Source organism: Protopterus annectens, chromosome 11.part0 (genome assembly GCF_019279795.1).
Source record: "Protopterus annectens isolate FY-2018-M chromosome 11.part0, PAN1.0, whole genome shotgun sequence".
NCBI lineage: Eukaryota > Metazoa > Chordata > Ceratodontiformes > Protopteridae > Protopterus > Protopterus annectens.
The window spans coordinates 699320573-699392661 of NC_056745.1; positions in this window are offsets into that span (position 1 = coordinate 699320573).

The window sequence follows — 72089 nt, forward strand, 5'->3', positions numbered from 1 at the left end:
ATATACATACATATCTCGATATACATACGTATACATATGATAGATATATATATATATAAACCTTTTTATTTACACATATGTATACACACACTAACGTACTGATGAACATCCATTACTGTACAACCTACATTGTACATTGCACTACAACCTACATTGATATGTTCACATAGTTACCTTCACATACATATGTATGTACAGCCTTCAGTGACAGTTGCAGTATGTCCCCTGCCCTATGCACATCTTCATATACATAGATACAGACCAATAACACATATGGAGGGTTCACAGTATGTAGACTATTATATTATTACTTTACATTACCTGTGTTTGTTACAGCTGTTTGCGTTGGCTTTGTGATTGTTTGCCTGCTGCTGCTTCTCTTGCCAGCTTCAGTTTGCCTTGGCAGTGTCAGGTTGTGATGGCAACTTGTTTGTTTTGTTGTTATATATTTTCTTTCTTTCTTTTCTTTTCTTTCCCTCTCTCTCTCTCTCTCTGTCTCTACCTCCAGAGGGTGCAATGAAAGTATTGCATGTGTGGACTGGGAGTACAGGATGCTTTTGTAGGTATCTGCACATGTCCATGTGATGGTCTCTGCACCAATTGTTAGCCAGCATTTAATAATTGCATGCGGCCTGTTGTGTAGTGATTGCAGTTCTTACTGTGATTTCAGGACAGTGCTATAAAAAGGTTTGTTAGGTAGGCGTAGCTCTTTCAGATTATCAGGGTGGGGATCATGCTGGTATGCTGTGGACACTGTTCTGTGAGTGTAACGGTTGGTATGTCTCTCATATTTCAGGCTGTGTTGTAGACACTGCAATGCATGTTGTACTGTAACCTGAATACTCCTTCCTCCAGTTTCCTCTTCTCAGTGTGTATGTCAACTGACACCTAAGACTAGTAATACTGTGTATATGGGTGTGTGTGCTTTCCTGTGGGACTTGTGGTGTAACTGGTATATAGCAGTGGCTCTTGCAATTTGTTGCTATGGCTTCAATGTTTGCCCTTTACATTCACTCCTTGTATGCCTGCTAGGTGTCTTTACTGTAATGTGTTGCTATGGCTTTCCTATTTTCCATTTACATTCACAGCTTGTAATGCTTGCTATATCTGTTTGAACAGCAATTCCCTATGTGTTTGTTGTAGTAGGGTGGTACTGCATGCAGTGTGGTCTGGCCATGGTGTGGGCCTTGACACTTAGAAGGGTATTTGATTATGCTGCTGAGCAGGCCTCAGATACTCTCAGGTGCATCTTTTATCATCCTCATGGAATGGTACATATCAGTGGGATACACCCATGAAATTTTCTGATATTCTGCAGTTGTGACTGTGGGTTATTTTGAGCATATGTATTACTACACTATTTGTGACGTGCAAGTGGTGCATACTTTCAGTAATTCATAGTTACCATAGCATGTGTTGTAACACTTTTCTGCCTACTGTTAGTTCATTTCACAGGGAGTCAGTGGGGCACAGTTAACATTTGTTTTCAAATCAGGGACATCCCTGTAATTCAGTCACAGTTGCTATGTCTGGGCTCTTAACTATTAAACTATGGCAGTGTTTATCCTGCTCTGAGTATGTGTGTGGCTTGCAAGGTGCTAGTATGACATTATTACCTACTAGCTACCAACTAGCATGGCTGTTTCTCTTCACACAGTAATATTTTACAAATCCACTAGATTTGACAGTAAATATACATGACATGCTTTGTGTACTAGACTTCCTATATTCCCTTTCATTCATTCCTACTATTTCATGATATATTTCTTTCAGCATAATGTTCAAGTATATCAGTCATGGCTTAGTGGTAAGTCATGCAGACTAGTGTTTCCAAGGTCCTGGGTTCGAGACTGACAGAGGAATTTTATTTTGCTGCTGAGCAGACTACAGGCCTTGTCATTCAGAGTGACTAAGGCACTTTTAAGCAGTTGTAAGCGGGTTAGCGCTGGTTTGAGCGAAGCTCACGCATGTGCACTGTTGCTTAGCTTCGCGCACACACGCTTAGCTAAGTGCACACCAGCGCACACCCACTTACAACTGCTTAAAAGTGCTTACTCTTGCGCACACCTGCGCTAATTTCTTTGAAAGAAAAGAAAATGGGGAGATAGGAAAGTGGTGAAAAAGGGGGCACAAAGAGGGTAGGACAGTAGGAAAACAAGCTCAGGATTTGCAGGAAGGATGTAGGAAAGGCCCATAGCTGCCCATTTCTTTATCAGCAACAGCTGTGCATATGTGTGTAATTTGGTGTGAAATTTGAAACCTTCCACCCCTGAGAGAGGGGTGAGGACAACAATATTTGTTGTACAGCCAAATGTAATTGCCAGTTTACATGTCCAGCAGACATGTCTGCGAAATGGGCAGCTATGTATGGGGCGTAATTTTTTTGCGGGTACAGAGTGCCTTTTTTTTTTTTTCAGGTGACAGTGGAATGTCAGGTACAGGAAGTAGGTATAGTTGGGGAGGTAGGTAGGGGAGGTTAACAGACAAGACAAACAAGACACATACAGGGGTGGTGTATGACACATGTGGAGGGAAACACAATTGACGGGGATGGATGTTTGGATATCTCGAGCCCATGAGCCCACAGATGGCAACAGTGGAACTGAGATCCCCACCCATGGGCAGTTGCCACTGTGCCTTCACTGCCCAGGGTGGGGCTGTGCTGGGGGCTGTGTAGGATGGGCAGCAGGCACGCCCATGAGTTGTGCCATCCGTGCCTCAAGCTGGCGTAGGGGCTCAAGCACAGAATGCCTGATCTCCCTATGCACCACAGTCCGGACACTACGGAGGGTGAGTGGATGGTCTCCTCTGGCCACGTTTGCAGAGGGGGGATGAGCCCCATCCCCTGCAGCGCTTCCACCCGAAGGTGGCACAGGGCCACCATAGGAGGGTCCGGCCTGGGCACTAGTGCCAGGTGCACTCGCCAGCTGAGGTGGGAGAGGTAGGTCCGCTGGAACCCGCCTTCCCTGTCGTCCTATGTTTTGCATTATTTTATGACAGTTTGGGTTAGTAACAAACAATACCATTCACAATTAGTTGTAACAGCATGCATTAGTATTCCCATTAACCAAACACCCATAAATTCAAGACATTGAACAGCAAGCATAACACATGCATAATTTGAACAACAGTACACAATCCAACAGCATGCAGGGTTGGTTGATGGCAACAGGCCATCAGGTTTGGATGTATGAACAGGGCACATGCATCAACGTACATGCAAATATGTATGAACCAACAGGACAAATGTCCAGGGGAATTAATTGTGAATACACATACCCATTTCATGTAGAATGGATTATTTGTAGTTATAGGGTAGGGTGAAGAAATATTTCACTAACAACTTCAAATACCTATACATATGCTGTACATTTCTACTAGCTGCAGATATATACACCCTACAGGTCTGACTACAGTTTCCTATGTGTAAACATAGGCATGTTGGTGATGGGAATGTTACTGCTACATTAATATACATTGCATTTTTATTCATACACATTCATATCTGGCTCTGTTCAGCTACAGCATCCTGCTACATTTGATTTATATGGCTCTAGACAACTGTGGATGTTTGGTATTTCATACAACCATACTATCTGCATATTGCAAAGCTACAGCAACATATCCAAATTGTGGGACAGACATTTCAGCTTCAGTATTTTATTGCACACATTTCACTCTTTGGTTGTGCCTGTCACATTCATTTCATTCTGTACTGACTGCAGTATACTTTATTCAGGAGTTATTACAACTTTATTGGTGGATTCATACATCTTTCTCACACTCTGACTTGTTTTATTTTTACAATTCAGGATGGTACTTAATTCTAGGCTTTATTGACATGTTTTACTTGGTTACAACAATCCTTTCCAACAGTCTCACTTGTGTCATGTTTCAGATTTTAAACAGGGATATATTTCACACATGTGTTGTACTCAGCTTGTGTAGCTGTAATTTACAGCCTTCTGCAGGTTATGTACTATTACATTACAGGTGGAACATCTTTATTTCAGACTTGTTTCATTTTTATTTTTAAATTACAGGCTGCATCACACTTATGTAATCACACAGTACTAGCAGAATCTCTCTTACACTATTACTTGAACTTTTTATTAATAATTGACTACACTGCACTCTTTTGCAAGCTGTCACACTTATATTTTTTAACAGTTACAGGGAGAGAATTACTAACCTGCCTGGTGGTGCAACCGCACAAGCCTATCAGCATAGGCTCAACGATTCATGGAACGAACACCTGCAGCTGCAATATAAATGAAGTAATATTGGAATACACATCTCCATAATATCAGCTAGGTTCATTTCTTACATAAATAATTACATGTAACTTACTCAGTAGTGGGGCATTGGGCATTTGCCGGGCATCCTGGATCCAATGGTTCAGTTGGTCCTGCTTCTGTCTCTTCAGGTCTGCATGGTGGTGACAGACCTGTTCACCAGTCCTTGGTATTCCTGTGGCACTGGTGAGATCATGTGCCAACCGGTCCCACACCTCAGCCTTGTATGCTCCCCACAGGACCTGGCCCTGCATGAGTTGGGCCTCATGATCATGGACGAGGAGCCAAACCATATATTTGGACTCCTCAATGCCCCACCTATGTGCTCGGAAGCAGCTACCCTCTCCTACACCTGCCATCCTGACTGCAAATCGATTCCACAATCAGTTATGCTGCGTATTCCCACCTATGGGGCTTATATATGCCATTTTCCTGCACTTATCTGTGATTGGCCATTTTGGAAATGTATCAGCTTCACAAAACCTGCTTTGTCATGCTTCTCTTTCCATTCATTCCTATATATATATGCTAATACTGCATTTCTAAGAGCAGCTGTCATGGCTTAGTGGTTCAGTACTTTGACTATGGTGCATGGTATCCTGAGTTTGAGCCTGATTTTATGACTGTCTACACAGGCTAGGAGGTGTGTCTGTGTAAAGGCAGTTTTGATACAGTCTGCTCAACGTTGCCCGCCAGTTAGCTTGTTGGCGTGGTGCGCAGCTCCGCACAAACGGTTACGCTGGTTTATGCGTCATTTGGCTGTCAGCACGCACATTACTCTCAGCTCAGCTATGGGCACACAGTTTCAGCATGTTAGAACACTGCTCAACCCCGGACACTCATTTTACACCTGTTAAACCACTGCTCACCTATGGGCGGATATACTCAGCTTGTTAGAGCGTAGCTCAGCTATAGGCACTTCTGACATTTTTTTTTTATTATCTCACATTTCTTCAAAATACATGGCCCATTTCATTACATTTTACATAAAATATAATTTTTGCATGTCAGGGAATTGTTTCGTGCTTATTTCACTAGATTGATGTTGTGGGGGCTCGAACCGTGACTGCCTCCTCTTCAGCCAACATCTCTACTGCTACGCTATTGCTTCTTGGCTTACATTGTATATTTAGATCTTATATGCTTTTCCACTGACTGCTAACTGTGACTAAGCGACGGGCACGCCCGAGCAAACGAGCGCAATTACGGGCAAACATCTTTAAAACTTAATAAAAAAAAATATAACATGTTAATTTTTAAATTTTTTATGTTTATAGTCTGTGGGGGCATGTATTGTGTTTGTTGACATTTATGCGGACTCTCTTGTGGGGGTTTACTTTCGGGACTGTTCCTCTTCTGGGGGCATGTCCGTTTGCAGGACTCGTAATGCAGACACGCCCCCTACTTTCTTACACGGACCGTGTTAGCCTTGAGTGTGAGTCAGCATGCCCTCATGAATATGCATGGCATGCTGACGTTGCACCGTTTAACTGCAGCCTCCGTGTAAGACTTGAAACTCTTACATGAAGGCTTCGTGAATCCTGCCCATTGTCTTATCTGTATAAACCTGAAAAAGGGAGATACAGTGCAATGAAAAAGTATTTGCCCCCTTCCTGATTTTTTTTGCATGTTTGTCACACTTAAATGTTTCAGATCTTCAAATAAATGTAAATATTAGACACATATTAGACAAAGATAATGCAAGTAAACACAAAATGCAGTTTTTAAGTGATAATTTTATTTATTAAGGAAAAAAAAAACTATCCAAACCTACATGGCCCTATGTGAAAAAGTAATTGCCCCCCTTGTTAAATCATGAAGTAACTGTGGTTAATCACATTTTTGGGAAAGCTGAGTTCAATTTCAGTAGCCACACCCAGGCCTGATTACTGCCAGACCTGTTGAATCAAGAGATCACTTAAATAGAACCTGTCAAAGTGAAGTAGGGCAAAAGATCCCAAAAAGGAAGACATAATGCCATGATCTAAAGAAATTCCAGAACAGATGAGAAACAAAGTAATTGACATCTATCAGTCTGGAAAAGGTTACAAAGCCATTTCTAAAGCTTTGGGACTCCAGCGAATCACAGCGAGAGACATTATCCACAAATGGAGAAAACATGGAACAGTGGTGAACCTTCCCAGGAGTGGCCGGCCTACAAAAATTACCCCAAGAGCGAAGCAATGACGCATCCAAGAGGTCACAAAAAAACCCAGAACAACATCTAAAGAACTGCAGGCCTCACTTGCCTCAGTTAAGGTCAGTGTTCATGACTCAACCATAAGAAAGAGATTGGGCAAAAATGGCATGCATGGCAGAGTTCCAAGGCAAAAACCACTGCTCACCAAAAAGAACATAAAGGCTCATCTCACTTTTGCCAAAAAGCATCTTGATGATCCCCAAGACTTTTGGGAAAATATTCTGTGGAATGACGAAACAAAAGTTGAACTTTTTGGGAGGTGTATGTTCCATTACATCTGGCGTAAAAGTAACAAAGGATTTCAGAAAAAGAACATCATGCCAACAGTCAAACATGCTGGTTGTACTGTGATTTTCTGGGGCTGTTTTGCTGCTTCTGGACCTGGACAACTTGCTGTGATTGATGAACCATGAATTCTGCTCTCTACCAAAAAATCCTGAAGGAGAATGTCTAGCCATCATTTTGGACCTCAAGCTGAAGCGCACTTGGATTCTGCAGCAAGACAATGATCCAAACCACACCAGCAAGTCCACCTCTCAATGTCTTCAAAATGAAGGTTTTGGGGTGACCTAGTCAAAGTCCGGACTTAAATGTGTATGTGTGTGTGTGTGTGTGTGTGTGTGTGTGTGTGTGTGTGTGTGTGTGTGTGTGTGTGTGTGTGTATGTGTGTGGGTGGGGGGGTGCGGGCATGTATGTAGAACTTTCTGACTTTTGTTTAAGTAACATTTCTAAGAACGGCAATATGCTTTCTGCATTTTAATGTGCTGACAGTTATAGATATGTAAATGCACTGTCACCCTATCTGCAGTCTGCCTTTAGTCTGAGTTGCAGTTAAAATGGGTCTTTGAACAGACACATTCATTTACAAAAGTTACTAGTAGGGATAAGTAAACAAGTCAGTCAACAAGAAAGCTATGAGTAGGAACAGACGTCATTTTTGCCTGTTTACCAGTGATAATGTTGTCCTTGATTATAAACACTGCATCCCCTCACAACAGGATCTTCAACTCCAGTTTATAGAGATATGTTCAAGTGCCCTCAGATGTGATTTTACAACACCAACATCTCAGTGGTTATTAAAAGCTTGCTTATTTAAAGTAGTGTCCAATAGTTATATCTCAGATTCTCAGAATGCCCATGCTCTTTAGAACAAAATACCTCCTCAGATCTCCATGCATATGCTGAATTTAATTTTGTGTATGTACATGCAGTTCTTAGTTGTTACACTGCTGTGTTCAAGGACATAATAAGCTGCTTGATACGAGAACAGCAGGATAAAAGCTGAACGCCATGCAGAAATCAGTGAATAAAATACACTGCTACAGAGCTATAGACATTTAATAGCTGATTTGAATAATATTGTTCTGGGTTATATGACTGAAATGTCTGATGTTAAGAGTTAAATTATAGTTTAAGTAGCTCTATGAATAATTGTAAAAACTCAACTCCCACATGCATCAGAAGTAATTAAAGTGACCTGTGACATCAGGATGAATAACTTAATAAAACCCCAAGTGATTCAATTAGCCATTTTACTTGGCATTGCTGCTGTTTTAAGTTAACTAAATGATCTCAATAATAGGAAACTAGAAGCCACTGAACTTAGCTGAGGCATCATGGTGTTAGCAAAGCAGTGTGAGTACGTTTGCTAGTGTGGACCACACAGCACTTAATTTCAGTAATGTGCTAATTCTGATGCCATTAATGGAAATGCTAACATATAAAACTCTAAATAAGAACATTATGCTTCATGTTGATAACACAGTATTCACCCACGTTCATTATTTTAAATGAGTTTTAAATATTGGGCAGATATGCTGTTCTGAATGTTTTTTGTAGATAAATGAGGAACATATGTGAGAATATTGTCTTCCTTTGAACTGCCCAAGTGAAGAAAGACTGTCACGAATAGGAAAAACTGGCTGATAGTCCACTTTATTCAAACACAGATATGCTGATAAATCCACTTTATTCGAACACAGATATAAGCGCTTTCGTCTCAGTTAATATTTAGTCAGGAACTTCATCAGATACAAAATTTAAACATACAAAGTAGAAATAAATAGACCTGAATCCATGGCATCACTTCCTCTTTCAAATTTAAAAGGATATAACATTCTAAACAAACATCTTTAAAATTGTTAAAAAGTAAAAAGTAGCTGCAAAAGCCAAAGGAAGAAACATTTCTAAAACACATATGTCTACACCCCAACATAGCAAAACAAGCAGAAAGCCGTTCAATAATATAGCAATAATTCACGCCTGGATGTGGGTAATGCTGGATTTACCCACAGTTGTTGTGGTTTGGTCACGAGAGCGAAGCCCGAGAGGCCAAACAAAGACAACCGTGGGCAAATCCAGCATTACCCATACCCAGAAGTGGGTTATTGCTATTATACAATGACATTATTTAAGAAAAAAAAAATATTACTTTTCTTAAATAATGGCATTGTATAGTGCCTCCTTGCTGCCCTTCCGCAGCTCTCTGGTATTCTGCAGCAGTTCTGATATACTGCGCATGCGTATGCTTACACAGTACATCAGAGCTGTGGGCGGAAGCAACGGAGAAAGCAAGATCTCTGTTGCTTTTTACAAACTGTCTCGCTATATTAAACTAGTTTAACATAGCGAGACAGTGTGTAAAAAGCAACGGAGATCTTGCATTCTCAGTTGCTGTAAAAAAAGAGTTATACTAATGGAAAAAGTCCGGGTGACCAGACCTTTTTCCATTACTATAACTCTGATTTACAACATGCATGGTGATCAATCAGCGTGCATGTTTTGGAATATTAATGGGGGGGGTCGTTGTATAAATATGCAATAATAGTCATTATAAATGGGAACTATAATATTCCTATCCTAATATGTGCAACTTAATTATAAATATAAATATACATATAAAACTATGTATAAATGTACATAAAAAGGGGGGAAATAAAAGTAAAAGTAAAAATAAAGTAACCATAAGTCATATAACAATTGAAGGGGGAAAGTATTTATCTTTTAAGTGCTTTTAATTTCAACAAACTACTAATGGATGCATTATCATTTAAGCCTGGCCAATGTAAGGCATCTAGCCTTAATTGCCAGATCAATTCAGCCTTTTCTAGTAAATAAGGCCAGGCTGCCCCCCTCTCCATGGATTTTTGGATGGTGTCCATTATTCCCCATAATACATTTAGCTAATGCATTAAAATCATACTCATCCCTAATGTTCCTAATATGCTCACTAATCCTGTTCTTAAGCTTACGTTCGGTCTTCCCGACATAGAAACAGGAACAAGTAGAGCAAATTGCACAATAAATGACTCATTCTGTAAGACAGCAACATCTCCCAGGTATCCTAACTTTAATATTATTAGCAACACAATCACTTACCTCCAGTATATAGGGGCAAAATTTACAAGCCCCACATTTGAACATGTACCAACTAGACAGTGGTGTGTTCGCATGTTCAAATTTCTTTAAATTGGAACCCTTCCTAAAAATACAAACCAGTTTTTCACCCAAGGTGTTAATAAATTCTTTTTCTTCCCTGAGTAAATTTCAGCTCTTTAGCAAAATCTCCTTAACCAGAGGGGCATCAGATGAAAAAGTTGTAGAAAAACTGGACTGATAATTGGAAGGGGAAGAATTAGACTGCTTAATCACAGATTATTCACCCTCAATATACCCTAAGGTAGAAAAGGTGGTCATAGATGAATTATTGCAAACATGTTCTAAAGTGTCAACCAGTGAAGGGGACTCAGGACTAACCTGGTTATTCATATGGGCTCCTAAAATGTATGAAAGATGCCCATGCCGTCTTTTGTTCATAACTTCACTCATAATGTTGCTAAACAGCTTAAAGAGGTACCCTCTTCTGGAAAACATATACTTAAGTTTAGAACATTCATTAACAAAGGCTTCCCATAAAGTAACCATGCATGCGGCATGGACAAATTGTCCCTTAATAACTGCATGCTTTTGTGAAAAGTGTGGCAACTATCAAAATGAAGGAACCTATTGGAGTATGTCTCCTTACAAAAAATTTCTGCCACAAATCTCTGATATTGCAAATTCTTAATAAGGAGAATGTCTAAACAAGGAATGTCATTCTCCTTAATGGTATGAGTAAATTTAAGAAATTATGTTGTTGTGTTAATGTAATCCAAAAAGTGGGTCACTTGATCTCTTGACCCCTCCCATAGAATAAAAATATTGTCTAGGTATCGTACATAGGCGTGGCAAAAAGGGAAAAAGTGTGATGGTCTGAGGTAGCATTTCTGCCATTCAAGCATAACTATATTTGCATACAGACCATCACAAGCAGAACCCATTGCCATACCTTGTTTTTGCAGGTAGTAATTGTTATCAAATAAGATGTAATTGCTTCTGAGCACCATGTCAAGAATCTGCTCATATATGTTAATTCTCTCCTGGGGGACCCCTTTTGACAAAAGGTATTTGCAGAACCACTCCTCCCCCAATTCATGTGGAATAACAGAATATAGGTTAACCACATCTATTACGATGAGTAGAAATTCACTGTTAAAAGTGGTTTTGTTAATCTTCCTAAGAAGATCCCAAGAGTCAATACATAGATGGGATTTTTCAAGAAGGTACTTTTTCAACTCAATATCTAAAAACTTCACCAGGGGGTGTGTAAGTGAACCTCTGGCATCAACAATCTGGCACATAGGGGGTTGTTCAACACTCTTGTGAATTTTAGGCAACCCGAAGATAGTTGAAATAATAGGAAATTTAACAGATAAATAGCATAGTTCCTGAATGGTAATAAGCCCATCAATGAATAAATCCTGCAAAAAAACTTTAATTTTACAATAAGTACCATTCAGTTCACTTAAAGAGCTCTTACTGTAAGTTGTAGTCTCTAAAATTGCTTTAATCTTCATAGCATAATCAGATGTGTTCATTATAACAATCCCACCCCCCTTATCTGGTTTCATGATTCTAATCGCTGAAGTCTGTCGCAAAAACTGTAATTCTAACTCCTCTTCCCTACTTAGGTTTCTATTGGAATTAGAACCCATATTTCTATTGTTCATAATAAATAAAGATCTGATATCCAGCACATATGTAACTAAAGTAGGGTGGAGCAGGGAGTTGTAGGTACTGGAAATAGTAAATGGGTCTCGAACATGTCTGACTCCCTGAAATAACACATTAAATTAAGTTTTCTGACGTACAATTTTAAATCAAGAAGTGTGTGTACAAGACTCAAATGCTTGCTAGGGATAAAAGTAAAACTGTTTGTTGGTAAGTCACACATAATAACATTCATTGAAATGTCAGAAAAATTAAAAACTTTAAAGTCTTTTGTGCTATTCAGTTCAATGCACACAGGTGGAAGAACCACAGCAGGGGCATTCTTAAGTGTCCCTATGGGTGACAGTCCATAAAAAAATCACCTCCTCCCTCTCCATGAGTGATTGTTCTTCCCTCTGTTGCAGTGGCCCATACCCCTTTGAACTTCCTTTGAATCTTCCTTTTAACTATCCATTGTGTTTGCAATATCACTCACAGAGCAGCTGATGTGTTGGGACAGCCACACCACTGAAAAATTCATAATCAGACAACCATTTAGCTGTATTATATGTCAGAAGCAGTTTTACCAAAATCTTATTTAGACACCGTTCTTTTTACATTACTGATCTGACTAAACTTCATCTTTTTCATTATAGTACTAGCTTGATTTCTCAGCTTTATTGTTTAACTGTACAGTGAGCTACCTTACAAACTTATTTTACATGTTCTGGTTTTAAAAGATCCTTTGTGCTCTCAGGAGAATGTAATTGACCCAATTCCCAATAAAAATTTAAAGCATACATTCCTAATCATTAGTGACATTCTATAAGAAATACATGGCATAATCATTATGGGACTTGATTCCAGTATGTGTGTGTGTGTGTGTGTGTGTGTGTGTGTGTGTGTGTGTGTGTGCACGCGTGTGCGTGCACATGCATAATTTTCTTTCCAGTTATGTCTGATCACTTGTGACACATCTTATCCAGTTTTCAGACATTGTGTTGTATATTATACTGAAAGCAGGCTGAGAGCTACAATTTGATAAGGTAGTTTTACTAATAATATGCATATCTACATGTTAGCAAAAGTCACAAAAATATGCATAAGTCCAAGAACATTTTTCCACGGGTAGCTTATTTCAAGGATATTGCCAATGAAACCAGACTCTTTGCATTATTAAAGAGTATCTAGTAGTATATGAGTACCTTATCGCAGGGTTTAAAGATGGATATAGGCCCATGTTAGCATACCTGTCAGCCTGTGGAGCATGATAGTTCTGTAGATACAAATGAATGTGCAGTCTAACTCAATAAAAATTTGTCATGTTTGTTAGGGGAAAACTATTTCCTTACAGAGTGTATGCATATTTATTCATTTGTAATTAATGTTAGTAACCCAATGGCAGACATGCTGCCAAGACAGTAGCTGAACAGTCAGTGCTTGCTCCAGTTTTCCTTACTTGCTGGGGCACAGTAGGGGCACAGTAAATAGATAGGTGGGCATAAAGGACATCTGAGGGGGGACAAAAGAAAAAAAAAACAATGAAGTATAAAATGCATGGTAAAAATTCACCACAATCCATTGTTAAGCTAAAAGACGATTTCCCTTTGAAAAAACATACATGCCATAGTCTAACAATGTATTTACATATTTTTACATATCCTGGAAATATGCAATACTAAATTTGTCATGCTCAAGGATTATGGTAGGAATATGTGTTGGTATGCTACAGCATAATGAACTAAGGTTCATAGGCTCATACTAGGCTATCTGCCCTAGGTCATTTATAAGCCTAGCCAGAATGTGTTTGGCTTTCGCCACCCATTTTAAATTTATTTTGCTATGCCCTTTTTCGAGGTTAGTATATTGTGCCTCTGTCTAACAGTGACACAGAAGTGATACCCGGGGTAAACCTATGATCTCCCATCCACTCATCAAGATTCCTCTTGAAGAGAGTCAATAAGGGACTCTGCCTAACCTGGACTGGGATTTTATTCCAGAGAGAAGGGAGCCTCTAGGTTATGAATCTGTCCCTCCAGCATGTCCTATTTATTTCAGTGCAGAGGTTCAAGTCTCACGAGCACGTAGCTCGATGGGATTTGGATTTTCTGAGGTGCAGCATGTCCATTAATTCTGGGTTGGACATGGCTTTATACGTCAGGCACAGATTGCCTCTGAACAGGCAGTATGCCACTGAGTAGAGCTGGAGTTTCTTTAACCGGACAGCATATGGCATCTGTTTGAGCTCTTTGATCCTCTTGGTGAGGTACTTTTGGGGTCTTTCCAGTTGCTGCAGGTGTCTGGTAAGGTACATCCCAAAAGGGGCATTGTACTCAATTATGGGCCTGATGAGGGATGAGTAAAGAGGCACAATGACCTCCCCTGATCTAGATGTGAATCCCTTCATGATTAGGTGGGCTATATAAAATGTTTTTCTAACCACTTTGGCCACATGGTTGTCAAATGAGAGATTGCTATCAACTTGGGTCCCCAGGTTCCTAATTACTTCTTCTGTACTTAATGGATTACCACCTATGTGGTAATTTGTGGGCACTTTGTTTTTGCCAAAGGGGATGACTATACACTTTTGGCATTTAGCTTGAGGCCATGGCTCTGGCACCAGTTGTCTGTTTCTATGAGGCCCTTTTGGAGGATGCTTGTGTCGGCTGGAGAGTCGATTATGGCACCCAGTTTGCAGTCATCTGCGAACTTGGTCAGCCACAGTCCTTCCATGTTGGCCTGTACCTCCGAGAAATATATACCGAACAAGAGAGGTCCCAGGACTGAGCCTTGTGGGACACCACTTGTAACTGGTTTGGAGTCTGACATGGCTCCAGCAATTCTAACCATGTGGGTTCTGTCCTTGAGCCAGTTTGCAATCCATCTAGTGACATAGGGGTTTATATTTAAGCTGGTGAGCTTATCTATAATGCCCGAGTGGGGTATTGTATCGAAGGCTTTTGCGAGGTCCAGGTAGGCTGTGTGGACCACCTTCCCCTCGTCAATGGCCTTGGTGACTGTTTCAAAGAAATCAACCAGGTTTAAGAGGCAGGATCTGCCCTTAACAAAGCCGAACTGGGTAGGATCCAGTGTCTGTAGGTCCCCAATATCTTTATTTATGAGGTCCATGATGATCCTTTCCATAGCTTTGCAGACCAAGCTAGTCAGGCTTATGGGCCATAGTTTCCAGGATCCGTTGAGGCACCACCTTTATGGAGAGGGACCACTGTTGCTGTACGCCACTCTTTGGGCACATATCCTGTAGTAAGGCTGAGATTGAACAGTAGTTTTATGTTTAGGTTTAGCTCTTCTTGGAGTTTATGTAGGATGCAGCCTGGGACACCGTCTGGTCCCATTGATGCTGTGTTTTTTGCTTTGGAGAGGGCGGCTCTTACCTGAGCATCTGAGATGTCAGGGGGGCAGCACTCTGCTGGGATAGATATTTGCCCTTTTGGTGGGGAGGGGGGGAGAAGTTTACACTGAACCTGTCAGATAGGATGTTGGGCAATGTCTGTGGGTTCAGTGTATTTTATGTCATTTTGGACTAATTCTGAGCATATCTGGGAATTACCACCCAGGTTCCTAACATAAATAAAGAAAGCCTTGTGATTATCCTTAGTGTCCTGTGCAATTTTTCTCTCGAAGCTTGCCTTAGACAATTTTATGAGTGCCCGTAGTTTTTTGCTAACACTGATCAGTGATGCCTTCCCTTTTTGGGATTTTGCTCTATCATTTAGTAGCTTCCTCCTTCTATTGTGTAGTTTGTTTATGGCTGGGGTCCACCAGACAGGATGTCTGCCTTTGGAGGATTGGGTCTTGGTTTTATTTGGGATCTCATGATCCATGCATTCCTGAAGGTGTTCATCGAATGCATTTATAAAGGATTCTGCGGTCTGGGCTGTATTTTCCACAGGCCCGGGGGCTTTGAAGGATTCCACCTCGGTGTTGAGGAGTGTGAAATTTGCTTTAGAGAAGTTTTTCACTGTGGTTTTCTGGGCAGGGGTTGGGGTCGGGATGTGAATATCCAGTGAGATTAGTTTATGGTCTGATCTTACCAGTGAGGGATACACTTCTGGTCTGGAGCATAGAGTCACCATGTTGGTGATGATCAGGTCCAGTATGTTTTCCCCTCTTGTGGGAGTGGTAACAAGTTGTTCCATAGCATTTGAGTTTATAAATTCTAGGAACCTTTGGGCTAGGGTGTTGGAGCTAGAGTAATGCTCCCAGTCTATGTTTGGGTAGTTGAAGTCGCCCAATATAATGGTGTTTGGAGAGACCTTCATATTTTCCAGTGTTCTCAGAAAGGCCGAGTGGGGTTCCTGGGTTTGGGAGGGTGGTCTGTAGCAGGCTATAAACTGGAAGGCAGTTTTACCCACTGTTAGTTGCACATGGATAGTCTCTGATGCTTCGTGCTTTGCCACCAACCTGGAGGTGTGGGTATCTTTGATGAATATCGATACTCCCCTCCTTTTGTGGTTTGGTCCAAGTTTTGGGGCCGAAAAGCATGGTATGAGGTATAACCTGGTAGTGCTGGGGTGCTCTCAGGAGCCCTGATCCAGGTTTCTGTTACTGCACATATATCGATGTTCTCCATGCTAAGGAGAGTTTCAAGTGCGTGCATCTTGAGGTGTAGACTTCTGGCATTGAGTAGCATTACTCTTAGTTTCTTATCCCTTGTGATACCTATGGAGGTGGGTTTGTCTTTTGAGCCTTGCCTAAAAAAGGCACTATGGGGGTAGCAAGAGCCTTTGCCAATATCCAAAAGCCCAGGGGTGACAGGTGCAAGCCGTCCCTAGCGAAACATCGTGGCTTGTCGAGCATATCATCCCAAGCTGACAGGCATTGGATCCCCTTTGAATGACACCAGTACTTAAGCCAATTGTTGAAATTGATCATCTTGTCTTCATATTGTGGCATCATTCTTGGTGAGGGTAAGATGCTACTCAAGGTCAGGGTCATACCGGCCTGGGCTACATGCTCAGAGAGCTCCTTTATGTCTCTTTTCATGTAGTCCAGGGAGGTACATCTCAGGTCATTCACACCAGCATGAACAATGACTGAGTCATATTTGTACTTGCCTTGGAGTGACCTGAGTGCTTGTGTTATGTGGCGGATCCTAGCGCCCGACAGGCTGCTCACCGTGACCCTCTCCTTGTTCAGCCTGGTGAGCGGGACGTCAGTGTGCCTGATGATAGAGTCACCTATTACAAGTGTACCAGGTGTGTTGTTTAGTCTTAAGGGCTGTGACTGTTCGGCACACTGGCTTTGTGAGATATGTGTTGCACGTGTTTTGTTTTGGGGTAGCGGTTGCTTGGGTGTCTGCTTTGGAGGTCTCTGCTGCTTAGGCAGATCTTTATTTAGAGCCTCCGAGCATGTTTTTGTGTGATTATGTGTTTGGTTTGCTGTTGTGGTAGGTCTATGTGAGACTGGAATTGTAGTGAGTGTGGTTTCCTTCTCCTCCTGACTGGTTATGCCAGTACTGAGTTGAGAGAGCTTAGCCTCCAGTTTGGCTATATGGTTGCATCTCTCACATGTGTTGGAATTTGTTGGGAGGAGGAGAGGGTTGTCTGTGTACATGAGGCAGTTGTAACATTGCCTCAAGATTCCCAGATTCACCAGCTGGACCGGAGAGGAGATTGACAACTGACCTTTGGACATGCTAGAATAATACTGGGAATTCCTTAATAATTGAAAACAAGGGCCAGTGAGGAGTGAGGGTGCAGTGCTTTTAATTTTTAGTGCTGACTTATATAATTGCTTTAGCGAGCTGGTAGCTAACAATACAACAGAAGAAGGAGAATGGTGTAAAGACACTTGTGCCACAGTAAAAGGAGAAAAAAGAATCTCATGACATAAAAATCAAGAAAAGCAAGTTGTATCTATTTTCCACTGATCAGAGATTTGTATTTAATGTAAAACATATTTAAAATTTTGTAGCAAAAACAGTGACAGCAATGTGCTAAACACTAAATGATGAGTGCTCATTATTATTCAAAAATGAGCATGCTGATTGGTTAGCCCAGCCAGTATGCCTATTGTAAATCAAGCATACGCCAATAGAAAAAAGTCCAGCTGCTGAAGTATCATTGAGCAGCCAGACTTTCTATTAGCATATGGACAGCAAAATATGAGAAAAATCAAGTATGTTCTGCAAAGCCAAAGAAACAGAAGCATACCTGATTTTCCTTGTATTTCTCCACTGTCTCTTGTAAGAATCTAACTTTTTAAATATTAAAAAAATAAAAAACAGCAATGGAGCTTCTCTTTTCTCCAGTGCTTCTCCTGCACTGCATGGATGTACCGTGCAAGTGTGAGAACACAAGTCCCATAAGCATGCACAATACATCAGTAAACGAGGAAGAAAGCAGAAGACTGAAGTGCTGTTATGCAAAGACATTATTTAAGAAAGGTAAGCAATTTTTTTCTTAAATAATGCCATTGTATAAAAGCAATAATGCACTCCTGTTCATGGGTATATCAGAATTTAGCTATGGTTGGCTTTGTTTAATTACTTGGGCTTCACCCTAGTGATCAAACCACACCAACTATGGGTTAATCCTGATATATCCATGCACAGTTATGGATTATTGCTTAAAAATAAAATAGTCTCACATTGAAAATAGACTTAGCAAGAGCAATAGTAAACTTCACTTCCCTTGAAACTCCCATGTATTGAAAATGCATTTGGCAACCCATTAAACTACAAGATAACTGTTGGGATTCATAGTCAAAAAACATATAATGAAGCACTAATTAGTAGCTATGTGAAGAATACAGAAATTCAAAATACAAATGTGTTATGCATTTGCTAACAGCCAGAGACAACTTACTGGAAACAAGTGTCCCTTTTTAGGAGCAGCCCAGGAGTACTGTCTGGTGATGTGCCTCGGGCAGAGTCTTATAGAAGACAAACATATTCTGAGGGAATCAAACCATATACTACATGAAACAACCCATTAACAGTTCATAACCTTACTCATCTGCATTAAGTGCCAGACTAAACTGTTGTAGCCCAAACACTGCACATTTCATACCTGTGTGCCTATAAAAACAAGCTAAATTAAAAATGCATTCATAGTTAAATAGTGACATTAAACTTGTAGACTTCATGCTGTCCAGTTCACAGCTAAATAATAAACACACTGTCAACATTCAACAAAACAAGGAAATCAAGGATGATACCCAAAGAATGTGGATCATAATACTGATGCTTCTGTTAACTACAATCAAGTCCTTCCTTTACACCATAACTGCTCTGGATGCAGAAACCAAATATTTACACCTCCAACACACATATCCACACACCCACACATGCACACACACACACACACACACACACACACACACACACACACACACACACACACACACACACACACACACACACACAAATGTTTTTGCCATTTGTATGACTGCACACTTCAGATATTAATATCAAGCAAATGAATAAATTGATAAATAATGGCCCAGAAATGTATCTCACCTTGCTGCTTTCAGAACCATACATTGTATCTCCCCTCTGCCCGCATAATTTCTCATCTGAAGAATAACAAACAGTGGCACAAAAACAGGACCAGATTTTAAATATTTCACTTAAATACTTAGAAAGTTGGTATAATAACAAGCTTTGCATTAGCAGACAGGTACTGAAAGATAAAAGTAGGAACCTCACAACTCTGTCAGAAAGCCACCAATTAAAATGCATCTCAATTTCTTTGCTCAAGAATTATACAGAAAGCCAAAAATAACTGGAGATGAAAAGGGATAAATTCTAAATATTAACTTATGTATCTGTTAACAAGACAAACCCAAAGTACAAAGTGTCCCTTTTCGGGTGTGACCCAGGAACACTGTCTGGTTAAGTGTCTTGCTTAAAGTCACACAGTAAGCAAATGGAAATTATTCAAACATCATACTTTTGACTATAGGAAGCAGTTCATTAATATCAGAGTTTTAAAGGCCATGCAACTCCAAATCACTTAAAATGTTAACAGAAAAACAAAAAATGCCAACCACAGCACTTGGGGCACACAGCTTATTGAATACTCTCCATTACTTCATTTAGCGCTTTTGCCCCTAATTCTGGCAGAACTTCAGCAGAACAAACAAATAAATACATTTTATATTTTTAAATAAAATCACCTAATAATCACATGGCCAACAAAACTTTCTTAACATAAATACATTTTTTGAATAAAAATGATAATAAATAGTAATAAAATGCAATATGTGAAATTTGTAAAAATGTATTAGAATAGCACAAGCAATTATCTGTATTTTAACATACACCAAATAATGTTTTCTTTTAAACCTGGATATATTTTGACATTGTATAACAGCTCCAAAGGAAATAAACCACAAACAAATTAAAACACAAACCGCTAGATGGAGCTGAGAAATAATGAACTAGATAAAAGTCGTACTAACTTATTTAATAAAACAAATATGTAGATAAGTGCTTTCATCCAATATCAACATTTGAACTTCATCAGATAAATAAATAATAGAATAACTCAGTATTAAAACCCCCCGCTAACAAATCATATGCTACATAAATAATGATGTCATCAAAACTGACCATCCTCCTTTTAAACTCATAATACATAAACATCTTTAATAGCATAACAACAACCATATAAAATAAAGTAAAACATTTTTAAAACAATCAATAATAATAACAATAATAAATCAAATTGAATTAACATATGTAAAATTATCTTGATAAGGCCTTCATTTTTAAAATGCAATTAATTACAAAATATTCATTCAAACCTGGCCAAGCATATGCATTTAAAAATACTTGCCATGTTAATTTCTTTCATTCTAATAAGAGTGTCCAGGGCCTCCCTTGTACATTGTAATCTACACTGTCAATTACCATATATTTAAAAATGTGTCCGTCATTACTATGTACATGCTTAGAAAGAATGTTATTCATCCTGCCTTTTTTGATACTATACCCATGCTCATACATATGTTCTTTAAGCTTACAATCTGTTTTGCACATGCAAAAATATGGGCAATTTTGACAAAAGTCTCCATATACTACCCTGCATGAATCACAATTAAATGTCTCCCATATCTGATACTGGTGTCCCCTTACTAGGATAGACTCACCCTTATTAATCAACTTACAATAGGGGCAGAAACCACATTTTTTCAAAGATGGTGGCTTCTTCTTAATTCTAATAGATGCTTAAACTTTTTTCCTCTGTGAAAAATTATTTTGGGTTTAACTTCTAACCTATTCTTTACAAATAAATCCTCATCAAGCAATATCCAGTTTTTATGTAAAATTTCTCTTACCATAACTACATTAGTGGTATAAGTAGTAATGAAGTTGGTATTGGGATCACAAATATTTTCTATCCCTATTTCCTCCACTCAGTTCAAATCATCCTGATTATCCATCCCAGTTACTTCACCATTCAGAATAGGTTTAAAATAACCTTGAGCTCTTTGTTACTAACCTCATTAAATAAATTACAAAGTTTAAATTATCTTTAAAAATAGAATTACTACTGTTATTAGTCATACTTCTTAAATCCAATTCATATACCTTCTCATATATTATCAAAACTGGATGGAGGGGTGGGTTGAATGTGCCATGAATCCTAAAGACATGTCGGGGGGGGGGGGGGGGGGCATGTCATCCTTGAAAAACAATTTAAAATTCAATTTTCTTAAAAATAATTTCAAAATCAAAATAGTCTAGGTCAGGTTCATCTTCTTACTTGGAAAAAATGTTAAGCCCTTGCTTAACATCTCAGCCACATGTGTATCAAAGTATCTGAAAAATTAAATATTTTAAAATTGCCCTCTCAATTAGTTATAATATTAACAGTACTATGGTTTGATGTATCAAAGTCAATTGCTGTTGTTCAGTACTTAATATGTCTGTTGTCTCTACCAATTGTTGTTCTCCTATGATTGGTTATTCAAACTGGTGTTGATCCAATTCCATTGTACTCTTTGGTTCCTCCTGGAGGGTGTATAAAAATCCTGAGAATATGAATGGTTATTATTTGTAGCCCCCTGGTTCTTTTCCTTCAATCTAACCAAACATCTTAAAGGTTGGGAGCCATTCATATTGTTAGCAGGCACCTCTCTAACTGTTCCTACTTTTTCTTGATTATTAATTATATTGCCATTAGCAGTACTATTGCTGTCAAGCACTGTTTTAACACTAGCATATGTATGTTGAAATTTAGTCCCCCAATTTTGCAAAGACAGAGGGTGAAGGTAGGCTGTTCCGTTAGCATAGTCAGCCTTCTCTCTGATTTTTTTTTATCTTCGTTGTCTTCAGATTTTGTAAGTTCTGGTCAATACTAATAAAAATTCTGAGATAATCATATTTATAACTCAGAAATAATGAGTCCTGTTTAATAATAGTGTCCAATTTAGTAAATTCAGTTGCCAAACTTTCAATCTGTTTTACATTATGTTTGGCAAACACCTCCAACAGTTCACAACCCTGTTTGTCAAAGAGGTGTAACAGCTCAATATGCAATGGAGGATTCATTTCTAAGCAAGTGGGGTAATGGCATAGCAATAAACCTTTAGGAATCTGTCTATTTTTAATATATTCAATCATATAGGCATTTTCCAGTTTAAACTTTTTGTACTTCATTAGTTTGTAATCTAATTCATTTAGTCTATTATTAAGGGTGCTGTCCTATGCATTTGTGTGAACAGTTCCAGTATTAAATTCAAAATTCCTTTCTAACCAGTCATTTAATACCAGAACATCATTCTGCTGAGGACAATTCCTCACCAGTGTATCAAAAGAATGTGACTGTCTGATTTAGCTAGAAAATGCAGTGTAATCAATAATGAATGCTCACATAAGGAAAATGATAAGATATAAGGATAAGTTACACTGAGAAGGTGGCTGGGTGTCTCACTGCTTTTTCAAACTCATTCTTGTAAGGATTCCCTTGGCTCTGAATCTGCTTTGGAGATGGTGAGGTGTTATGATATGTTGCTGTTAACTGCATAATATCTTTTACACTGGTATCTTGGAGAGTCTGAATTCTTTGAGACTGTACTGTAAATTTTCTGTTCTGAAGGAACACTGCTATTCTCTAAAATTCACATGATGGACAACTGCAGATTTGCAAGATTGCTATGGGCTTTTGAGGCATATTTCAACTGTGACAGTAAAAAATAAAAGGACTGTAGAATACTATAAATAAACTGGAAATAGCTGTAACGAACTGGAATGAGATTGGAATGAATGTCTTTAACTGCTAATTATCCATAACTGTGCTGAATAGGTGCCAATCTCTCCTTTATGTGCCAAATCTTCTTGTATCTTTCAGAATAAAAGTCTGCATACACTGTAGTTCAGTTAAGAATGTTTTATTATGTACAGTGGAGGGAGATGTCAACAATATCCAAGTCAAATCTTACTATCTCCAATAACACTGCTGAAGAACTGTAACAGACTAAATTATGTTTGTAGCTTCTGCACTCATTATACTGTCTGTAAATTCTGTACTCAAAATGTCAACAGTGCTGATAAACTGAAATAGACTGAATTCTAATGTCCGTAGCTTCTGCACTCACTATAATTGAAATTTTTTTGAAATCTCCCTGCTGTCCATACCCACGGCATGTGTGCTCCTCTATCTTGCTGAAACTTCTAAACTGCTTTATGATTTGCTCTGACACTTCTAGAAACAGGCATACAGGACCTCAAAGAGGTATAGGCAAGAAGAACCACCAGTAAATACTTCTTGCTTGAAACCTCTAAACTGCTTTATGATCTGTTCTGAAACACCCTAATTGTAGCCACTTCTCAAAACAGGTGTTCAGGACATAAAGAAGTACAGGCGAGAAGAAAAATCACCAGTAACTGCTGTAGGCCAAACATCTAAGGCATTCTGAATAAAAATAAAAACTATAAACAAGCTTAAATAGATACTTGAGGCACATTGCCTGGGTCAACAGCTGTAAATATATTTCCACTAGCTAATTTACTATAGCCCCATTTATCCTCAGAGAGATTTAACCCATAGATGCAAACACACTCATCCAGTCTTCTTACTGCTAAAATAATATCTTAGTTGTCAAAATTCAAAACTTAATTCTGGCAATTCAGCAAGGCACAATAGCTTTATTTGCTCACAGACTCTTGAAAAATGGCTCTAAGCTCCATCAAGGGAAATAAGTTCATATTTTATTTGAAGTGCTTCTAAGCTGTAACAAAATGATTTAGTGGAGTTCAAACAAACCTGTTTAGTATAGCAGATAGATTTTCTTTTAGTGCACACCAGGAACAGGCTCTACAATATCTCTTTTATTTGTATTTACTCATAACTTTCTGTATAACCCCCCCCACCCCAATGTCCGTACTGAGTTTACATAAACTGCTGGAACCAATGGGCCCCATTTTAAAAAAAAATTCCCTGCTGTCCAGACCATTGACATGTGTGCTCCTCTAGTGAGTAATTTCAAACATTTTCCTGGCTTTGTATAACTGCATTTTTCAGGATTTATAAGATATTAATGCTAAAAAGACCTCTGTTTGTTTAGCATTTTAGTTATGAATTCAGGCTGCTACATAGCTGCGGACATTGCCACATTGCTTGTTCTGGATATTGGAGTTACTTAATCATTGGACTGTGAATTATTGATGCTACTTTAAATCATGATACTAACCAAGATCAATAGCAGATACAGTATAGCAATATAGGAATACTAGAAACTGAGTAGAGTTGTGAAAGGATGAAAGTCATGTAACATATAACTGACTGCAGTCACTGTTATCTAAATTCAGAGTTGAGTATACGAAAGTGATTTCAATGCTGTGTAGAGATTAGAGATAAGTAGGATCATGTTTATATCCACTTTCTGTAATAATTGTCAATTGCCTATGAACCTATAGAAGGATTTGATCTGTATAATCATATAGAGTCTCATAGAGACATGAGCATATATATTAGCTTGACCATTTTTCTGTTTGCTAAGAAAAGGCTGTACTAGTTGCTAGTACAAATAAATGTGCCTCTAGTGTATATGCAGGTACTGTGTAAGGATAGTAATTGATCTGTTGAAACTCTCTAATAATATATTACTTTTCCACTATCTATTTTCAGTCTTGCTTGAAACCTCTAAACTGCTATATGACATGCCCTGAAACACCCTCATTTTTGGCCAGTTCTCAAAACAGACATTTAGGACCTCAAGGAATATAGGTGAGAAGGAGAACTACCAGTAACTATTGTAGGTCAACAGCTACGGCATTCTGAATAAAAATGAAAACTATAACCAAACTTAAATAGATACTGGAGAGCACATCACCTGGGTCAGCAGCTGTAAATATTTTTCTTTTTCACTACCTAATTTACTATAGCCCCATTTATCCTTAGAGAGATTTAACCAAAAGATACAAGTACACTCATCTAATTTTTCTACTGCTAAAATAATATTGTTGCTGTCAAAATCCCAAACTTAATTCTAGCTACTCAGAAAGGCACAATAGGTTTATTTGCTCACACACTCTTGGAAAATAGCTCTAAGTGGTATCAAGGGAAATAAGTTCATATTTTATTTGACGTGCTTCTAAGCTGGATCAAAATGATTTAATGGAATTCAAACAAACCTGTTTAGTATAGCTGATAGGTTTTCTTTTAGTTCATGCCACGGACAGGCTCTACCCAATCTGTTCGTCCTTGCTGCATTCGGGCTTACTGTGCACCCTACCCTACCCCATTTCCCAACCACCCCCACTATACCTACATGTATTTTAAGCTAGCCATTCCTATTCACTCCACTATCCAATCCCATGAGTGACTTAATTTACATCACTCTTAATTAGATATAGTTTCTTCTCCCAACTATTGCAACACAGCAATAGATTTTCTCAGGTCTATATCAGAAACCCGAAAGCTGAATTAAATGAATCTGTGTACACTGACACATAAAGGTCAATGTACGAAATGAGCGAACTCCGTAAACGCCGAAAGGGAGAATGCCAATGTATTTCCTTGGCCAGTAGGGTGATCATGGGGATGAGGAAGTAAATCCTTTTCCCCACTGTAGTGGGTCTCGGAGTTTGTATATTTAAGTAGGGGGGGGTGTGGGGGTGCAGGGGGGCTTTCCCCACCTCAAAAACATTTTAAAAGTGTTTTACTTTGAGTTTTTTAGGTTGGGTTTATCTTACCTGTATGGCGCTGTTGCTTCCAGTATCATGTTCAGCGTTCTCTCTTTCGGCATTTACGGTGTTCGCTCATTTCAGTCATCAACCTTTATTTGTTGATGAACTCAGATTCGCTTAATTTGGCTTTTGGGTTTATAATATAGACCTAATTTTGTCAAGAATCACAACTACTAAAAGACATCTACTATAACAACATGCTACCCTTCTACATTACTGCTATCATAATCCTATCAATAGCAGAATACCTCACCTCATACCACATTCACCTAAATGAGTCAGTAACCTCCTATAATACTCCATTCTAAATCCACTACAGATAAAACCTATAATTATTAAAATATCACCCTCACTCTAGAAAACTGCTTACATCAATCAAATCACCTACACTATAATCCCATAACAAAATTTTCCCTATATCTCCCTGAAATATGATAAGCTTATAGTCAAATTCCTCAAGACCACAACACATATAGTTTCGCAACTAACCCTGGCCCCAAAACCAACCTATAGGTCATCCCCAATATGGCAATTAAAGTATACTAAATCTCTTTCTCTTGGAAATAATCTGGGCTTTTATTATTAAGTTTAAATTAGAAGTATTGCAAGCAAAACCGAAGAACTTAACTCTACTCTCTTTCTCCCTCTCTAGTCATCAGACATTGCTCTGATCATTGAAACCCGGCTGAAGCCAGAAATTAACAATAACAAATTCCTATTTCCAGGAGATAGTATTCATAGGGTAGTCAGAAAGGGGGAATAGCCATTCTGTTCAAAAATAATCTTACTCTAGAAATCTTACAACAAACTACTCCTGATAGCAACATTGCAGGATTGATTTTTACTAAACTAAAAATCAACTCCAAGAAATAGCTAAACATAGTTGGTATCTATATATCTCCAGGAAATAACATTTCCACTTTAGAACACATCCTCTACTGATCTTCAAAATCTTTGCCCCAGGAAACAATTATTATGGGGGATTTACTTGTAACTCACAAAAACCCTACAAATCACATTAAGCTCCATGGCTTCACCCAAATCATTCAAAATCCCACAAGAATTGACAAATTATCAAATAGGCATTCTGTCCTAGACTTGATACTAACAAACAGACCTTCTCTGTCTATACATGCTGGCTGTCTCCCAGACAGTCTCAGCCAACATCTTCCAACTTTTCTACTTAGGTAACGAATGAATCCAGGTAAACACTTGACATACCATATAATTAGGAACAAAAGGAACATCACCCCTCAAAATTTCATATCCATCCTTAAACTCTGTAACTGAACACCACTAAAATATCTCCCCCTATAATATAGCCTTAGAATATTTCAACTTCATTTTCCTGCATGTTTTGAATAGACTAGCTCCTTCAAGAACATTTAGTGTAAAATCTAGCTATGCCCCATGGTTAACCAAAGAAACTAGATCACTGTTAAAAATGAGAGATAAGGCTTGGAATCTATGTCACAAAAGCAAATCACAAATGACCAAGCAGGCATATCAAGAACTTAGAAATAAAGCCAAAAAACAAATCAAGCAGGGCAAGATTAATCGCTACCATAATATCCAAGTTAAACACTAAAATAACCCACAGACGTTTTGGTCAGTATTAATAAAATCATAGAACCTGGAAAATCCAGCACCCCCACCCCTACAACCAATAACAACACAGACTATATTGCTATGGAATTAATAAATATTCACCAAATCAATAGTAGCCCTCCCACTTAATAACTGCTCTGACCCTCCTTCAGATAGTCCCACATCAAATACAGACAGCAACACCTTTACTTTCCAATCTGTCTCAACAGACAGTATAAAAAACTCCTGAAAAAACTGAAGCCAACAACCCAAGGAGATGGATGCTGATGCCATCTCCTACCCAGTATCCATCTTGATAAACCAGTCCATCTCTGAAACACCAAGTTCCAGCAATCTGGAAAATCTTGCACATTGTACCACTACATTAAGGGGGCAACTCAATAGAACTGTCTAATTACAGGCCAATAGCTATTGTGTCACCTCTGCCAAAATTCCTGAAAGATACATTCACACACAAAATATGGAGAATTTGCTTGCTAACAACAGTACTACCTTTGCCCTAATGAGTTTTACCAACACCATTAATCAGCACAGAAATTATGGTAAATTAGTCTGCTCTATCTTTCTAGATATATCTAAAGCATTTGACACCATCTCTCATAACAAACTTATAAATGTACTCTATGAACTAAACCTTGGGCATTCTGCACTTGCTTGGTTCAAGGACTACTTTACAGGGTGCCAGCAAGCTGTAAGTTGGCAACAAAATATATCTCCTTTACTGTCCATTAATTTAGGTGTCCCACAAGGATTCATTCTAGGTCCCCTCCTTTTCACACTATTCACTAACAATCTGCACACTGCTACTTTGCATGACTCCCTTGCCCAATATGTAGCCAATCCCACATTGACATATGGTGCAGCAATGTTACAACAGCTAAAACAACTAACAAACCAGTCATTCTATGCAATTGAAAGCTCAGCTTATTCTAAACCCTAACAAGACCAAACTCATTCTTTTCCAACCCACTAGAGCTACAGATCCCCCATTGTTTCATATCACATCTACAAATAATACCACCATTACTCTTGTATCCCAAACTAAACTTCTGGGTGTTGTTACTGACAACGCCATAAAATCTGACCATCACATAGCTCAGACAGTAAAGAAAGTACAAAAATAATCTTGGCACACTTTATAGAAATAAGCAGCATCTAACTAATAGTGCAAAAACCGCCATAGCAAGAAACCACCTGGTCTCTACACTCCTTTATGTCTCACCTATTCTCACAAACCTAAAATAATTAGACTTAACAAAGTTAGACAGCTGCTATAATAAGATCGCACAGTTTGCAATAGACTCCAATTATAGATCTCACCATTGCCTATCACTCAAACAACCTAACTGGCTATACCTACCTCATCTCTTAACTTATGTCCCATACAATTCTAAACCAACCTGAGAAACCACCTGCCCTGCAAAACATCCTATGTCTTACATAAGTAATCTGGTTTTATGCTCAAGTAATAAATCTCTGTTAAACATAACCAAAGCCAACAACTCTGCAGGAGATTACCTCTATTCAACTTGCATAGCCAAAATCTGAAACTTATTGCCTACATATGTAAGATAAACTACAGACTCCTCACATTTAAAAAAAATACTCAAATCCCACTTAAATAACACAAAGTTGTGCTCATGCACCAGCCCTGGATAGGTCTCACTGAGTTCCTTCCCACATCCCTTATCTCTTATTACCTTACCCATCTTATTCCTCACTATATACTTATCTTCCACAATACCTTGCCACATACTTCTCCTATTTAATTTCTGCCCCGACACTCATCGATTCTTATTCTCAAGAAGTAACTGGTCTATCATCTCAAGTTACTATAATCTCCCTTTTGATAAGCAAAAATATATACTTAATGTTACCTCTTAAATAAAGTGTGTATATATGTATTAATTGAATGTAGGAAGATATATATCACTCTCTGTTACTACTGATTTATATATAAACTTCATGTCAATATGTGTAAAAATGATATATATGCAAAACATGTATTACTCTGTATCTATGTACAACTCTCTGCTGTAATATTCTGTATATATGCATAACTCTCTGTTGTAAATGTAGAGATTTTCTCCCCGAGCTTCTGCTGAAAAAGGACTTCTGTCCAGTCAGACTTTCTTGGTAACCAAATGTAAAATAAATACAATTATTCCTTTCCCCCTGAATAATATGATTAATATTCTCGAATGCTGAATATTTGACCTAACTTTTGTACTCACTCTTGAATGTCTGTACCAAACTTCTGAGGACTGCATTGCAATGACTTTCTATGTATCAGTCTGAACTAACTAATTAACTTCGGTGTCTGAAATATCTCTCCTAAATAGTATCAAAACCATCTAATTTTCCTACAAGATCTACACACCTATTTAACCTTGGTTCCCAAGCCTGTTTGTATTTAATATGCTGCACATTCTGTTTTTATTCTTATCAGTATTCATTTTTTTCCTCAAAAAAATGTTTTATTAGTGAATATAAATTAATAACAAAGAGATAACCATAAGCATGAACTTTAAATTATTAAATAAAAACAATTATTTCATTAAACAATACAAATCAGCAACATCAACTATTTACAAGGTTTCTACCTATATAAGAAAAATGATAGTTATAATCATCTTATTAGTTATTATTTTAGTTTATGGATCTTTAATGATTGTTTGTTATTTGTTTGTTTAACAAATTGTTGAGTCTGGACCACGCCTTAAGTGCTGGTGTTGTTCTGGTGGTTCTTCCATTAATTGATAATGTCTCTAGTTGACAAGTTTCAGTTGCAATGTTCAGAAATTCCTTCACTGAGGGTGCTGAGACATCTTTCCAATTTTTTTGTAATTACTTTCCTCTCAAAAGTCAGGAGACTCCAAGGAAGAGGATAGTCATTTTTCTTGACACATAACAGAATTGGCATATTGAAGAGTATTAAGGATTTGTTTAAGGTAAAGTTATCAGCAAATAATGCTTGTAAAAAAATTACATATTTCCAAAATTATTTAATTATACTACAATCATAAATCATATGCTGCCAATCAGCTTCAAGTTCTAATCCACATCTCCAGCATTTAGTTTTCTTATTAAACATGAGTTCAACCTTGTGTGGAGTAATAAAAGTTTTATGAAGAAATTTCCAAGAAAATAACTTCCATTTCAAGGACATTGTGGTTTGCACTGTAGAGGAAAGCATCATAGTTTTCTCACTGCTAATAGGGTGGTACGTATTATTCCAATAATTATCTTTACAATCATTTGTGTTTATTTTATTAATCCTGTATAGTTTAGATAAAAGTCCTTTTTCCCTGATATCTTGCTGCATCAGCAATATTAAACATTCTACAAATATAGGTATCTCTTTTTTAATTGATACATGCATCAACTTTATTTGTTCTCTATGTAAAACCTGCACCTCTAACCACATTTCATTATGTATGTTAAATTTATTCATAATATAGTCTGGGTTTATATTAGATCAACGAACACGTAAATGTTCAAATTTGTAAAGGTCGACCTTTAAAGATCGAACATTTACGTGTTTGAAAATCTTTAAAAATAAAAAAAAACAAAAACTAAGTAATAAAAACAAAAAACAAAGGGTGTAAGCAGGGGAAAGCTGCCCTGCACCCCCCACACCCCTCCTACGTAAATATACCAACTCCAAGATCGTGCTACCGTGTAGTGAAGGGGAAATTTCTCATTTCCGCACTGTAGTGCACTGATGTGCGATCTCGGAGTTGGTATATTTAAGTACTGAGGGTGTGGGGGGTGCAGAGGAGCTTGCCCCCTCTGCTAAAACCCTTTTCTTTATTTTTGTTTTGTTTATTTTGTTTTTATTACATTTTCAACCATTTAAATGTTTGATCTCTAAAGGTTGACCTTTAGAGATTTGAACATTTAAACGTTCATTGATGTAATATATACCCTATAATCTAAAGTATTTAACTTTTCTTTATTCATAATCTGATACCAATGTACTAAATGTTTATAATTGAAAGCATTCATTATTTATGTATTATATGTATTAATATTATTTTGTGTGTATGCTATAGGAAATGTTAAAAATAACCAGTATTTGTGTTCTGGATCTTTATATATAAAGTTTCTGAAATGTTTCATTGTTGTTAGAATAATGTATGAAGTTATCACTAAGTTTTGGTGATCTAAAATAAAGTCTTTTACAATCCAAAGAAAGTTGTTATTGATTAAGTCAGTGTGACATTCATATTTTCTATTATTACTTTTTAAGAAAATACTTTTGTGTATATCTTTCCATTTAGCATGATAGTTCTTGTTTGTCCAATAGATTTTAGTCTTTATAATACTTGTGAATAAATATAATTCTATGTTAGGTAGATCTAGTCCTCCATGTGACCAACTTCTTAAGTGGTGATTAAGTGCTAATTGAGGTTTGTAGGGATGCCAGAGAAATTTGTGTATCAAATTATTGAATTCTTTTATGTATTGTTTTGGAGTGGGCAGAGCCAATGACTGAATTATATATAGCATATTTAATAATAATATAATCTTAATTATTAACTATTGTTCTTCCATTGTGAATACAAATTTATTCCATTTATTTATAATAGATTTAATTTTATATAAACAGGTGGTGTAGTTTGTGTTAATAGTTTCTTTTATATTCTCAGTTAATATGATTCAAAGGTATGTTATTTTATCTTTGACTATATATTTAGAAAAGTTCTTCGATATATCTGAAATATTAGTATTTATACATAAAATGTTAGTTTTATCCTCATTAAATGAAAGACCTGATTTAGATTGGAATATTTTAATAAACTTGACAAGACAGTTAAGAGAGTTTTTGTTATCCTTCAACATCAATAAGATATCATCAGCAAATAGAAGTATTTTTGAGTTTATATTATGAGCAAACTGTAAGTCTACTATTCCTGCACTTGATCTTATATAATTCACAAAGGGTTCCATTACCAAAGTAAATAATGAAGGGGACAGTGAGCAACCTTGTTTTGTTCCTTTGGTTATCTGTATTGATTAGAAGACATAAGATCCTATTTTTATATAAGCCAATGAGTTATCATCAAAGGTTTTTTATAAGTTGTTGGAAATCCTTTGAAAAATTATACTCGTGTAATATTAACATAAGACAATTCCAATTAACTGTGTCAAAAGTACTGTTAATATCTAAACTTACTAAAGTTAAATTATAATTCATCTTGTTGATATAGTCAATTGTAGTTAAGATTATTCAGATATTATCATAAGTGCTTCTATTTCTTATAAATCCAGTTTGGTCACCATGAATTAGACTAGGTAAAAACTGTTGAATTCTATCTGCTATTATAGACATGAATAATTTGTAATCAACACTTAATAACAAAAGTGGCCTGTAAGCGGTACATTTTGAAGGATCCTTATCCGTTTTCAATATGGATGATATGAGTGTACTTCCAAAATGGTGGAACTTTTACTAAATTTTTACTGTTTGAAAAGTATGGAGTAACATATTTAATGCAGTTTTGGGGCATTAGTTTATAAAGTACAGGTATTATACCATTGTTCCCTGGGGCTTTATTAAGTTTTAGTTTATTAATTTATTTGTAAGTTCAGTTTGTATAATTCTTTTATGTGTTTTGCTTTGATCATTGTTTTTCTTCTAGTTGCTATTTTATGTAAATCTTTTGGATTTATCATATGAGTCACTAGTTTTATTTTTTATAAATGTATTTTAGTTTTATGATTTAGAATTTCTAAATATTTATTTTGCAGATTATTTATTTAATTTGACAAGTTATTGTTGCCAGTTTGTTGTTCTAATTTTAGCCTATCATTTTTTGCTGTTGTAAGTCTGTTAAGTCCTTGTCCCATTGCTTTTTGATAAATAAGTACCAGTTTACAATTTTCCCATTTAAATAGGATTTAAGTGTCCCATATATATACTTTTGATATCTCCTTTGTATTATTAAATTCTATGTTTGTTTCAATTTCTTTGTTGAAGAATTCATTGAAGTCTTTTAGATTAGTGATATAAGTCAGTATTCTTTTAATATGGACATTTTTATTGTCATTCAAAGAAAATTCAAAAGTTACGGTATTTTGGTCTGAGATTGGGCAATAAACTATTTTAACTTTGTTTAAATAAGTGGTTAAATCATTAGAAACAAAGATTCTGTCTATTTTTGAGTGAGTACTGTGTCTGAGTAGTGTGTATAAAAGAGAGTGACTAACTAAATATTCATTAGTATCCTTAATATTGAGAAGATTGTTAAAACTGAATACTACTTTGTATAGACCAACTAGATGATGTGTATTTTCCATCTTACTGTATGTATGCTTTTGTATTACCTAATTATTGTATTTTTCATATATTTCTCTGGAGCTTTTCTCCCCAGGCCTCTGCTGAAAATGCTGAAAAGGCCCAGTTGGACTTTCCTGGTAAATAAATGTAAATAAATAAATAAATAAATAAATACATAAATTAATTAATTAATATTAAAGCGTTTGCTGTGGCTGATGTTTTTTGTTTCCTTATAGCATTAGTGTCTTTATCATTAAGAATACAATTAAAGTCTCCAGCCATAATAAGGCTTCCCTTTGAGTACTGTACTATCTTATCCAACAAAAGTTTAACAGTTTTAACATCCATTCCTGGTATCCAGTATATATTAACAAATTAATATAACTTTGGATTGATTTATAGATTTACTAAACAAAACATTCCTTTATCATCACTATATATGGTGAGAACAGTGATTTCTTTCCCTGGGAAAGAAATCCCTTGGCCTTCCCCGTGTGTTTGCCCCTTTCCCCACTGTAGTGTGATCTTGTAGTTGGTATATTTAGTTAATGGGGTGTGGGGGGCATTGTAATGCTGAAAGTGTGTGTGTTTGTGTGTTAGTACTACCAATTTCATTCTCAGGGAAAGAAATCGGTATTCTGAGCATTCGCTGTTGTAATATAGACCCTAAATATATATATATATATATATATATATATATATATATATATATATATGGGAGCCCTTCATTTGATCGAAATTTTAAATGTTTGACACCCATATGGCTGACACCATATGAGTGAACATTTGAAAGGCTGACAAATGATAGTGGAAATCCCACTACAGTGCATCACTGGGAGATTCCCCTTTTCTGCACTGTAGTGTGATCTCGGAGTGAGAATATTTAAGTAGCGGAGTTGTGAGCAGTACAGGGGGGCTTGCCCTCCTGCCCAACACTGTTTTTAGTAGTTTTCACTATTTCAGGTTGTCGGTGTTTCAAACTGTCGAACATATGGTGTCGGCCATATGGTTGTTAGCATTTTGAAATGTCAGCAATCTGAAGTAGACCCATAGATGTATATAAATATATATATATATATATATATATATATATATATATATATATGTATACAATCAGCTATACATAAAGAAAGCTTTTGTATAACCTTGACACTGAATTTTATGTACCATTAATAGTTTTGTTGAAATGCAAACAATGAAAGTGAAGTTTGTAACTGTTAGATTAAATTTGTTGAAATATTGAAAATCAACTACATTTATGAAGCTTTCCAGGTAATTAGAAAATTACTATGAATTAGATAAGCTTTTATTTTGAATACAATATATGTATTTTGACATACGAAGTTGCTTATAGAGAAGATGTAAATTAAAGGTATATTGTATACCTCAAGATTGTCTTGTGTTAATCATTACATTTCAACTGTATGTATTCCTTGTCATTAGATACGCAGTTACAGGTAAGTATGAAACTGTAATAGCTGTGAACAGTTACTATGGCATCTGTAACTGTATATAAGTCACTGTTTAAATAGGTTCCATCTATTTAGTATAGATTGTATGTTAATTTCCATTTATAAGAAATAGATTAAAATTAATATTGAATATTAACATATGTTGTCTTGTTAATGAATGGTGCCGATCTCTGCTAATAGAGCCTCTAAGTTCAATCCTTCAAGCTTATTCAATAATTAATCTTTTTTAACAGCATGTTATTATTTTTATGATATTATGTAACAACTGCAACCTGTATAGTTAGTATAAGTTTCTATTGTCATTCACTTAAGTGACAACATTTGTTATCATTTCTCAGGTATGCAATTACCCATGTATCTCTATCCATAGTGAAGCAACACTACTCCTTTCTGCAACATCTCTCCAGGTTCTATCTTACATACCTTGGACTCTTGAAATAAGCCTCCTTAATACAATCCAGTATTTGGCACAGGTTGCACTATGCTGTATTTATGTATTCCATTTGTAGTAGTGGATGTTGTTATGTATCTTATTGACAGTTCCTGTATAGATAATGTTTTAAACTTAATATTGAGCTATAGTATTTGTGGCTCATTCTTATGAAACAGGGATGTTGTTTCTAATACAAAGATTAGGCACCTTTCTTGTGTTAACAGCCACATTTATTAGCCTATAATCTATCAAAAACATATGATATATACTCTCTGTTTAAATCTGCTTCTCCTGTCTACAACATAGTTCACTCTGCTGATCGGTCAGCCAATGAGAAATTGTCACATTGTATTTGTCTGTCTGAACCTATTAATTCAGTCAATGTCTATAAAGACTCCACATGTTTCATATATCTGCCAATTCAAAAGATAATTTTCAAGAGTCCACAGTGGTTTCCACCTCAAATATAAAGTTGCATTTCAATATAAATCTACTCTCCAAAGTATTTACTGCATTCAATCATGTATAATTTTCAACATCTAGTCAATCCAAATAAGTTTATAAGTCTACATGTAGCTCTGTTAATGCTTATTTTATCAGAAAGCAACTTAGATGTTTGTAAGATTCAAACATTAACAAATGTAATCATCTCACACTATTTCATCATTAACATTTGTTTGTAGTATTTATATACTATTATGTGCTTTGTGATGTGTAAGTTAATCTATTGTGGTCTGTCTTAGTGCGTTCATTACCTTATTATCCAAAAATACATATCTTTGTATAAAACATATTCTCTGTTTATGTGCTATAGCCATTTTAAATTCTGTTTATTAATTTTGAGTTATCTAGCTTCATTACCTTTCATTCCCATTGATAGAACTAATCTTTTATAACTAATTTTGAAGATACAGTCTATTGTTTCACGAAGCTTAATAAACGGCAGGAAAACAGATGGAGAGTTAGCATGAGCTGTGCTAAAAATCTTCACTTCAGCATTGTTTCCTCATGAGCCCATTTAAATATTTTACGTGCTCTCCCTTCACATCATCTGTATTCTGCTCTGCAATACACCACTTCACAATAGCTATCAGTTAACACCATCACAAACTGTTCTCCAACCAGTTCCCCACCATTCTCTCAGTCCCTCTATCTTCCAGCAACATCCAGATATTTCAGTTATAACCCTTGTATCCACTAAGCAATGTACTGTGATCTTCACTCTATATATATATATATATATATATATATATATATATATATATATATATATATATATATATATATATCACACTCCATAGTTTATGTCTGCCCAGACATGCTTCAACATCTAAAAAGAAAAAAGATCATGCTGTTGCAGCATTTATACTGGTCATCTCTCTTTGTTTATCCCATGAAACATCCGACTTATCCAAAGCCCCTACATTTCTGTCCCCCATCATCCCCACAACATAGCAGAATGCATCACACTGGTACAAAATTCCCAACCTCAGAACACCCCAGCAATCTTCACATATAAGTGAAAAGACCAAAACAATGCATGCCACGGATATAGATGACCTCCATTTGTGACTTCAAGTGCATTCACTTACCCCTTCCCACAAGTGAATACAGCACCTGTGAGCCTTGCCAATCACACCCTCATTTGAGTGGAAAAAAAAGACAAAAAAAAAACAGCAAGTGGACAATGAAAACAATGAACAGCAACCTCCTTCAAGCAAGCTGCACATGCACACAAGATAACAACTCAGGACCACAGCTAAGAAAGGCTCATATAGAATCAGCTCATAAAGTCCAAATTCCCACCTCCAGTGATTTCCATCATGTTGCTAATAGACAGATACCCAGGATAAGTAATGGAACTATCCAAATCACTGTATACTACTGCCAGAAAGCTTGTTTTTCATTTTCTGGCCAATGAGTTACTACCAAAACTATTTTGCTAGTCTTTTAAATAGGTTTCTGATGTAATACTGCCAGGCATATATACAAAAAGGCTAACATCACGTAAAAAAAATGAGAAGAGCTGAAAAAAGAGAAACAACAAAACAAATCCATTGCCCTCACCCCTCCACTCAGATTCCTTCAAAGTTTGTGAGCACCCATAACCGGCAGTACAGCAAGCCAAGTATCCTGATAGTAAAGCTTTTCACCCACTCTACTTACATCCATCTTTACAAGTTTTTCACACACATATCCAAACACTCAACTATAGCATGATCATTTTTCATCATATAAGATAGTCAAATAATAATAACAAATCACTCAAGCCGATCTCTTATGTTAAAGATAATATTATTTAGTTGTCAAGTGAAACTGTGCAGATGTAGTAAATAAAATTACCTTTTAATACACACTTCCTTTTGATGTATGACTATATTGTGTATTTAGTTTCTTTTCTTTTTTCACACTTCTATAATGTGAAGACTGAGTCATATACAAATGAAATAAGACCTGAAAGAGAACATATATATTATTTAAATAAGGGGTAATTTTCCTTTATTTTCTTCTTTTCTACATTTTTCATCTATTTCTTTCTGCCATTCTTTTCAGGGAGCTGGTATTCCATTCCATTTCTTGAAATTGTTCAATTATTATTTTTTTGGATTTTATAAAAGTTAATGCAGAATCTAAGTCCTTGAAGATTTTTATCTCATCAAGAAGAAATATTTTTAGTCTTGCTGGAAAAAGTAAATGGACTTTGACCTGCTTCTTCTTTAGTTCTTTGATTAATGACAAAAAACATTTTCTTTTTGAAATTATAGTCGGAGAATAGTCATTGTCAAACCTTACTTTCCTTTCACTTAATTTGATGGGAGATTTTTCCCATGCAGTTTTAAGAATTAGTTCTTTGTCTTGCGAAGAGAAGAATTTAACTATGACAGATCTCAGAGCAGTGTTTTTGTCAGATGAAGGCATAACAGCAAGGGACCTATGTGCTCTCTCAATCCCATATGACATAGCTTCAGGCAGTTCAAGTGTACTAGAAAGCTAAGATGACAAGAAACTAATTAGATTATTACCTTCAGTTTTCTCCGGTAGACTAAAAATGAGAATATTATTTAATCGAGATCTGTTTTCCAGATCATTTATTTTATTTGATGAGTGAATTCTGTTTTAATAAATAGTCAGTGTTGTTTTCTTCTTCTGATAATCTTTTCTCTACATCATTCAGAGCATCTTCTATTCCTGTTATTTATAATTTCTGTTGGTTGAGAGTCTCCTGTATTTGTTCCATCTGCTTTGTACACTTATCTTTGAAGTTATCTATCTTAATAATTATTTATTTATTTTTTTAAAAATCCTGTCCTGAGCATCCACAGCTCCTCTGTGCTGGTCCTGCGGTTTAGGCTGCTTGTTTTCGCCTCCCGTAATCCATTTCGGGTGCATCCCTGCTTTAAATGCAAAGGAAATACCTCCGGCCATCACCTGAAGACACCCTGAATTGGCCAGCTTGCCTGGTACTTAGAAAAATACTACTGAGAAGACCCCCCTCCAACAAGATTGTGTAAATTAATCCATCCCGGGTGCTTCCTCCCTGCTTTAAACGCAAAAAGAATACCTCCGGCCATCACCTGAAGACACCCTGAATTGGCCAGCTTGCCTGGTACTTAGAAAAATACTACTGAGAAGACCCCCCAAACAAGATTGTGTAAATTAATCCATCCCAGGTGCTCCCTCCTTGCTTTAAATGCCAAAGGAATACCTCTGGCCATCACCTGAAGACACCCTGAATTGGCCAGCTTGCCTGGTACTTAGAAAAATACTACTGAGAAGACCCCCCCCAACAAGATTGTGTAAATTAATCCATCCCGGGTACTCCCTCCCTGCTTTAAACGCAAAAGGAATACCTCCAGCTTGCCTGGTACTTAGAAAAAGGGTCTATATCAGATGAACGAAAAATCCGTTCATCGAACTCGTAAACATCAAAGCTTCATGGACATCGAAAACAGTATTGTGGGGGGCTGCACCCCCCACCCCCCACCCCCCGCTAAATATATATTCTAACTCCGAGATCGCACTACAGTGAGGAAAGGGCAAATACCCTACGCCTCACTGTACTGAGACCCCACAATACTGTTTTCGATGTCCGTGAAGCTTCGATGTTTACGCGTTCGATGAACAGATTTTTCATTCATCTGATATAGACCCTAGAAAAATACTACTGAGAAGACCCCCCCCCCCAACAAGATTGTGTAAATTAATCCATCCCAGGTGATCCCTCCCTGCTTTAAATGCAAAAGGAATACCTCTGGCCATCACCTGAAGACACCCTGAATCAGCCAGCTTGCATGGTACTTAGAAAAATACGACTGAGAAGACCCCCCCCCCAACAAGATTGTGTAAATCAATCCATCCTGGGTGCTCCCTCCCTGCTTTAAACGCAAAAGGAATATCTCCGGTCATCACCTGAAGACACCCTGAATTGGCCAGCTTGCCTGGTACTTAGAAAAACACTACTGAAAAGACCCCCCCAACAAGACTGTGTAAATGTATGTTGCTTAACACTAATTAAATATAGACTTGATGTACTATCTATAGAGTTAATCTGCCCTCCCGTGTGTGCATTCTAGCAGCCTACCGCAGACCGTTTGCCCTCTCCCCCTCCTGTTATCACTACCCTAGAATATATTTAAACCTAAGACTAGTCCAACTATCCCTGCTGTTTGCTATCTCCTTCTACCATTAGGTGGCAGCATCTACCAATATAAATCCTAGATATTCTTTATAATCCCAACAAGTTTTATTTTTTCACAGTTGGTTAGGAGTTAATATCCTTAGACTGTAAATATCTTCTCCCCCCCCTGCTAAACCACCCTCTGTAAAGGCAGCCTTCTTTTTCTGTCTGGAAATATTTAGCTCATACCTTCCAACTACAGCCTTTAAACTGCTCTTTGCTGATATTTTTTCTGCCATACTCACTTCTAGTGTTCTTTCCTGCTCCATTTGCCCTATGGGCTCACTCCACTCCCCTACCCTGCCCCCAATTCCAACATGCCCCCAGTACTCCTAGCTGTATTCCTATCTTACCCCACCCTCTCAGCTTAATTACCCAATACCAGCTCCCCCTCATTACTCCTCCCACCTATAGACATCCTTCTTAAACTCTGTAATCTGTACTCCACCCAATAATTATAGTCTCCTCCTCCCCTTTCCTTAAATCTCTAGAATACCTCCATCACTTTTTAAACCCTTTCTTCTTCATAGCCTTCTCTATTTTCCTTAACCACTCATACCACTATCTCTTCGCTCCAACATTCTCTCCTCAAGTTATCACACCCTCCAGTCCCCCAGCCTCCTCTTTCTGTTCCTACCTCCTTATACTATGCTGCCTCATATTCCACCTATGCTTGTCCAATACCACCTACAAAAACAACTACCATACAAACCCACCTTCCCCCTCACTCTTACTCCCATTTCTACTCTATCTCCTCTTCTCTCATTCAGCCCAATCATCTGCACCTATTCCACCCTAAACTCTTCTCCTCTAAAGTCAAGATATTGTCACCTGCTCCAATCTACAATCTACCAAAATTCATGACTGGCAGACCAATATGGCTAAAGGATATCTCCTTCATCAACCTAGTCCAAGCTGGTGATACCCATCCTAACCCTGGTCCTACATCCTTTATTAACAACACTCATCCCTTACGCTCTTCCTCCTATCTCAACACCCTAAAGATTTTTACAGTTAATGCACAAAGTCTAAACAACTAAGTACACCAATTTCAAGCTTGGTTAAGCCATAACCAAACAGATATCTTAGCCATCTCTGAAACCTGGCTCAAGCCCTTTATCTCCGACTCTGAGATTCTGCCCCCAGGATTTCATTGTCTCATTTAAAGTGTTTTTTGAATGTATCTGCTTCATTTTCTAAAAAAAAAAAAAAAAAAAAAAAAAATATATATATATATATATATATATATATACTTGTTTCCCGCCTTTCTAAGCTAGTATAGTCCAGTTTTCAGGTTAGTGCTGAATTCAGGGCTAAGTTAAAAATTTCTGTGTTTGCCCATACCTTACTTGGGTAGAAGGAAGTTCTGTGTTCACCTGTGAGAGAGGGGAACTTTGAGCAGCCTGTTTGTCCCTGGAGGAATGGTTTCAGCCCAGAAATTAGTAGTGTATTGGCCATTTTGTGCTAATTTCTATCACTTTCATTTCCCTGCTATAAATACCGTATTTACCCAGTTTTGCGCACCGGGCAGTGCCGGTTAGCTAGGGTAAAACTATTCCCGGCTCCACAGTCTCCTCTTCAATTTTTCCCTTGGAACTAGACAAACCTTCAACTTAAGCACTCAAGACACTCATTTCTCAGCCTGGCACTTACTCAAAACTTATAGCAAGCACTTATAAACCCTAGCACTAGACCCTCCTGTACTGTACAGAAGGACAAGGCTCTCTATTCGACCTTACCAGCCATCCAGTAAAACAGTTCACTGTACCTATCCAGGCATGTCCAAAGGGCAGTTTCAGGTGTACTCTCCAGTCCAACTGGTGAATCTGGGCATTTTGAGGCAATTGTACAACTGCCTCATGTACACAGACAACCCCCCCTCCTCCTACCACCAAACACTAATACATGCGAGAGATGCAATTATACAGCCAAATTGGAGGCTAAGCTCTCTCAATGCAAGACTGGATCAGACAGTCAAGAGGAGAAGTTAAATACTTGCATCACACCACCAGTCTCACATAAGCCCATTAAAGCAGCACTGGAAAAAAACACACATAAATACATGAAAACATACTTGGAGGCTCTAAATAAAAATCTGCAAAACCAACAGAGACCTCCAAAGCAAACATCCAAGCAACCCCCCCCCCAACACAAACCATGAAACACATACTTCACAAAACCAGTGTGCCATGCAATCACAGCTCTTAAGGCAAAATAACATACCCAACATACTAGTAATAGGTGACTCTATAGTCAGGCACACTGACGTCCCACTCACTAGGCTGAATAAGGAGAAGGTTATTGTTAGCTGCCTGTCGGGCGCCAAGATCCGCCACATAACACAAGCACTCAGGTCACTACAGAACAAGTACAAATATGACTCTGTCATTGTCCATGTTGGTGTGAATGACCTGAGCCATACCTCTCTGGACTACATGAAAAGAGACATGGAAGAGCTCTCTGATCACGTAGCCCAGGCCAGTATGACCCTGAACCTGAGTAGCATCTTGCCCTCACCAAGAATAATGCCACGGTATAAAGAAAAAATTCTCAATTTCAACAATTGGCTAAGTTTCTGGTATCATTCAAAGGGGATCCAATGTCTGTCTGCCTGGGATGACATGCTTGACAAGCCATGCTGCTTCACTAGAGACGGCTTGTACCTGTGACCCTTAGGCTTTCGAATACTGGCCAAGGCTCTTGCCACCCCATAGTGCCTTTTTTAGGCAAAGCTCAAAAGGCAAACCCAATAGCACAAGTAACAAAAAACTTAGGGTAATGCTACTCAATGCCAGAAGTCTGAACCTCAAAATGCATGCACTCGAGGCACTCCTCAGTATGGAGAAAATCAATATATGTGCAGTAACAGAAACCTGGTTTAAGACTCCAGAGAGCACCCCAACACTACCAGGCTACAACTCATACCATACATGTCGACCACAGAACCCAAACTGAAATACAAAAGGTGGGGGCATAACCATATTCATCAAGGATACCCACACCTCCAGGTTAGTGGCACAGTACGATGCTTCAGAGATCATCCACGTGCAACTAACAATGGGCAAAACTGCAATTCAAATTGTAGCTTGCTACAGATCACTCACCATGTCCCAGGACACCATTCCACATTTCTAGAAATACTGGGAAACATAAAGGTCCTACCAAACACCCTAATATTGGGTGATTTCAATTACCCAAACATTAACTGGGAGAACTACTCAAGTACTAACTCCCTTGTTCAACATTTCCTAGAATTTATAAACTTAAATGCCCTGGTTCAACTGGTCAGCACTCCCACCAGAGGTGACAACATATTGGACCTGGTCATCACCAACATGGGCGACCGGTGTTCCACACCAGAGGTCAACCCCTCGCTGGTTAGATCTGACCATAAACAAATCCTTTGGATATCCACATTCCGCCCTCACCCCCGGACAAGTAAACCACTTTGAAAAACTTTTCAAAAGCAAACTTCACATTACTTAAGACCAAGGTGGAAAGTTTTAAAGCTCCCATGCTGAAGGATAATGCTGTCCAAGCTGCAAAATCCTTTACTAATGCGTTCTACGGGCACCTACAAGAATGCATGGATCATGCCATCCCAAGCAAAACCAAGACTCACTCCTCCAAGAAAAGGAAAACAGTCTGGTGGACTCCTGCCATAAACAAGCTATACAATAAAAGGAGGAAACTAGTACAGAAAAGAGTAAAATCCCAAGAAAGGAAGATGTCTCTGATCAGTATCAGCAAGAAACTACGATCCCTCATAAAATCATCCTAGGCGAGCTTTGAAAGAAAAATTGCCAAGGACTCCAAAGATAACCTCAAGGCATTCTTTAGCTATGTCAAGAATCTAAGTGGCAATGCTCAGATCTGCTCGGAGTTAGTGCAGAATGGCACAAAATACACTGAACCAACCGATATCGCCAACATCCTGGCAGACAGGTTCAGAGCAAACTTCACTCCCCATCTCACCCCCAAAAGGGCCCATAACCATACCAGAAGAATGCAAATTCCCTGAAATCACAGACACTCATGTTAAAACAGCCCTCTCCGAAGCCAAAAACACAGCATCAAGGGGACCGGACAGTGTCCCAGGCTGTGTCCTACATGAGCTCAAAGATGAACTAACCTCTCACCTAAACACACTGTTCAAACTCAGCCTCTCCAGAGGCTACATACCCATAGAGTGGCACACAGAAGCAGTTATTCTGCTCCACAAAGGTGGAGCCACAACAGACCCCGGGAACTAACACCCTATAAGCCTGACTAGCTTGGTCTGCAAGGCTATGAAGCGCATCATCATGGAACTCATTAACAGAGACATTGGGAACATCCAAACACTGGACCCTACCCAGTTCAGCTTTGTTAAGGGCAGATCATGCCTCTTAAACCTGGTGGACTTCTTTGAGACAGTTACCAAGGCTATAGATGAGGGAAAGGTGGTACACACAGCCTACCTAGACCTTGCAAAGGCCTTTGACACCATTCCCCATTTTGGTATTATAGGCAAGCTCACCAGCCTGAACATAACCCCCTACGTCACAAGATGGGTTGCCAACTGGCTCATGGACAGAACCTACATGGTGAGAGTTGCGGAAGCTAGGTCTGACTCTAAATCGGTTACAAGTGGAGTTCCCCAGGGCTCAGTCCTAGGACCCCTTCTGTTCGGCATATACTTCTCAGAGGTACAGGCAAGCACAGGAGGACTATGGCTGATGAAGTTCGCAGATGACTGCAAACTAGGGGCTATAATTGACTCTCCGGCTGACACAGACATCCTCCAAAAGGGTCTCACTGAGACGGATACCTGGTGTTAAAATCATGGCCTCAAGCTAATTCACAAAAAGTGCATAGTCATCCCTTTTGGAAAAAACAAAGTACCCACAAACTACCACATAGGTGGTAGTCCCCTAAATACGGAAGACATAATAAGGGATCTGGGGACCCAAGTAGATAGTAATCTCACCTTTGATAATCACATTGCCAAAGAGGTTAGAAAATCCTTCTACATGGCCCACCTAATCACAAAAGGGTTTGCATCCAGATCAAAAGAGGTCATTGTGCCCCTCTACTCATCACTCTTCAGACCCATCATAGAGTACAACGCCCGGTTTGGGATGTACCTTACAAGACACCTGCAACAGCTGGAAAGACCACAGAAGTACCTCACCAAGAGGATCACTGGCCTCAAACAGATGCCCTATGTAGCTCGACTGAAGAAACTCCAGCTGTACTCGGTTGCATAACACCTACAAGGCCATGTCCAACCTAGAATTGATGGACATGCTCCACCTAAAGAAAACCTTATCCCCGCAAGCCACACGCTCTAAGGATCTAAACCTCACCACAACAATAAATAGGACATGCTGGAGGGATAGATTCCTGTCCCAGAGACTTCCCATGCTTTGGAACAAGATCCCAATCTACATTAGGCAGAGCTCCTTGCTAACACTCTTCAAAAGAAATCTTGACGAGTGGATGGGAAACAGAATGTTTACCTCGGGGATCACTTCAGTGGCTCTGCTGGACAGAGGCACAGAGAACTAAGCTAAGGGGGCGGTGAAAGCCGACACATTCTGGCTAGACTTATAAATGCCTTTGGGCAGATAGCCTAGTACCTACCTATGAACTTAAGAAATGACCGACTAAATAAAAAAGGTGGAGGCACTGCCCTAGAATACTCCAACCTTCTTACCTTAATTCCTCTCCAAATTCCAATTCCTCAATTCCAGAACACTGAACTAATTGCTGGAATTCTAAAACGAAATAAACATAAAAATATCTGCATCACTGCCCTATATATCTCACCTGGTAACAATATCTCTACACTCGAAAATATTCTCCTATGGGCCTCTACTGAAATTAACTATGAAACTTATATTCTTGGTGATGTGATTATTGACTGGAATAAAATCAATTGCCCCTCTCCCTCCCTATCCATTAACCTCTATAACTTCACTCAAATAATCCTCTCCATCACTCAACCTAACAAAATAAACCTCCTGGATCCACTATAGATTGGATCCTAGTCTCAGATCCAAATAAAATAACCAATTCTGGCACAATTCCTGATACCTTTAGCGACCACCTCCCAGCGTTCATGCATCGCTCAACTAGTTCCTCCCCACACCAGCATCAGTACATTCAAACTCATAACCTCAGTAGCTTCAACCCAACTACTTTCTCAAATACTTTCAAACAAATGAACTGGCAAATTCTAAACATCCTTCCTCTTGACAAGGCTATAGAATACTTCAACTCTGTCTTCCTTGATACTTTAAACTCACTAGCCCCACTAAGAAACAAAAGGATAAAAACTAAAACTGCTCCTTGTCTATCTAAAGAGATAAAACAGATTATGCACCACAGAGACAAACTATGGAAGCTTTACCAAAATAATAAACTGGACAATACTTTGCTGTAATATAAACAGCTCCGCAACCATGCAAAATGACTAATCACCAAAGACAAAAAAATCCTACTATATCAAACTTCAGTCCAATAACAATAAAACCCCCCAAAAATTCTGGAACTCTGTAAACTCACTCCTCAATCCAGGCTCCAAGAATAATCCCTGTCCTGACCCAAGTAAATCTGATCTCAAACTAGGCTCTGAATTTAACTCATTTTTCATAGACACTATTACTACCCTCACCAAGACATTTCCCAATAATAACCCAACTGCTCTACACTCTCCCCCTTCTAACTCACCTCATCTGTTTGAACTCAAACCCATCTCCACTAACCTTATAAAAAAACTTTTGTCCAAACTTAAACCTTTCTCTAACGCTCCCGACAATATTCCTTCTTCCTTCCTAAAATGTGCTGCTGATGGCATTGCACTCCCAATCAGCATCATTATCAACCGATCCATAAAAGAATCATAAGTCCCCAAACTCTGGCGCTCAGCTTATATTCTTCCTCTTCATAAAGGAGGCAAAATACCAGCATCTCAATCTTTTTCCCCATTGCTTTGCTCTCATCAATCTCCAAAATCCTAGAAATATGCATCCAACTCCAATTTATGCCTTTCCTGACCCAAAACAATCTTCTCACCCCTACCCAGCATGGCTTCCGTTCAGGCCATAGCACAGTAACTGCTCTACTCTTTTTCCTAGAAACTGTCAATCAAACCCAAGATTCAGGCCACTTAGTTTCTACTGTTTTACTCGATCTGTCTAAAGACCTTGATACTGTTTCCCACAAGCACCTTCTCTGTCATCTCTCAAACCTTATCTCTCACATAATGCTTTATCCTGGTTCTCCAGCTATCTATCAGACAGATCACAGGCAGTCAAATGGAAGAACTCCATCTCTTCCTTCCTACCTACCCCAATTGGAGTACCACAGGGATCCATCCTTGGGCCAATGCTTTTTAACATCTTCATCAATAACTTTCACACTGCTATTCCTGATGCTAAAATAATTAAATATGCAGACAATTCAACCTTAGTCTGCTCTGCCTCAAACCTCTCTGAATTGCTGACTAAAACTCAAACTGCCTTCTCAACAACTGAAAACTGGATGCACCAAAATCACCTCTCTCTCAATGCAAATAAATCAAAGATGCTACTATTCCCTCCCACAAAGACCCTCTCCTACGATAAAAACAACTTCAAAGTTTATAGTCAAACCAACTCACCTATAGAATTAGTCCCCTCTGCCAAACTACTTGGCATTACTGTAGATGAACACCTCAAGTTTGATATTCATATTCAACAAAATATTAAGAAAACCCACCAAAAGCTAGGTATGCTGTATAGGAATAATCACTTTCTCTCCAACTCTACCAGGCAAACGCTGGCCTCAACTTATCTTCTTCCTTCCTTGTTATACGTAGCCCCTCTCCTTACCAACCTGTCCTCCTCTATCACCTTTAAACTAGAAAACTGCTGCAACAAAATCTCTAAATTTGCCTCTAAATCTAAAAATACCACCCATCACTGCCTAACCCTACAATCCCTGAATTGGCTTGAACTCCCAAACTACCTAGACTATCTCCAACTCACTACTGCACATAGACTCATATTTCACCCAACAAAATGCCCTGCTCTAACTAACATCCTTCCCCCTTATATATCCAACAGAGCTCTCAGGTCTGAAAATCAGAATTTAATAACTATCCATAAACTTAAACGTCCTGCTGGCCAACTTTTCCTATCTTTCTCCCTAGGCAAAAAATGGAATTCCCTTCCCTCCACACTAAGAACCATACCAAACTCAGAAAACTTCAAAACCCAACTATTCAAACACCTGTCCACTAAATGTAAATGTACCTGCCTTCAGCCAACCTAATCCAAGGGGGTTCTCGCTCTAGTTCCCAAGCTCTACAACTCTTATAGTCATCTTCCTATGAGCCTATCTAAGCTCTCAACGATTTCTATATCTTCTCTCTAAACTCTCACCTCCAACAGCTACCCTCACCCAGCCCAACCTTGTAAATATTGTAAATTGCATTCCACTGTTGATGTTTACATTTGCTTAAAAGGTTTGTATGTAAACTGTTTCCACACCTAACCTATATCTGTTTTCCTCAAATGAAACTGTGTGATCCCTACCTTCAAGCTTAATGAATTTAACTATGCATGATATTGAATGCATTTATGAGTAACTATTCTACATAAGATCTTTAATATTAACTATCATTTGTATCTAAATTGTATAATGGATCTTGGAGCTTTTCTCCCCGGGCCTCCACTGAAAATGGGTCAATTCGGCCCAGTGGACTTCCCCGGTTATCAAATTGCAAATAAATAAATAAGTAAAGTAAATAAATAAATATCCATTTTGTCCATTTTTGTTGTTAATTCCTGTATATTAGTCAAAACCATTTGAAGCTCCTTCTTCAGTAAAGTGTCTTGAGAGTTTTCCTTAGAGTAACTCATCTTATCTGAAGAAATATCTTCCAATTAGTTTTTTGACAAGAAATTATAGAAATAATTAAATAACTGTATATATTATTGTAGAAAAATGTTTCTATTATTGATTTTCACAGAAAATAAAAAAAATAACATGGAAATAACATTTTCTGTCAAAAATATGACAAATATAGCAGAGTTAAAGAATTCTGTTTCTATCTCTTCTGCATCTTGGCCATGCCCCTCATCAGTATTCTTGACTAAAGGTTATTCATTATTACTTAGGCATCCCTTTTTTAAAATGTGTCTGTTTTAATATGGCTGCACATCTAGGCCTATGTAAAGCAAATACTGTATTTATGTCTAACAAACTACATTTAAGTAAAACCTAATCTTACAATGACAAAGTCCTTCAGTTTTTATTTTATATTTCATTTTGTCCTTTAACTGGTAATTTCCCCAGCAACAATCTTTGAAGAAAACCATGTAGTTTAAGAACTTCTTTTAAAATTTATCATATCTATACATTAGTCTAGATTGATACATTTTATTACGATTCTGCCAAAGTCTTTCTTAAAGAAGAAAGAAAAAAGAAAAAAGAATACATAATTATTTAATGCATCCATTTTACCTGGGGCGAATCACTTAATAATGGAAGTTTACTAGTTATTATAATATTTCTTTTCTTGGGATACATTATTATTTCTTACTTTCCGCTTATCAGAAAGTAGACTATCCCACGTGTCTTTTATATTTCATCTACAAAATGCATTCACTAAAATCATGTGCTTTATTCTTTGATTTTCCTAATATACAATGGAAATGTAATGCAAGATGCACAATAAGATGTATTAATCCCAGTCCTCCTTCACTTTGCTTGCATTGCAAAATATGTATTTTAATAGAATTTGACTTATTTCTCCAAATGAATTAAAACATGTCTGTAATAATAATGTTTCTTTAGCTTTTGGAATGGAAAAATACTTCCAATTTAATTCTATTTTGCAAGTAAAAATTAGCAGAGAATGTGAATTTTCTTCTTAAAGATAATTTAAAACCTTTCCATTTTTGCAGGATAGACTAAATAGAGGTAATAATATTTCTCAATTGATTGTAAAGGACAAATTGATTCCTAAAAGTGGCCACTAATATTATGCCTTGTAGAATGAATGTTATACTCATAAATGTATCTACCCAATATATATTTTATATTTGACTAAATTAAAGAATAAACCAACATTATTCAATTGATAGACAACGTACTTAAAAACTATTTGTAACCAGGATATTGACTTAACTATTATATATAAATCATCTGCATAACATAGCATAAAGGTAAAGTAACATGGAACAATTTCCATCTGTGCTAAATTTTTCATTATAGCTGACATAATTATATCAAATAATAAACTACTTAAAGAACATCTCTGGTTTACTCCTCTTTGAATCAATTTTTTTCTCCTAAACCATCCATTTACAAGTTGACATATCCAAGAATGAGTGTATATATATGATGTATTGTATTAACAATGGTATTTCTTCCCTTAAAACACTTCAACATATTCCATATCATGTTATGAAGAATATCTTAAGCTATTTTTTAATATCACATGTAAATAATAAACCAAAAAAATGATGAAGCGCTTTCATCTACTGCCCATAGATTTCTTCAGAACATTCTATGTTCTGAAGAAATCTACGGGCAGTAGATGAAAGTGCTCAACCTGTTTTAACTGTGAAGTATTTGATAATACAATAGCTGTTGTACCAGTTGGAACGTGACACCTTCTTTTATCTTTGAACTATTCATCGTTTTTTTTGTTGTTGTTGTAAATTGTTGGGGTTCATTGATACAGTTTCTTTGGAGGTAAATAATAAACCAGTTGTATGCATCTGTCCTATAGTGTATATTATATGTATTAATAACAATACATCCTGTGTAGTTTCACCTTTGATTCCACAAATAAACCTATTTAATTTATGTTGCATTACTCTACTTTATCTACATTGTATAAGTTTTATAAAAGGATTTCATGGTCTGAATTGTTAAACACTACCTAAAGAGCCAGTATTCATTTATTCGTTCACTATGCTAATAAAAATCTGTTTTTGTGATACCCATTTGTTTATAAAATATATAAGGAATTTCATCAGGACCTGGTAATAAATCATTAGCAACATGGTTAAAATACCCAGGAATACTTCTAATATAAGAGTTTTAGATAGCAAATGCAGTATCTTCATTAGCAAAATAAATTAATGACCATTGCCTTGGTTTCATGAAAAAGGTGTGTGCATAATCCCTAAAAAAATATTCAATCATATACATTTCATTTCGAGATGTGACTAACTTATGCACTGTAAGTTTATGCATCAAATGACTTTCCTTTTAATTACTTTATAAAAATGTGAACATTCTTTATCACTTAGAATTATCTATTTCTCTGTCTCTAGCTCTCTCTCTCTCTCTCTCTATATATATATATATATATAGATGTCTCTCTCTCTCTCTCTCTATATATATATATATATATATATATATATATATCAATGTAACAATGTTCCTATTTTTTCAGTATTATGAAAGTAATAGTTTTTCACAATGATATAATGAAGAAAAGGCAGAATAAAATTAAGGATCTTCATAGGAGTATTGTACTTCTGTATATATCAAGTTTTTTTTTCTTTGTAAAATACATTTTCTATATCATAAAATATTTTTTACATTTTTGTTTATGAGTAATCCACCTTGAAATCCAGGATAAAAGGATAACATTGTAAGATGCTGTGTCCATAATAGATAAACTTCAGCTTTTCATTAATCTGTAGTGAGAATCCAGCTAGTTATATTTCTTTACCTTAAGCAATGCACTGTGAGGCTATTCGAGTTTGAAATAATAAAGCAATATGATCTGTAAATTTTAGCTCATTTTCTTTTCAAAATGTAATAAAGTAATTTATCTAGAACATACAAAATAGTCCTTTTACATATATACAACCCCAACTAAACGAAAACTGTAAATTACTGCATGTAAGAATATCCCATAAAAGTTTAATATCATTCGATATTTTTTCTTTGTACATTTCCTCAAATGATAGTTAAAATCCCCCATCAAAATAATGCTAACATTAACCGTAATATATGCTTGCAAGGTTTTAAAACAATTTTCTCTGTCTCTGATACTAGTAGAAGCATAGACACAAATCATGCATGTAGGTCCTATAGAAACATGGAAATGACACATAGGTATCCTACCTGATATCCCATCTAGCAAGCAGAGTCAACAGCCATTTTACAACCTTAGATGCTATAAAATTTTAGCCCTTGTAAACCTCAGTAATAATAAAGGTAAAAGAATTATGAATGCTGTCAGAGATGAACAAAGCCATATGTAATGATAAGAGAGAGAAATTGATTGATACCGAGGAATTTTACAACATGGTCAACATTCATACATTCACTGGTAAACATGAAGGGATTCATATCAGGTTAACAGAACAGCAATAAAATAGACGTTTATGTAATATTCTATTCAATTTTATCACAGTAACCCACTCCAAGATCCCCATCTTTTTCAGGATCCTGAAACTACACAAAAAACTTTGAAGACCCTCGTTACAGACCAGAAGTGACTGGTGTCTTTGGTGATCTACTACAGAATCTTTATACATCTATTTGGAATACTAGCTCAAATAACTGGCCAGCAGGGCACAGACATATATCCTAGATACACTTTAAAAAGGTAAGAAGTATTGACATCAAAAAGGAAACTCTACTGGTCAGTAAAGATGTTGAGGCACTATACTCAGTACTGCCCTGCCATTGCTAGAGCCAAGCAGTAAAAGAACCACTTGAACAAAATACTACTCCTTACCAGAGGAAACCACCCTTATAGATGAACTACTGGAGCTTTTATTCAGCAACAATTTTTTCACATAGAACAAAAAATTCTACATCTAAATTAAAAGTATTGTGATGGGCACAGCTATGGCTCCAAGCCTTGTAAACACATCATAGATTAAATGGGAAAAAGAGGTGATATACCAATTGGAATGCTACTGCAAAACAAAATGTTACCTGAAGTATATTGATGAGATTTTATTGTACAGCTGTCATGCAACATTGCCAGAGTCACTAAAGAAATGGACAATTTCCTTGTAAACCTCAATGAGCTCCGAAAAGATTTTCTGGAAAGAGGTTATTGTAATCAGCTACTGTACAACTTACTAGACCCAATCAGAGATTTGAAAATTAAGGAGGACAACACTATTTATGAATGTCCAATGAGGGAATTCACGGCATTCTGGAGTCTTTATATGGACCCCTAAATTTGAAAGACTCAAATGTAGCATGGTCCTCACTTTTTCAAAGGATACACAAAGTAAAAAAGAAAATGGAACACAAGAACAATGGAACCTTTGGCTGTGGATTCCCCTACTGCACATTTTGCAACTTTGAGTGGTGAGGACCCCTTCTATTGCTCAAACACGTGGAAAACCTAGTTCTAAACAAGTAGGAGTGACTTCAATGGTGATTTTGTGGTTTATATGACTCAGTGCGCTGAATAAAATTCTGTATATATACAAAAGACCAGAAAAACATACCTAAACAGACAATCACTCAACTGACTTCTGACATAAAACTTTGGGATGAAAATCCATGGAAATGGAGGTCACTCAGTGTTGAAGGTTTAAATTCCTGACAAAGTAGAACATTTTATGCTTGGAGGGAACACTAATGCCATGCTAGAGGAAAAAAATTGAATGATAGATAAAACTTCCTATATATACCAATGTATTGCTCAGTGATTCCTGCTCCATCAAGAGCATTTGCCAGCTAAGGAAGATTTTCCACAAGATTTACTGCTAATCACCACTTGACCACTAGGATAAATATGGATGAGAGACTGTCCAAATCCCTTTTGAAGAGATTCTTACATTCTCTAGCAAATACATACTAAATGTGTTAAAACCCAGAGGCACAATGTCTATGATTGTTGTTGTGTCTTTCAGCTTTTCCCGGTTAGGGGTCACCACAGCAGAACTTATGTTTGGAATTTCTAACAGCTCAATAATGTGGTAAGTTTGCTTTTATGATGCATTTGTTTGGAAGTTGGACTATAATGGCAAACGTTATTCAATGGGACAATCTGGATTAATGCTATTCAGGTGTTTAGTTTATTTATTTTTAATATATATTGTGACACCTCACCACACCACTGGACCAGTAATCAAGGAGACTCAGTCCTCACCACTGGCAACAGTGGGAGGGGTGTACACTGAGAGGATGACAAGTGCACATACAGTATTTCTAGCTGTAGCTCTCTGCATCAAGTGCAATTTCCTTTAAGAGCAAACAGAGACCACAGTAAGTCCGGGGCTGGTTTCTCCCTCTTTCTCCAGATCCCCAGTAAGACTCCCCACTGGTACAGCTATAGAGTCGAGATCTCAGATGAGTGACCAAGCCAAGACCTCCTGTACCCTCTCTTTCCAACCACTGCTTCATGTCCCCGCCCAATTAGCTGACACACACACTCTTTGAGGTTTGATTTACACACACACACACACACACACACACACACACACACACACACACACACACACACACACACACACACCTGGGAAAGGCTGGTACAGGTTTACTAGCTATGCCCCCTTTTGCGCAGACTATAAGGTAGTTATCACTGCCACCAGCCACCTCCTTATCAGCAACTTTAAGGCCCTTAACAAAGGGTTCCAATCTTACTGTGTAATATTAATATTAATACAGCAAAATGGATGGCAATTTGTGCAAATGCTGGTCTAAGGTGAATGTAGTACACAAAACAAGGAACCAGACCAGCAATGGCAAGGGAATAAAATTAACACAAATGGTAGTTTGACCTAGAGCAAGGCTATTAGCAGTGGCCTACACAGTGTCACCAAATAAATATGCAAATACTCTCAGAGCTTAAATGTCTCTAGACAGATGAGCCACAATGAACATTTTAAATATATTTAATAATAAATAATAAAAGAACAAGAAAATGCTCAGTATATATTCACAGTGACATCAGAGTTCAAAACCACAGGGAATATTTAGAACAACATTGCAGGACAGTCTGAAATAAATAAAAAAAACATCTAAACTATGCTTCACTATATTCTTGACTGACTCTAATAATTACTATAGCCTAGTTAACTTACTTAAGGGCAAGGCAGATGTGGTGAAGGGTTCTTCTAGATGTTGTCAGGTCAAAGCCAGAAAACAGAATGATGCATCTCTCTAAGAGACTTCTTAAATTAATATCTCATATATTAATGCTGGGCTAGCTTGCAGAATGACATCATTTCTTGTCATCTGACTTGTAATCCTCAGGCCCAAAACAACCACTGATAGTAGTTGGTAGCATTTCGCATCTCCCTGTAAAAATACATAGACAAGGGCTTTTCCTTAAATCTTTGGCAAATGCTGAAAGTCATAAAACAATAAAACACTTCCAAGACAATACAGAAAGTTTCCTAGTACAGACATTCTGTCTCTAGTTGCCATGAAGTAATTTATTTTCAGCTAGTTTTTCTGAAGTTTGCTTGAGTGAAGTTAACCTCATGTGTTCCAGTTTCCACTGTTAAAATATATACATTTAAACAGTTACAATAGTGCATTTACATTTCTGTTCTATTCCAGTAGGACACACTATGGATACATTTCAAGCACTTTGTAAAAACCTTTTTCAACACACGTCTGTGCAAACATGTTTGATTTACACATGACATACAGTTCTAATACAATTGTAACACAAACATCTTATATAAATTATGCTGATATTTACAAATGACATATAATTATTCACAAAATTCCAGACAGCTGTGCTGGCAGTATCTCCCTTTGTCATATATATATATATATATATATATATATATATATATATATATATATATACATACGTACAATAGCAGTGATCTGAGTAGTGCATATCTCCTTCATTACCATAACATTTTGGAAGTAGCCAACATTCTGGTTAGTAGCCCCCTACATTTTTCTATTATTATATTTATATTTGATTTTCTTAAAGATCTAACTGTGGTAGCATATGTTTATTTTTGGTTTGCATAAAAGTCTGCAGGTTATTAACTTAACTCAGGTATTTTATGAATAGTTTGTTCTGCTGTACCCCATAGCAGCGACAGGTATTTGAGCATTAGCACCTACATGCGGCTTTTTGTTTTGCATCATTACTAGAGTTTGCTAGCCTCTTCATGATGTTGATAATAATGTGTTTAAATACCAACTGTATAATAGGAATTGGAAGCACTGAAGTCTTAAATCCAAGATGGAATACTGTTTTAATGACAGTTTGGACAAGAAACTAAGAGAGTTATTATTATTTCTTACTTTATACCAGGCCAATAAAATCTGACTAACACTATTGCCTTAGTTTTGTCCATCCCCATGTGACACCAAACACATGAGTATAGGCATTAGTATTACCTTATAAAATCTAAGCACCAAATAATTGGTGTAGCATTTTCTCTGTCTTTAACTACACTTTATAAAAGACTGTTCTTTCAGAATAGAGGTAAGAGGCAATTGAAGCATCTTGTTCTCTATTTTCCCCTATAATCTTAGTTATATTTTATCTTTCCATACTTAAAGTATAATTTTCCTGTTGTGATTTTTTTAAAGTTGTGTGGCTTATGTTTAAGTTTACTAATTCAGGGTTACTGACTTTACTAGCTTGTCTTGAAGTTGAGGCTATAGCTTCCTCTGCCACTAATATTGGTACTGAAGCTTTTTCTATGTCTTCACCTACAGAGGGTAATTATGGCTTTCAGAGTTTTCTTCTGGTTTAAATTTTCCACTGTCAGTACAAGTCCCTCTGGAGTACCCATTTTCTTTATTTTTCTATTTCCCTTGGACAGACATGGGTTTAGAGCTAAGCATTTTAACCTGTCTCACCTTTAATGCTTACTAACATGTATTTGTTCTGAGGGCCGTCACTTAAATGCCTTTCTACATTTTATTTTCTTTGCTTTGTCTATATAAGCACTTTTCCTAAGTCTCTCTGCAGATATCTGCCTTGTGGTAAGTTTCACTTCAAAGGTTTTATCAGTTAATTTTGGTTCCTATACTGATATCTCTTACAGTACTGAGTCATTGTAGCTCCATCTCTGGGACAGGTTTCTGGTAACAAACAGGCTAATTTTTTACCACTTAACCACACCCTTTTGTAGTTTCTTTGCTAATTCCTTTCTTTAATGTTTGTTTCTGCCTATTTGTAAGATTGCCATTTGTCTTCTTTTCCCCCATTCTTACACTTAATTGGTATATCAAGCATTGCTTTAACTCTGTCTCCCCCTGCATCTCCCACAGTGTCTAAACACAGGTGATTTTTATCTCTGTTAAGACATCATGATTCAAGTATACTCACAACAGCTACAGGAGGTAAAAGTTTTTCTAGAACTCATCAAATTTCTACATTTGTGAGAGGATTATATTTGTTATCATAGTGAACACATATCACCACCACCTTTTCTTTGTTATTAATCTTATATTTACACACATGAAGACCTTTAACAGGGGTAATAATGCTTACTGAATCAAATAATGTTTGAACTTCTATTCCTTCCAAAATATAGCACACTCTAATAACTTGGTTGTAATACAGTGGCATAATACTGACTCAATAATTCTTAAGAACAGTTTAATTAGTAGCATTCATATCGGTTTTCACATCTTTGTTACTACCATTCTCTTAAGTTGAAGTGGAATGGACTTTGGATATGTGACCCCTCCACTCACATCTGAAACAAAGGAAATTATTATTTGCTAATTTATGTTTTGTGGGAAATTTCACAGTTCTTACTGCTTTAGCTTTAAAAGCACACAATTCAGTTTTAAACAATGTCTTGTTAGCTTAGAAGCATTCTAGTTGTGCAGCAGCATATTATGAGTGGCTATCAAGACTTTATCCATCAGTATCTGAAAGCTGGCTAGGGCTCCATATTAGGAAAATGATAATACATTATACTAAAATAGAACAACTGAGGTTGCAAATTCTATGCATTTCTTTAGCACAGGAGATAAGTAGTATCTGCCAATAGCCCTCTGTCATGTCGAGTGTTAAGTATCTGACTTTTCCTTTCTTCTTGACCAACTCATTAATTTTGGCTATATAATAGCTATCAAAATTTTAAATAATATTCATTATCCTTAAGTTGTCACAGAATATGTTACTTTCATCAGGCTTAAGAGCTAGCACTATTTGACTGCTCATATATCTGTGTGGTTGTTCTATCAGGTCTGGGTTGAGCATTTTAGAACTTTATCTCTTACTAACAGACCTCTCAACTGTCCCTGATTTTCAGGGAAGTCCCTGATTTTGAGTTAAATTTCAGCTCAGTCCCTCTTAATTCCTCTTAACAATGGTACCCTTTGGACAAAAGGTGATGAGTTATACTTAATAAATAATGGCAATAATTAAGAACTAAACACTTATTTTACTTCAGGAAATGTATATTAATTCATATTCTCCAATAATGTTAATGCCTCAAGTTAATAGAAATAATATTTTAAAAGTGTCCCTGATTGTCCTTGATTTTTTCTGGATTTGTCCCTGATTCTGTTAAGATTTATCCCTGATTGGTTGAGAGATATGCTTACTAATTGTTTCATTAATTCTGGTACTCTACACTGTCTTAGTTTAACCTTCACTCCTGTGTTATCCCAGTATTATATTCTAAAGTTTAATTCTATTGGGTATTTCTGAGGATACTTCTTTATTTCTTAAGAAAAAATTTTCTTACTTCTTGATTTTGTATTTTTGACAATGATTCCTATAGTGTCATGCAGGAAAAGATTATTTAGTCTCTCCAGTATGAACATCAGCTTGGAGGCCAACCATTGACCTTTCTACATCTTTCAGTGGGTTCATTGCATTAATGTGATAGATTTGCTTTGTCTTTTTCTTTCCTGATCATCTAATATTATAGTTCACTGCATTTATTCTTTCAGCCAACTCAAAGACTCCTGCCAGTTAGCCAGAAATGTGTTTTTCATGGAAGGCAGCAGCATTAATACCTGGTTTCTTGGGTGAAATTATCTTCTGCTCTACTTAAAAGATCCTCTTTTCATTGTGTTCTTTTGAACTTATGTGACTTACTTATAAATTCATTAACTCTGGGTTTCTTTCTTTTATCACTTGTTTTGAGGTAGAGAGTATAGTTTTGTCTTCCCTGCAAAGGAAAACTCCAAACAAAAATGATATTCTGCTTTGCTGTCTTTGCTATTCATGCAGGCCACTTGAATTATCTATTTTCCTTTAAGTTGCCTTCCCTCTACCTTAGTGTGAATGGATACAACTGCCTCAGTTTCAAATCCTTTATGTTGCCCACCAACTGTAAAGGGTATCTCTGAACAAAATGTGTCACTAGTTTTACATTTTTCTTTGTTTACAGATACCTGTTAATGAGAGTCTATTTTTATTAGAAATTTCTGCTTGAACACTAGCAAAAATAGGTTCAGAACTCTGTATTCTCATGCTTAGCTCGTTTGTTATTCTTTTTGTTCTGGGAGTCCTCACTTTCTATTTTTGTCTCATTTTCTGTGCTAACCCTTCTTGCAAGTATCTGTCTTGCACTGATTCTTATTTCATGACTCTGTCAATTCTTCAGTTCCTCTACAGCCCTCCTGTACAGTTTTGGATTTATTGTTGCTCATTCAGGAATGCTTTGATAATAGACAGGATCTCTTGTATTGTCTAGCCATAACCAAAGTATTGCTCTTTTTGTATTTTCTCTACCAACTCCTTTCTCTTGGTTTTGGTTCTTAATTTGTGTATGTGTCACTGCCTTGTTCTTCGTCTCCCACACCTATCCTTATAGTGAATGGGTGTCTCAAGCTGATGCTATATGGCTTTCTTGCTAAGTACATTAGCAGGATGCATGGTATCTATAGATTCTTCCTCCTTCCACATTTCCATAGTGCTTTAAAATAATTTGGATTTCTACATGCTTGAGGGGATATTCTTTTCTACCATTGCAAATGCATATTACTACCAATATGTGATTGTTACAAATCATGCTTCCAGAATCAAACATTTTTTGAACCTTACTCACTTCTAAAAATACAGTACACTTAATTAGCTAGGATGGAAAGCAATGGGATAGTATTATTCAATTATCTATCTGTAGAAACTTCATTTAAAGCATGCATTTCAATTTTCACTTGTTGGGCGGCCATGGTGGTGCAGCGGTTAGCATTGCTGCCTCACAGCAAGAAGTTCTCCGGTTCGATTCTCTGCTGGGGTGCCTTCTGTGTGGAGTTTGCATGTCCTCCCTGTGGTCACGTGGGTTTTCTCCGGGTGCTCCAATTTCCTCCCACATCCCAAAAACATGCAGTAGGTGGATTGGACACTGTAAATTGGCCCTAGGTTTGAGTGTGTGTGCCTTCTTTGGAAGGTTGGGTGCCGGGCTGGCAACTTGACACTGTAAAACTCCACTGCCAGTCATTAGCGGACAGATGATCCACTGTGGCAACCCCTAATCGGTAAAAGCCGAAAGAAGATTTCAATTTTCACTTGTGTGCTACTAACATTGGTTTTAGTTTTACTAGCTAAGAACTTAGAAATGTGACCCTCCTCTAAATTTGAAACACATTAGCACATTAGCTGCTGATTTCTTTTTGTTGTTTCACATAAAAGATGACACATTTCTTATTGCAGTTTTAGACTTTAGAAGTTGACAATTCAGTTTTGATCATTGTGTCATTAACTATTAAGAATTTTTAAGTTACTAGTTTATTAGTGGGACTGGAATCACTTTACAAAAATCATTTCCTAAAATTACTGGGCAAATCTCTTTTAACCATTCACTTGCTAAAATGTCTAGCATTTTCAGTTTACTGTTGCCATCAGGTTGTAGTCAATAACAGTTTGCCTTAAATGTCTAATTATAACATTTTATTGCTTGTACTTGAGAGGTAATCCCAAACACAGCTAAAAGTTATTTTTTAAGTCTCATAGAACACTTAATCAGTTCCATCCATATCCATATAAATTTTCTGTGCCTTTGATGTCAGCTGGGATGACAGAATTTCTGTTCAGTTCCTGTTCTCCCTGGAGGCAGAGCACAGAAAGGCCACCACTTAGGATTCTATGTCTTCTTTCCTGGTTAGTTTCTTCATAATAGGCACAATCTTAATTAAAGTTGACAGCCACACTGCCTATCAGTAAGCTATTGCTGTAGATGCACTCAGCTTCTGATGAATTTCCACTTTTAGTCTACAGGTATTTTAAGCAACTCTTTCATAGCTGGAGTTAACAGAAATAACTGAAGAGTAAAAAGTTTTGTACAACAATCCAGCTGAAAAGTTCAGAAAACTATCATAACAGTTTTATGGGAATAGATAACAGTATGTTTGCACAGGTAATATGAGAAATGGATGGTGAGTTCCTGGCTAACTGTCAATATTCTCCATCAGCATAAAGTTAAATGAAATACTGGAGTTAGCATATATAAGAAAACATACTACGCATATCAATGGCTATGACATGTTATACAGCAGTCACTACATGAACATTCTAAAATATGTCTGTAGACAAGTCCATAAAATGATTTGTCATGAGCAAATGCAGCAAAACTGGACTGTTGTAGACTCAAACCATTGAGAAAGTAAGCACACATAAACCTCAGTGTCAGAACACACATGAATGTAATCTCTATATAGATTGTTTTGGAAAGGGGCAGTTATGTCTCCCTGCACCCATCAATGCAGGGTAAGTTCTCTTCAGATAACTAAATATATCCATTACAAGGCCATACAACCTCACAGTAAAAAGAAAAGTTTATTTAATTAGCATCTTTTCTTTTTTCTTAGTCCAGGTTGACCAAGGTTGCACTTGCTATACACAAGTAAACACAGAATCTTTGCCAAACCAGAACACAGAGAAATCAACAGGTGAGACTTCCTTTTCAGCAAAATAGGAATGAGTAAGTTGATCTAAAAAAAATGTATGATGTTCCTGTGATAGGTGAATGCAAAGTATTTATAAATGGCAAAATGCATGCATAGCAAACTATCAATACCTGTTTGGAAGAATTGCACATCATTATGTTTTACAATACAGACACAACTTGTAACTCTCACACATATAGGTCATAGCTGTATGTGAATAATGTAAGAAAAAGTTCAAACAAGAGCAAAAGCAAAGTATATATTACAAAGTATAAACCAGTCCTTTCAATTTTTAAAAAAGTCCATCCATTTATTGTTGATAAGCGCTTTCGCTAACAAGTAGCTTCATCAGATCATATATATTTTATAAAAATATATGTTACTTAAATAGTATGCATCATTAAGCAATCTATTCAAAGGAAGCAATCATTGGCATTTAATAATATAAAGCATTTAACAAGCTAAATATCCAAATTATATTGGTTATAGTTGCCTTCCCCACAGTAAATTTGGGCTGTTATACTTAGACTTGAAAAAAGAAGTAGGAAGTAAAAGAAAAATATATATGACATCAGTACTGTTGTTCATATGAATATAAATAATACATTTTAAAATTCATAAATGCATCTAAAATCACAATCTAAAAATATATATATACATATGTAAACCATCATAGAGATATATATACATGTGCATAAATATAAATAGGTAAATTCATAAAATATGTAAACATTCATAAATACAAAAGAACAATATGAATATATATTACACAAATAAAAAGGGGAATAAACATTTATATTACACATAATATCATTTTATATGCCTACGTTGTTTCAATGTAGGTTTTATTGACACCTTGTCATTTAAACCCAAGCCCTTATCTGCTCTTAACCTAATTATCCAACCATTTTCCTTTTCTTCCATACGTGACATAATATTTCCACCTCTGATATTATCTGTAATCACTTCTAATACTCTAAACTTAAATTCATGTTCATTACTATTTAAATTAACATGTTTAGCTAATGCATTCTGCATGTTATTTTTCTTAATATTGTAAATATGCTCCCTTATTCTGTCACGTAAAGGGCGATTTGTCTTGCCCACATAGAATGAGGAGCAGATTACACATACTGCTAGATAAACAACGTTAGCAGTCATACAGTCAGCGTCTACCTTAAAACAAAATATTTTTCCATTGTCAGGGTGATAAAAATCTGTGTTACTATCAATAAAACTACAGAAATTACAGTGTCCACATTGTTTAGTGTAACCAAAGTTAGTAGAATTATTACCATTCGTTTTTGAATAATATAGTAATCTCTTCAAATTACTTTTATTTCTGTATAAAAATGAAGGTGTTTCACCAACTATCTGGTGAATATGTTCATCTGCCTTCAGTATATTCCAATGTCTACCAATAATTTTCTTAACCTCAAATAGATCTGTTGTATAATGTGTTGAAAACTTCACATTAGAAGATGCTAGTGTATCTTTTGTCTTAGTTTTATCAAGGGGAGGACCAAAATATGGTAAACCTTTGGTGTGACGTAGGTCGTATATGTCTTTAAAATATTGGTTAACTTCAACTGTCCTATAACCTCTATCTAAAAATTGAGTTTTTAGGCTAAATAAGTCATTTTCTAAGCCACTTTCCAGCGGATTCAGCCTCGAACATCTCAATGTTTGCCCTCTTATAATGTTTCTAAAAATATGGGGTGGGTGCATACTCGATCTATGAAGTAGCATGTTACAGTGACAGGATTTCCGAAAGACTCCAGTATTAATAAGTCCATTATGTAGTCTTTCTACATAAATGTCCAAAAAGTTCACTTTTTCAAAAGAAAAGCTCATCGTAAACTTTAAGCAGTTAGTTAAACTATTCATTATATTAAAAATGGTTTCTAACTCATTTACAGTACCATTCCATATAATAAAAAGATCATCTACAAACCTGCGGTATAAGATAACATGTTTCTTGAAATGAGGCTCACAAAACAATACAGACTCCTCCCAGAATGCTAGAAACATGTTGGCGTAGCTATTCGCACAGGGGGTGCCCATAGCTACGCCTTCATGTTGTCTATAGAGTTTGCCACCAAATATAAAGATGTTATTATATAGTACCAGTTCCAAAAAGTGGACAATCAGGTCTATTAATACTTCAGAGTAATCACTATGCTGTTTAAGATAGGCTGAAACATAGGATAGACCCAATTCATTTGGTATTACTGTGAAAAGAGATTGTATATCTAAAGTGACAAAAAGGCTTGCATCAATAAATTCATTTTGTGTAACACATTCATAAAGATCAATCAGGAAATGCTTAGAGTCACGCAATACATATTTGTTGTTATTCAAAATACATCTTAGGTGTTCTTCTATAAATACTGAGAGATGTTCAGTGACCCAGCCTCTTTCAGATACTATTGGTCTCATAGGTGGATCATTTGGGTTTTTGTGTATCTTAGGGAGTCCATATATTATGGGTATAGATGGCTTGTCAATAAATAAATATTCAAATAGATTTTTCTCAATCAGCTTACTCATAAAAATATCTAACAAAGTATAGTGTATATAATTGCATGTGTCATGAACATCTTGTTTGTTAATAGGGATGTAATATTTATCTTCTAGCATAGTCAGCATAGAATTTACATAATGTATATTATCCATTACAACAACCCCAGAGCCTTTATCTGCTGGTCTAATAATAATACTGGCATTTTCCTGTAATTTATTAATGCTCATCCTTTCATTATACGTGAGATTATCAAGTTTTCTGTATTTTTTGGTCTTTCTTGTATCATAATATTTATGTAAGTCTTCTTCAGTGACTTTCATAAATGCTTCCACTAAAGGGTGGTTTATTGGAATGAAATCGCTAAGATTTTTAAAAATAAAATCTTTTTTAACTTCATTAGTAATAGTATTATTGTTAACACTATCTTTGTGAATATACTTAAGCATAACGTTCGTACAGAAAATTTTTAAATCAGTTACAGTGTCAACCAAACAACCAGCTCTCTTTGGAATAAAATTTAAGCCTTTACATAATAATGAAATATCATGTTGAGTTAGCTCTGTACTGGATAAATTATGAACTAGTTTCTCTTTGTCCACATTTTCTTTAGGGTAGCATGCTGATGAATTTCCCCTGAAAGTTTTCTTTTTTGTCTCCCCCTGCTCATAGAACGTGATCTCTTCGGACCTTTGTCCATACGTACAGGCAGGGGAAAAGATAAATTAGCATCAAATACTGGTTCATTAGTGTCTTTTCTTATTTTCGGTCTAACTGTAGGTTCATCATTAATTATTGATTTATATTTAATGATGTTAACTTCAGGGTATAAATTGCTATCTGTTTGCATACTTGGATGTATTATTCTAATAACATCTGTTGAATCATTACATGGCACATTTAATACATCATTTGTACTTTGTTCAACCACAATCTCAGATACATTTTCAACCCTGCAATTTTGTATTGGAATAACATTGGTATTCGTGGTGTTTAACTTAGTATTAATTACATTACTAGATACATTCGAAATAGGTAACACATCAACAACAGCATTCGTAGTTTTTAATAGTTTTTCACTGTTGGTGATATCAGCGTGTAAAATAGCTCGAGTATTAGCTCTAGTTACTTGTTCTTCGTGAGCAGTAGATCCGAGACTGTTTATGTTATGTCTCGGCCAAGTGAAGACATTACCAGTTTTAAAATCATTCAAGTCACGTAAAACTGTTTATCTAGCAGTATGTGTAATCTGCTCCTCATTCTATGTGGGCAAGACAAATCGCCCTTTACATGACAGAATAAGGAAGCATATTTACAATATTAAGAAAAATAACATGCAGAATGCATTAGCTAAACATGTTAATTTAAATAGTAATGAACATGAATTTAAGTTTAGAGTATTAGAAGTGATTATAGATAATATCAGAGGTGGAAATATTATGTCACGTATGGAAGAAAAAGGAAAATGGTTGGATAATTAGGTTAAGAGCAGATAAGGGCTTGGGTTTAAATGACAAGGTGTCAATAACACCTACATTGAAACAACGTAGGCATATAAAATGACATTATGTGTAATATAAATGTTTATTCTCCTTTTTATTTGTGTAATATATATTCTTATTGTTCTTTTGTATTTATGAATGTTTACATATTTTATGAATTTACCTATTTATATTTATGCACATGTATATATATCTCTATGATGGTTTACATATGTATATATATATTTTTAGATTGTGATTTTAGATGCATTTATGAATTTTAAAATGTATTATTTATATTCATATGAACAACAGTACTAATGTCATATATATTTTTCTTTTACTTCTTACTTCTTTTTTCAAGTCTAAGTATAACAGCCCAAATTTACTGTGGGGAAGGCAACTATAACCAATATAATTTGGATATTTAGCTTGTTAAATGCTTTATATTATTAGATGCCAATGATTGGTTCCTTTGAATAGATTGCTTAATGATGCATACTATTTAAGTAACATATATTTTTATAAAATATGTATGATCTGATGAAGCTACTTGTTAGCGAAAGCGCTTATCAACAATAAATGGATGGACTTTTTTAAAAATTGAAAGGACTGGTTTATACTTTATTATATATACTTTGCTTTTGCTCTTGTTTGAACTTTTTCTTACATTCAACGGCTTATTTTTAAAAACAAGAGCATTAACCAGCATAAGCAGCTGCTATAAGTTTTTCTCTGATTATTCTTCACTGTTTAGCTGCTTAACAGGAGCAAAGCACTTAAATACCTATGTAATCCAAAATGCCCAACATCGAATTGGACTATGTGCCCAGAAGTGAACACCGGGGCAAGGAGGCATTAGAATTGAGATTTCGCATGTATCTCAATGAGGTATCAAACCCTTCCTGGTTTCTGCTTGAGGAAACCACTCTGAGTGACGTCAATGGAGCGACTATTAACATGCAGAGTCTACAGCAAACATTGGATGAGATCGAAAGAGATTTTTGTAAGCTGAAACGCTTACAAGCACAACGCGTGCATTTCCAATATTGCCTGGACCATAATATTGTGCCGCGTGGATTAAGGGTATTTTCAATGCCTAGTCAAGGGCAGGAATTTCCAGAACTACTTGCCCGCTGGCAACGTATTAACCTGGAAACGAGTCGTAAGTATTTGAATCTTCTAATTGACTTCTTTTCTCCTGAAGAAACGGAACTTGTCAATTCTATTAATTTAAAACAAAAGCAGTTATTTAATGATTTTCCTGATGTTGTAACATACTCGCTATTCGAAAGTTTACTTGACTGCATGTCAGCGTATGACCGCAAATTGTTACAACAAAAGAAAAGTAAAGTTTTACGTGACTTGAATGATTTTAAAACTGGTAATGTCTTCACTTGGCCGAGATATAACGTAAACAGTCTCGGATCTACTGCTCACGAAGAACAAGTAACTAGAGCTAATACTCGAGCTATTTTACACGCTATCACCAACAGTGAAGAACTATTAAAAACTACGAATGCTGTTGTTGATGTGTTACCTATTTCGAATGTATCTAGTAATGTAATTAATACTAAGTTAAACACCACGAATACCAATGTTATTCCAATACAAAATTGCAGGGTTGAAAATGTATCTGAGATTGTGGTTGAACAAAGTACAAATGATGTATTAAATGTGCCATGTAATGATTCAACAGATGTTATTAGAATAATACATCCAAGTATGCAAACAGATAGCAATTTATACCCTGAAGTTAACATCATTAAAAATAAATCAATAATTAATGATGAACCTACAGTTAGACCGAAAATAAGAAAAGACACTAATGAACCAGTATTTGATGCTAATTTATCTTTTCCCCTGCCTGTGCGTGGACAAAGGTCCAAGAGATCACGTTCTATGAGCAGGGAGACAAAAAAAAAAAAAGAAATTCAATTCATCAGCATGCTACCCTAAAGAAAATGTGGACAAAGAGAAACTAGTTCATAATTTATCCAGTACAGAGCTAACTCAACATGATATTTCATTATTATGTAAAGGCTTAAATTTTATTCCAAAGAGAGCTGGTTGTTTGGTTGACACTGTAACTGATTTAAAAATTTTCTGTACGAACGTTATGCTTAAGTATATTCACAAAGATAGTGTTAACTACTAATGAAGTTAAAAAAGATTTTATTTTTAAAAATCTTAGTGATTTCATTCCAATAAACCACCCTTTAGTGGAAGCGTTTATGAAAGTCACTGAAGAAGACTTACATAAATATTATGATACAAGAAAGACCAAAAAATACAGAAAACTTGATAATCTCACGTATAATGAAAGGATGAGCATGAATAAATTACAGGAAAATGCCAGTATTATTATTAGACCAGCAGATAAAGGCTCTGGGGTTGTTGTAATGGATAATATACATTATGTAAATTCTATGCTGACTATGCTAGAAGATAAATATTACATCCCTATTAACAAACAAGATGTTCATGACACATGCAATTATATACACTATACTTTGTTAGATATTTTTATGAGTAAGCTGATTGAGAAAAATCTATTTGAATATTTATTTATTGACAAGCCATCTATACCCATAATATATGGACTCCCTAAGATACACAAAAACCCAAATGATCCACCTATGAGACCAATAGTATCTGGAAGAGGCTGGGTCACTGAACATCTCTCAGTATTTATAGAAAAACACCTAAGATGTATTTTGAATAACAACAAATATGTATTGCGTGACTCTAAGCATTTCCTGATTGATCTCTATGAATGTGTTACACAAAATGAATTTATTGATGCAAGCCTTTTTGTCACTTTAGATATACAATCTCTTTTCACAGTAATACCAAATGAATTGGGTCTATCCTATGTTTCAGCCCATCTTAAACAGCATAGTGATTACTCTGAAGTATTAATAGACCTGATTGTCCACTTTTTGGGACTGGTACTATATAATAACATCTTTATATTTGGTGACAAACTCTATAGACAACATGAAGGCGTAGCTATGGGCACCCCCTGTACGAATAGCTACGCCAACATGTTTTTAGCATTCTGGGAGGAGTCTGTATTGTTTTGTGAGCCTCATTTCAAGAAACATGTTATCTTATACCGCAGGTTTGTAGATGATCTTTTTATTATATGGAATGGTACTGTAAATGAGTTAGAAACCTTTTTTTAATATAATGAATAGTTTAACTAACTGCTTAAAGTTTACGATGAGCTTTTCTTTTGAAAAAGTGAACTTTTTGGACATTTATGTAGAAAGACTACATAATGGACTTATTAATACTGGAGTCTTTCGGAAATCCTGTCACTGTAACATGCTACTTCATAGATCGAGTATGCACCCACCCCATATTTTTAGAAACATTATAAGAGGGCAAACATTGAGATGTTTGAGGCTGAATCCGCTGGAAAGTGGCTTAGAATATGACTTATTTAGCCTAAAAACTCAATTTTTAGATAGAGGTTATAGGACAGTTGAAGTTAACCAATATTTTAAAGACATATACGACCTACGTCACACCAAAGGTTTACCATATTTTGGTCCTCCCCTTGATAAAACTAAGACAAAAGATACACTAGCATCTTCTAATGTGAAGTTTTCAACACATTATACAACAGATCTATTTGAGGTTAAGAAAATTATTGGTAGACATTGGAATATACTGAAGGCAGATGAACATATTCACCAGATAGTTGGTGAAACACCTTCATTTTTATACAGAAATAAAAGTAATTTGAAGAGATTACTATGTTATTCAAAAACGAATGGTAATAATTCTACTAACTTTGGTTACACTAAACAATGTGGACACTGTAATTTCTGTAGTTTTATTGATAGTAACACAGATTTTTATCACCCTGACAATGGAAAAATATTTTGTTTTAAGGTAGATGCTGACTGTATGACTGCTAACGTTGTTTATCTAGCAGTATGTGTAATCTGCTCCTCATTCTGTGTGGGCAAGACAAATCGCCCTTTATGTGACAGAATAAGGGAGCATATTTACAATATTAAGAAAAATAACATGCAGAATGCATTAGCTAAACATGTTAATTTAAATAGTAATGAACATGAATTTAAGTTTAGAGTATTAGAAGTGATTACAGATAATATCAGAGGTGGAAATATTATGTCACGTACGGAAGAAAAGGAAAATGGTTGGATAATTAGGTTAAGAGCAGATAAGGGCTTGGGTTTAAATGACAAGGTGTCAATAAAACCTACATTGAAACAACGTAGGCATATAAAATGACATTATGGGTAATATAAATGTTTATTCTCCTTTTTATTTGTGTAATATATATTCTTATTGTTCTTTTGTATTTATGAATGTTTACATATTTTATGAATTTACCTATTTATATTTATGCACATATATATATATCTCTATGATGGTTTACATATGTATATATATATTTTTAGATTGTGATTTTAGATGCATTTATGAATTTTAAAATGTATTATTTATATTCATATGAACAACAGTACTAATGTCATATATATTTTTCTTTTACTTCCTACTTCTTTTTTCAAGTCTAAGTATAACAGCCCAAATTTACTGTGGGGAAGGCAACTATAACCAATATAATTTGGATATTTAGCTTGTTAAATGCTTTATATTATTAGATGCCAATGATTGGTTCCTTTGAATAGATTGCTTAATGATGCATACTATTTAAGTAACATATATTTTTATAAAATATGTATGATCTGATGAAGCTACTTGTTAGCGCTTATCAACAATAAATGGATGGACTTTTTTAAAAATTGAAAGGACTGGTTTATACTTTATTATATATACTTTGCTTTTGCTCTTGTTTGAACTTTTTCTTACATTCAACGGCTTATTTTTAAAAACAAGAGCATTAACCAGTGTAAGCAGCTGCTATAAGTTTTTCTCTGTATGTGAATAATGCCTATAGCCACAATAGGCTAATAATATGAATTATGACCATTCAAGAATCTGATAGGTGTCAGATACATGCTTTTCATCAAGTGGGAAGAAAAAAAAGTGTTTTATTTAAAATGTGCTGAAATAATTTAAGTTGCACTTATAGTGAACTGTGTGGTGATAGTTTTTTGTACTTCTCTGCTTTTTGTCCATTTACCTGTTTGCAGGTTTTAATTGTTTTGGGACCGTAGTCTTGTAGCTTCATTTGTAGTCATATGAAGATTGTTATATTATAATACACATCTACTAAGTAGAATTCCATGTAAAAGGAAGCTTTTTTGTATTTTGAACCCAGTCTGGACAATCTTGTAGCTTTTTTCACAGTTGTGACTGGACTGTGATCTACTGCTGGATTTGAGTCTTATTTAGTCATTTATAACAGCATTACTTGTAAATCTCTGCATAGTCTGGTACTTTAGTCTGTAGAAGGTTTGCAGTAGTGGCAGTATTGAGAATTCTGCTCCAAATTTTGTGCTTCACTACTTTTTATAGCTGTATATACCCCTTAAAGTTGTATTCCAGTAGTCTGGTGCCTAGTCTGTGGTGGGATTGCAGGAGTGTGAGTTCTGCTCCAGGATTTGTGCTTTGATACATTTTATAGCTGTATATACTTGCTTTAATTTATATTACAATGCCTTTCTATTTAGCTTGATATTGTTTTTCCCCTGTTCTTTGAGACCGCCCACACTCCACTGAGGCATTAAGCTAAAAGTTTAAGAAATTCTAACCACCGCACTTCAGCTCCAGTTTGACATTTTCTTATTGTGGTTTTAAAAGGCTGTGGTTTCATCCCTTTATGGTAAGCTGACTTCCAAAGTCCCTTCCTCCCCTCTTTCATTGATATTGTCATTGTGTAACCTATTTAAGTACTTTCCCACCCATTGGCTTCCACATATCTTTAATCCTAAGTGAGTACCTAGCGAATCAGTATTGCACTTGAGTAAACCTCCCTTAATACAAATTGTCTCCCACTCATTTCCCCCGAGTTTCCATCTGCTTGAAACCTTAGCCACACTCTGAGGGTTCCTGAGTTAATCCTCCTCTGTTATTGTCAGTTAAGAGATTTATTTTATTGGTTTGCACTTTAGTAAATTGTTTAGAGTGCTACAGATTTATTTTTGCTTTATTTGTTGATTTTGCCTTGAAATCCCCAATACTTGAAATTG